Source organism: Acinonyx jubatus, chromosome A2 (genome assembly GCF_027475565.1).
Source record: "Acinonyx jubatus isolate Ajub_Pintada_27869175 chromosome A2, VMU_Ajub_asm_v1.0, whole genome shotgun sequence".
Taxonomy (NCBI): Eukaryota; Metazoa; Chordata; class Mammalia; order Carnivora; family Felidae; genus Acinonyx; species Acinonyx jubatus.
In genome coordinates, this window is record NC_069383.1 from 75,853,895 (window position 1) to 75,924,450 (window position 70,556).

General features: G+C 39.1%; 1 protein-coding gene across 1 annotated transcript; it reads left to right on the forward strand.

Moving 5' to 3' along the window:
- The first annotated feature begins 35,966 nt into the window (after positions 1–35,966).
- On the forward strand, positions 35,967–60,566 carry STEAP4 (STEAP4 metalloreductase). Its single transcript, XM_027071838.2, has 5 exons — positions 35,967–36,176; positions 52,552–53,009; positions 53,650–54,177; positions 55,726–55,890; positions 57,498–60,566. Exons 2-5 carry the CDS (start codon positions 52,554–52,556, stop codon positions 57,783–57,785), a joined length of 1,437 nt encoding a protein of 478 aa, XP_026927639.1. The 5' UTR covers positions 35,967–36,176; positions 52,552–52,553; the 3' UTR covers positions 57,786–60,566.
- The last annotated feature ends 9,990 nt before the right edge of the window (positions 60,567–70,556 follow it).

Sequence of the window (70,556 nt, forward strand, 5' to 3'; positions counted from 1 at the left end):
TCAGGTCCACAGGGATCCCATGATCCTTTCACCATGAGAGGTGCGGAGGGGGAGGACAGGGTGCAGGCCAGTTCAGCGGTGCAGTGCAGAGAAGAGCAGGACTGGCCAGCTGCCCTGGGGAGGCAGATCCGTGAGGCAGAAAAGGTTCCTGTCCCTGAAGGCTTCCCAACCCCAAAACATGCCTGTTAACTCTGCTCCATGCAGGAAAAGCAGAGAAGAAAGGCCACATTTCCCCACTTCTTCACACCCCTGGGCATGGAGAACAGGGTGTAAGTTAAATATTGGCATTTAGATGTGCTGCTGTTTCTAAGTAAGAACCAAAGTTTGTTTCGTTTTTCCATTCATTTTCAGGTAGATGCATCTGTGAACACCTAGGAAAGTACTTACTTAGAGGTCTGCCTCCTTTGTTTTCTCATATCACTATCCATGTGCTTCCCAATTAATTTATGGGTGAAAAGTTCACGGAGAATGAAAAAAATTAGGCCAAAATACAGAAAGAGGAGGCAAGTGGGATTTAAATAAAGATTTGCCTCTCACACCTTGCTGCAATTATACTGGTTTAACATGTCATATTCATCCCAAGAGGCCTGCATTTTATAACTATAAGAGTTCCTTTCCATTTGTTATAGAAAAACTACTCAAAATATCACTTTCTGTGACTTCCCTATGATTCCTTTCGTAGGTGCTTCTTTAGGGCACCAACTTTCACTAGAATCTGGTATCACAAGGCGCTGCACCAGGTATCAGGGAAAGCGCACCTCCTCTTCCCTCTCCTCTTTGAAAGTCAGCCGTCTTCGACAAGACTACTTATGCTCATTTTTTAGAAAGTACCAGAATTCTCCTACTGAGAAGCTATGTCAGAGTGGTGTGCTTATGTTGTGCCCCTGAGCTTCCTGTCTGTCAGAACTTTGTGACCAGCCCTCCCTCGCCCAACACATTTTGTCAGGGAGAAATGGAGATTAGGCACATTCTTTCATTTAAAGAGCAACATATGAAAAGCTGTTGGGATGCCTGGTAACTGCCTCAGAGCCTACTAATGTCTCACATTCTGATGACGCATGCCGTTCAACTTGAATAAACCAATCTAATTTGTATTAGTATCTCCTCAGGTTCAAATTCTGCCATTTTCCTATGCGTCACGTTCTGTGCTTTACCACGTTTGCGGGTTTAACCTGCGCAACCGCCTAATAACAGAGGCACCGCGGCTTTGTCCAGACTACAAATCAAATTTCAGAGAGTGCACCTACCTTCCTCAAGAACACACAGCAAACGTGGGAGCAGGGATTCAGATCCAGACCACACAGAGTTCTGAGTCTTAAGTTTAACCACTCTGCTCTCAGGCCACTTTCTTAAAATCTCTCCATCTGAAAAAAAAAAAAAATCATTGGTTTTAAAATACTAAAAGGCTGGAAAAGAAAAAAAAAAAAGGAAATACTGAGAGGCCAGTCTCCCAAGAATGTTTGTCTTTTTAAAAATTGATGTGCTATATTACACATCCTGCTCTCCTACATTTAAGTAACTATTTTTAATAGAGGTATACACTGGCCTAAAAGTATAAGTTAAACATTTATGTGAAGCGCATAATTAATAACTTCGGTGAATGGGTACTGCCACCTTCCACTCCGTGGGCGCGGACCTTGAAATCCGCTGGGTGCTGTGGCCACTTGCGCGGGCGGCGGTGGGAAGTCTGCGCCGAAGCGCGGTGCTCCTCTGCCACCTAGAGGCTCTGCTCAGAACAACGCCGCGTCACGTCCTTCAGGCTAAATGAGCTCTGAAACGCATCCTTGCGCCTCTTTTCTAGACTATTACTCTGTTCTAAGATTTGGGTCCTCTGTTTTCCTTTAAAAACAAAATTGCTTTCTTCATAAGTCTTCAAACTTAATACTAGAAAAGTCCAATTGTATTCAATAAAATATGATGTTGTTTTTGTATGATAATGAATTTGTTTAGAACAGCAATCATGGGGAAAATATCTCATGAAAGAGCTCTGCCTCTGGGGGGCGCCTGGGTGGCTCAGTCCGTTGGACGTCAGACTTTCGCTCAGGTCATGATCTCTAAGTTTGTGAGCTCCAGCCCCTTGTTGGGCTCTGTGCTGACAGCTTGGAGCGTGGAGCCTGCTTTGGATTCTGTGTCTCCTTCTCTCTCTGCCTCTCCCCCAGTTGCGCTCTGTCTCTATCAAAAAGAGAAAAAGAAAAAAATTTTTAAAGAGCTCTGCGTTTGGCATAGGAATACATGCACTACTTTGCGTACAAAGTGATCAATTAGCAGAGTGTGTGAGCAGTGATTCATCCCTCTTTGAATTCATCCAGTATTTGCACGTTCCTCATATAAGTTGCTACATGTTTTCAAATAGCAATTAGAAATAAATATTTCTCAGAAACAAATAAGTAATTAAAAAGAAAAAAACAAGACCTTATTTCCTAATTTTTGCCTTACATGAAAAAATCAGAGGAAAAATTGCTAGTGGCTATTTTAGCTGATCATTCATAATGATAATGATAAAACAACTAAAACATATTGAGTCCTACTGTGTTGAGATAGTTTTATATGTTCACACATTATTTCTAACCTCATGACAATTTGAAAATTACCAGTATCATCGTTTGAGAAATAAACTGAAGCTCAGATAAATATAAGGCTGGTGAATTACAAATGATAATTGATGAAACTGGAACTTAAAACAAGATTCCAAAAACCCACTCTTTCCCACTAAGTCATGTTAATTTGAAAATAATAGGAGATATTTTTTATCCAGAGTAATAAGTGATACGTTAATATCATTAATCTAAGTATTTTGCATTAAAGAGAACCAATAAAATTATTTAACTCGTCCAAAATTGATTGAAAGTCACTGAAATAGGATAAAGTTTTAAAATGAGTTTACAGGTTTTTTAAATTATTTTTTTAATTCCAGTATAATTAACGTACAGTGTTATATTAGTATCAGGTGTACAATATAGTGATTCAACAATTCCACACATCACTCAGTGCTCATCAAGACAGGTGTACTCTTAATCCTCATCACCTGTTTCACCCATACCTCCCGCCCCCCACCTCCACTCGGTAGCCACCAGTTTGTTCTCGATACTTAAGAATCTGGTTTTTTGTCTCTTTTGTTCTTTCTTTGTTTTGTTTCTTAAGTTCCAAATATGAGTGAAATCATATGGCACTTATCTTTCTCTGGCTTATTTCAAAACTGAGTTTACAGTCTGACCTACTGCCATGACACACGAAATAGCTTAACCTGAAGAATAACCCAGGGTGAATATAACAGAGATCAGAAGAGGAGTATGGAGAACCCCCAGGTGAGGGTGACTTGATAAAGTGATACTGTGTAATGTTCATAAGCATCTTGCAAAAATAAATCACTGTATCCAGGTTCATAGGCAGGTGTCCTGCCTCCAGAAGAAGAGTTGGACTATAATATCTGCCATCTGAGGGATGCTGATCCTTCCATAGCAAGGGTCTAGATATTCCTAAAGAACACAGCCCATCATCACATTGTCTGCTTCTGACATCCTTTCCCCAGACACTTTGGCCTTCTCCAGAACCTGTCTATTATTAAAGATTTCTGCTGAGATTTATATTTGTGACATTTCACTCACAGATACTTCAACAAAAATATGTCATAAATGTTGAATAATGTCCTAGGAGATTTTTTAATGCAAATGTTTACATATAATGACAAATTCTAATATATCACTGTGGAAAATGCATGTCCTGCCATCTCCAGATGGGAAAAGAATGAATATGAATCCTTAGAGAGGTATCCACAAAAGGGAGGGGGGGCAATTATTTTTGTTAGTATTTAAATGTGGATTCTTGTATATTTTTTTAAATTGTAAAAGTAGCATATGGGCATTATGATCTTAGAATGTCAAAACTAGAAGGGATGTAAATATCATCTATTCTAGTCAACATTACATTTCTCACAGATGAGAAAGCTGAGGCCCATAGAGATGAAAGAACTTGCTCGATCCAGCAAGATAAGGCCAAATCCAAGAATAGAACTCGGTGTCCCAATTGCCAGTTGATCTTTTGATAGATTGTACAATATGTGCTGTCCCTTCAAAGTCTCTTCTACCCCCACACAATGTAGGTAAGATTGATGAATACTCAAATGTCTTTGTTGGGCTGCAACAGACAATGGTAGGTCCTATAGCAGTGCCTGCCGCACAGTAGGCATTCAATGAATACTGGATGAATGTTGAGTGCCTATATGAGCACATTCACATGTTGACGTCTACATCCATCTATATAAGAGAGAATGCAATGGAAAAGAGGATATCCAAAAGATCATTTTTGATAAGAACACCCTCGATTTTTTGTTCTTCATCTGATGGAAATGGGGGGAGAATTGCAGGCTTGTGGTAATAGAAAATAGTACTCTTCAGTCATAATTCCAAAGAACTTACGCAGGAAAGAAAAAATGTTTGGCATGATGAGTGAAAACAAATGAATTAATAAGACAGGTAATCTTAGAATATGTAAATTATCTGAAGAAAATACAAACTCACAGTTCTGAAACGCTCATTTAAACATTGAACTATCTCCAAGAGAAAGAGAGCCACACATGAGGTGAGCTGTGTCAATTTTGATATCCAAACACAATCACTGGTAGCTGGAGGGTCCTACATGGGGGCTGAATTTCTGAACAGCCCCCATATGATTTCATGTTGCCTAAAATTATGAGAGTTCAAGGGGCATAATCTAACAGGAATTCAGAAGAAACAAGCAGGATTGGATGATACATCTCGACTTCATTCATAAAAAAAGAAATGTGAATTAAAACTACACCATTTTGGGGCACCTGGGTGGCTCAGTCGGTTGAGCGTCCGATTCGGCTCAGGTCACGATCTCGCAGTCCGTGAGGTCGAGCCCCGCGTCAGGCTCTGGGCTGATGGCTCAGAGCCTGGAGCCTGCTTCCGATTCTGTGTCTCCCTCTCTCTCTGCCCCTCCCCTGTTCATGCTCTGTCTCTCTCCGTCTCAAAAATAAATAAATGTTAAATAAATAAATAAATAAATAAATAAATAAATAAATAAATAAATAAATAAATAAAACTACACCATTTTTACCTGCCACCCTGTTAGAACTTTAAATTGTGATAACACTCCATTGGCCAGGCCATGGGGAAAGAGTCACAGTCCTACGTCACTATTAAGATTGCCTCTCTGGAAGGTGATTTTCCAAAATCTATCAAAATTACAACTGCAGATACCCCTTAGCCCTGCAATTTCACTTTGTGGATTTATCGTTCATATATCCTTACACTTGTGCAAACCATAACGATGAAGCATTTTTCATTGCTGACTACTAATGATAGTGAAAGAATGGAACAAACTCAAATGTCCATCTACAGGGGAATGGTTAAATAAAGTATTGTGCATTCATATAAAGAATAATATTTACAACTATAAGAAAGGGTGAACGGTAAGCAAGTGTCTTGGGTACAACTCTGGAAAGGTCCTCACAGGAAAAATTGCTAAGTGAAAACAGGAGTGCATTGCACAGCACCTACAATCTCCTCTCTTTTGTGTAAGAAATAGAAGAAAGTACAATTTGCTTGTGTGTGTGTGTGTGTGTGTGTGTGTGTGTGTGTGTGTTTTAATTCTGGAAGGACACATAAGAAATTGCCAAAAGTGGTTAACTGTGACTGGGGGAAGATAGAAAATGGGCAGATGGGAGATAATAGTGGGATGCAAGGTTTTCACAGTACTTTTTATTTCCTGTAAGCTGTGAAAATGTTGAATTGTCTTGAACTTTAAGAAAAGATGGGGGGGCGTTAAGATGGATGGAAGAAAATTAACTGTTCAACCTAACTTATTGAATAGGGAGTATGTCAGGATGTTCAGACTTTATGTGGGGCAGCTCAGTGAGGAGCCCTGGGCAGATCAGCAGCTAGAAGAGTAAATGGGTGCCCTGCTGGGCTAGTGCACTCCCAGAGAAAGCCAAACCACTGCATTCATAGTGGACCCCAGATTGAAAGGGGAAAGGAAGATGAGTGACCTATTGTAATTTGGGGATATTCTGACTCCTGACATGTGCTTTGACACAGAATCTGGATCTGGATGAGTTTAAACTGCGCAGGTCTTACAGAAAGCTTTTCCTTTCAATAGACAATGTACTTGCTCTAAGTGGATGACACTGTAAGGGAGAGGATTATAAATGGGTATAAAAATGAAGGCAAATGGCTGTCCTCCCGAGAACGGATGCACACACACTCTCACATATGCATAAAAGTCCAATTATAAGGCCAATAGCTGTAAAGCCTAAACCCAGTATATTGTGAATCCATTTTTATTTAACTGTAGAGAAATATAAGTAAACTTACCAAAAAAACACAAAAGGAAAAACAAACCATATACATGAAGATTTGTTGACAGAAGCATCTTAACAACACCAATACTCTCACTCATATACTTGGATACTATAAATAAGAAAATCGTGTGGACAAAAGGATGAAAATAGGATTCTTCACTGTAACATTACTGACAAAAGGCACAATTTTATTCCCATGGTCTTTGGCATAGTTAGGCATCCCTAGAGATTTCCCAAAGCTGTTGACAACTTGTTTCTCTCTAAATCTAAATGTTATTTTCTGCTTTGAAATGAGGTCAATATGAGAATTATACAATTTCCACTCCATTTACCTTAACCATAATTTTTAAAACATGCCATTGAATACCATGGGCTTTAAAACAGAAAGGTCTTATAATCACTACTCCTCTAAGTGTGTCACTAAATCCTAGCACAGAAAGTTCACAAGAAGACCTTTTTTCTAGCCACTGTCTACCAGGTAGAGGATACAGTTCCTTTAAAAAAAAAAAAAAAAAAAAAAAAAAAAAACCAACTTCCTAGCAAAGATTATGGATCTTTCAAATACTCTCCATGGGTAAATTCTGCTTTTAAATTATAATACCGAATGTAAGCATAAAACCCGGGAGAGTTGTTAGCATACTGGTTCTCCACTAGGGATGGCTTTGCCCCTTCCCCACACCCCCAATGCTGGGACTTTTGGCAATGTGTGGAGACAATTTGGGGAAAAGGGGGAAAGCTGGTGGTTCTAGCAGCATCTATCTATAGTGGGTAGAGACCAGGGTTACTGCTAAATACCCAACAGTGCACAGGACAGTTCCCACAACAAATCATCTGGCCCAAAATGTCTATAGTGCTGAGGTTGAGAAACCCTGATCCTGTGTTACATACGAGGAATAACTGCGTTTACGTTTCTCAAATTAATCTTGGAATTCTGGCTAGAGCACACACATGAAGGATGTTTCTGTTGTCGTATCCATTCCTAAGGTTAACTGTTGTTTTCAGTATACCTTGACACCAATACTTTAGAAAGTGAAAACGATACTGCATTTTTTAATGTGCTTGAGTTTAACGGGTTTTGCTTTTTTCACTAGGAAGCACTTTCGTTTGTTCACAATCCTGATTCAAAGGATGATAGCCTTGGGAACAAGGGGAAAATAAAAACACGTCCTAGATTTTACTAATTTTTCTTCTCTGCTACGAATCACAACCAAAATTGTCTTTAGATGTGACACATGTATCTGTATTGTTTTACAATTTGGTATGTTATGCCAGATTGCACCCAAAACATTAGCCAGGTCTATACCACCAAAACTTAATGAGTCACTGACACTGACTGTGGTTCGCAGAGTGGTAAGAAACAGAGCCTAATAGACATGTTTTCTTATCGCCATTGAAGCCAAGCAGTGAAACTGTGATTGAACAAACTAACCATGTGGACTTAAATCAATCTCTCTAAAATTACATAGAATTTTCATAGTCACTTTAACCATCCCTATAACATTACATTTCCTTTTCAAATAACTCGTCCTGCCAAAAATCTTGACTTTTTAATGTAGGTCAAGTGGAAATAAAAAGTAAACAAACCAGCAACATGAGAATCCACTAACCTCTATTGAACTTGCTACACTGGGGAATCTGGAATTTACTAAATGAAGCAGGGGAGGGGATGAGAAGACAAGAATGAACATGAGAAAACCCAGAACTTCAGATTTCATGGTTTAGACAAATGCCTTTAATCAAATAGGATGTGTTAATAATGATACTTGATTATTTTCCAGAAATAAGAGGTAGCAAAAATTCAACCAAAACCTGCAATTTTCCAGCAAAGTAACTATGAGATGAATATGAATGGGGGCTTTCACAATCATGTGGAGACACTGTTTCTACCTAAATTTAAATGTGTTGTTGAGTTTGCAACCAGTGTCATGAATATCAATCATTCACAAAGCAATTCAAAATATATCTGCGACCACGTACACTCAAAACAACTGTTTTCCTTTGGATTTTGTGTGTCATATAAAGCACTTTACAGGTCAATGGGAAAACAAGCCTCACATACAGAGTTGCATCTTTTTTTCTAAATTGGGAAAGACACCACAGATGACTCCCTTGCCATGACTCTTTCATCTTATAAAAATGGATCATGGGGCGCCTGGGTGGCTCAGTCGGGTAAGCGTCTGACTTCAGTACAGGTCATGATCTCACAGTCAGTGAGTTCGAGACCTGTGTCAGGCTCTGTGCTGACAGCTCGGAGCCTGGAGCCTGCTTTGGATTCTGTGTCTCCCTCTCTTCTCTCTCTGTCCCTCCCCTGCTCATGCTCTCTCTCTCTGTCTCAAAAATAAATAAAAACATTTAAAAAAATTTTTTAAAAATGGATCCTGAAAGTCAAAGCATATAAAGTTCAAAACCTAAGCTGACATCTATGGCATGAGTCACCTTGACAACTGAAGAGTCTGGCCCAGACATCCAGAGCCTCCAAGCTCTTTTAATGTCTCTGATCCTCCAGTACATGGGTTCCCCTCACTGTCACTGACTGCTCCTATTTTCATCCCTGAAGAACAACATTTCTTTCATTTCTGTACTCTACAGCACAGCCCTCAAAGACTAAGTTGCAGCTCAGAATATATGAGCTGAATTTTTTAAGTTCTCCAAGAGTGAACCAGAGAAGTCCAAACATCAATTAAAAAAACATGGAAACATGGGGCGCCTGGGTGGCTCAGTCGGTTAAGCGGCCGACTTCAGCTCAGGTCATGATTTCGCGGTCCGTGAGTTCAAGCCCCGCGTCAGGCTCTGTGCTGACAGCTCGGAGCCTGGAGCCTGTTTCAAATTCTGTGTCTTCCTCTCTCTCTGACCCTCCCCCGTTCATGCTCTGTCTCTCTCTGTCTCAAAAATAAATAAATGTTAAAAAAAAATTAAAAAAAAAACAACATGGAAACAACATGATGCCCTGTGCCTCTTAAAGGTTCTTTAAGAGAGGTTTTCCAGGATGTTGTGTAAACCTTTCTTCCTCTTTTCAAGATTAATTAGACCATGCCCATGTCTTATGGATGGAAAAAGAAATTTTTTTTAAGTTTATTTATTTTTGAGAGAGAAAGAGAGAGCATGCATACAAGTAAGGGAGGGGCAGAGAGAGAGGGACAGAGAGAATCAGAGGCTGGCTCCATGCTGTCAGTGCGAGGCCTGATGGGGGACTCGAACTCGTGAAACGTGAGATTATGACCTGAGCCAAAATCAAAAGTCAGATACTTAACCAACTGAACCACCCAAGTGCCCAGAAAAAGCAATTTTGAAAAACAGTGATACTGTGTCACTTGTTTTCAGTAACTTATGATTTGCAAATGTCTTTCAATCCTTGTAACAAGCATATATAATTAGGTATCCCTTGCCATTATTAATTATATTATTAATATTATTGTTAATGTTATTTCTGTTGCTGAGAGGCAGCTCTAATGAACTAGCCAAAATAAAGACTTAAATTCATAATTGGCCAAAATAAAGACTTAAGTTCAGAAGATCTGAGACTGTATTTTCTGTACAGCTTACCTGTATTAAATTCAAGCGAACTACTTTCATCTTGAAGATCTCTTTCCTCATCAATAAAATTGTCCTAAAATAGATATAGCACAGATTTACAGGGAAAATTAAGCAATATATACAAGTGGAAGTGTCTTACATAGTGCTCACAATACTGTTTATTTAATCTGATTTTTCTATCTTATTTTTTAATGACATCATGGTATCTCAAAGAAATTAGGGGATTTTCCCAAGCCTCACAGATTATCGTAGAGCAAAATTGAAATTTAGGTCTTTGAAGTGGACGCTATGGTGAACCAACCAGACTCTCCCTCTGCCCACAGCACACGTCAGGAGTAAAGTACTCACTCCCCCAGCTGCTGATAGCATTGGTGGCTGAAAGCTCACAGAAGCAACTTTCTCCAGGTATTGCCTTAGGCCTAAGGGAGCTAGCTGCCTCTCCCAAGAGGAGCCCCCTTCCCATCCTGGTCACTGCAGGGTACAGAGGCCTGGCCCCCTTGCCTCACTTCTGGATAACACTGAAGGTCCACCCAAGCTGCAAGGATTCCTGTAGGATCAGCTGAAGGTTACCACTGCATCGTACTTACCCCTCTCTCTCCACAGTGTCTTATTTCCCTCATGCCTCACAGGTGCCAATCTCCAGAACACTCCCCAATAAACCTCCTGCCCACAAATCCCCATCTCCCAGTTTCCCAGGAACCAGATTTAATATAGTCTCCTGGCTCCAAATTCCATGTTCTTGGCACAGCAGTACATGTGAGAGTGGGCAAAACTTTCTTCACAATAAAACTATATCTGCCTGCCAAGTTATCAGCAAATCTTTTAAGAATGTAAAATAGAACCTGTAATTTTAGATAGTTGTGGGGCAGCTCCAGGATCATGAAGAAGAGGGCCTGAAGCAAAATTAAACACCAAAAATATCCCTTACCCTTTACTTTGTGCAAGGAGGCACAAAATGGAATAAAATTGGCCCTTATTGTCAAGGACTTTGCAACCAAGTTGCCCAGGATATTAACTCTCCATAGAGAATGAGAGCAGAGACATAGCTACTACCCAGAAGCCCCTGCTTTAGCGGTCTGCCTCCATCAAAGTGCATAAACAAAGCATATGGGTGATTGGCCACTGACTAGTCTCATACCACTTCAGGAAAAGTTCTCTGTAAAGTCTGCTCTTTGGGAACCATGCACCATACCCACAGGGGTCTTAGGGCACTTGTGTTTCTGCTGCCTTGTCCCCTCGACTAGAATTGATGGGTTCAGAAGATGATACCGGAGTCAAGCTGACCCAATCAAATTCTCTTTTCTAGTCATTTAGAGTTTTAAACAAAGGGACCCTGAAACTGTGGGTCTCAATACTGTTGGTGAAACTGTAGAAGAGGGACCACAAATGGCTGCTGCTGAGGCCCCTGGAGCAGCCCTGCTTCCAAAGGCCTACATGGACCTCTTCCTTGAAGTCTCAAAGATACATCATTAATTTTCCATTGAAGTTTGTTAAAGTAATCTGAGATGGAACTCTGTTATTTCAAATCCAAAAAACTTCACTACTCCAAGACCTCTGTAAAGTTTTATAAAAAGTCCCAGAAATTTTAATTATGCCTCTAGCAGAGAAAGAACATTTATCTAATCTAAACTGTCCCCCACATGGTGATGTTGACAAAAGCAAAAGAAAATTAAAAAAAAAAAATCTCCTCCTGTCTCAATGCCACAGGACAAGACCATGAAAGCAGAATTAGAAAAGTCACAACAGCAACCAAATGTTAATAGGTCACATCATTTCTTTATTAAAAGCCTTCACTAGCTTCCTACCACATTTCAAATAAAATCCAGGCTTTATGTCATCTCGACTCTACATAACCCCCCCTTACCTGACCTTTGACTATCTCTGACTCCCCCAACCCTCCTCTTCACTTACTCCACCCATCACACTGGCCTCTTTGTTCTTGTCAAGCATACTCCTACCTCAGGGCCTTTGCACATACAGTTCCCCCTATCGGGACATTTAGATATCCTACAGATATCTATATGGCTTATTCTCTCTCTTTCAGGTCTCTACTGAGATCCCACCTTCTCAGAAAGACCTCCCCTCACCACCTCTCTCTCTCCCTTTTTATCTTCACATTCCACTTAATTTTTCTTCATAGCACTTGCCACCACCTAACACTACATTATGAAAGTGCTGCATATTTGTTAATTATCTGCTATCCTTATTAGATTATAACTTCCATTATGGTCATGAATTTATGTGTTTTCGAGCAGTGTGGAGTTCACACCCTTTAGAGGTACCTGACACATCGTAAGTTCTCAATATGTATTTATTAGTTGAATGATAAAAAAGCAATTAAAATCTAAGTACTGAGATATTTCTACTTGGAGGCAAAGTGTCAAGAGTGTACGTTCAGGGTTATGAATGACTTTACTTCAGTCCTTCATGTCTCTTGGGTTGAACAATGACAGCAGGTGGAACTCACAGGAAAACAATATAGGCTGAGGCCCACAAAGGGAGCCACTGCAGCACACCCCCGCTATGGGATCGGGTGATAAGAGGGCCTTGAGCCTTCAGGAAGACGGAAGGCCTCTGTGAAGTAGAGAGCCAAGTGGCTTTAACGGCTGCAATCCAAGCAAGATGGCAATGAGAACAGAGAAGGGCAATCCCAGGCTGCAGTACAGGAGTGAGAGACGAGACCTGGGGAGGGGTCAAAGGAGATATCAGACTAGCAACTCTATGGAGACACTTGCCCTGAAAGTTGCAAGGTTTCTCCTACAGGTCTTTTCCTCCTTTCCAATAGCCTTTCTAATAATTCTGCATACATTAACCAGGCACATTCTCTTCTAGTTTCAAAATGTAGCCAGAAATGCGTATCTTCACATTTGAAGATGTCTTACCCTGTAGTTTCACGTCCTTTAGACTCAAAGGACAAATTAAGTTCCTACATAGTAAACTTTATGCCTTGCAAAATGAATTTGGTTTGAGAGTTTTCTCTCCTTAAAGCCCATTTGCTTGCATGAGAATGGGCCAAAGAAGTAGCACAAGTGCCATTCTGACTCACACAGCAATGAAGAACTGGACTGCATCATGATCCCTAAACAAACAGGGGTGTGGTACAGCCCGCTCTGGGACATTCATGCCACATAATGGCAGGTGCTTTCCCTGCCATTCTTACACACTGGACACAGGGGAAGAACTAGGTTACAAGGGGCTCAGGTAAGAAAGCGTGAGGACAAATCCATGACATATATGCGTCCTTATGTTATTTTCCTCGACAAATTGATCCTTATTTTACTTAGTATTTGGAGATCAAACTAGCTGACAATTGAATATAAAACTCATGTTGCCAAGAGCAACAAAGCTATTAAAATATACCCTTAGAGACTGAAAATAGGTACAATCTGTTTGAGAGAAAAATATATCAAAAGCCTCAAAAATGTACTATTCTTTGATCGAGTGATTTTTATTTCTGGGACATTAGACTAAGATAATAATCACAGATGTGCAGAAAAATTCAGTTACACAGATGTTGGCATTGTATATAAGCATAATCATGAAAATTTGGAAATGACATAGATGTCTAATGATAGGGGCCAAGTAAAACATGCCATGAACATCCATACAGGGATGTGATGAAGCCAGTACCATGATATTTAAATATTTAGAGGTTTTAAAGAGTAACTACAATACAGTTTTAAGTTTAAAATATATTCTTGTTTAAAAATAAAATAATTTAAAATACCACAATGCCAATTTAGTTAAAAATAAATGTGCAGGGCTTCTGGATGGCTCAGACAGTTGAGCGTCTGACTGATTTCCGCTCACGTCATGATCCCAAGGTCATGGGATCGAGCCCCACGTTGGGTTCTGCACTGAGTGTGGAGCCTACTTAAGATTCTCTCTCTCTCTCTGTCTGCCCCTCTCGCCTGCTTGTGCTCTCTCTCTCTCTCTCTGTCTCTCTCTCTAAAATAAAAATAAACAAAATAAATTTTTACTCAAACAAAAAATTCTGGAGGGAAGTACACCAAACACTATTAGTAGTTGCCTATAACTATTTGAATTACACATAATTTTTATTTATTTTCTTTACACCTTTCCTCCAAAAATCAGCTATAATGAATGGATATTGCCTTTTAATTAAAAAAAATCCTATTTGTCTTTAAACTATGTGATTAAGAAAATGTACTGTATGTGCAGCAGAAGATTGGAAAGAAAAGCAGCTGTTCCTTGCAATGACAGAGAATAATTTGTGTATTACCTCTCAGAGATATAGTCCTATCTTGCCACCTTGAAATGATAATAAATAACAACTACTCTTACACTGAAGTGGTGTCAGAGTGCTACAATGGGAAGCCAAAGTAATATTAATTGTCTCAAAGTCGTATGTCAACCAAATGCAAAAGTTCCCCAGAGACAGATGCTGGTAGAATAAATCATCGAGAATAGTAGACAGTACCTCTGGTAAATAGTGTTTTTTGTGAGGTTGCATAAAGAGAGTTCTAACAGCATGTAAGATATTACTCACGATACTAATTTTGATGCACAGTAATAAGCATTTCAAGAGTTATGTTATTAGATTCATATAGTCACCACATAAAGATTTTGTGAGAAGAAATATTTGGGAATTGGGTCCATATAACCACACTTAAAATGTATTTGTGTTAAAGCATTTATAAAAGCATTGTACCTGCAAGTTTATGAATATATTTACCCTTCAAATGTAACTTCCTTTAATCTCTCCCTACCCCACCTGAGCTTACGTGCTCCCCAATACACACGCGCACACACACATACACTCGTTCTCATCACCATGATAATCAAAAACAACTCATATTTCTTTTCACTTTTACCTGGCAAATTTTCTGCTGTCTGGTTATCCAGTTACAATAGAGCCTAAGTTTTCTATTTTCGCTACCTAGGGAAAATCCAGAGGAAATTGAGTTTCTTTGATTCATAATGCCACTGATAAGCTTATGAGCTTCTCTTTTTCATTCAAATCACATCGACAGTAAATTGATCAAAGAAGAAAAGTGTAGGAGTAAAGTTTCATAGAAATACTCACCTTTTACTCATTCACTGCGAAGAGGAATTGAATCAACTCTGCACTTTCCTCCCAGCCTAAGAGGACAAATTTTTCTATGCCTAACAGTTTAGGAAGAGATTCTTACTGTCATGCTGGGGGAGAACAACGAGCATGTATGACACTTTGATTGGGGGAATCAGGAAGTTATGTCAGCAGAGCAGAGAATGTTCCAACCTGTGAGCTTGTTAAGGCCAAGAGCACTGTGGGATTGTTCAAATGAGCACAGTCTGGGTTTTGTACTATTTCTTGTCCAGTGCCACTTAACAGCTCGCAATCCCTAAATAATCCTAAGGAAAAAGACGTCAGTGAATGTAAAAATTAAATACAGAGTGTTTTAGTTTGGGCTCCCCAGGAAGTAAGGATCTGAGTGAACGTTTCCTTGGGAGGTTCAGGAAACTCCAGTAGCAGAGTAGGAAAAAGATAAAGGCAAGGGAAGGCAACAGACAGTAAGTGGTTAAGCAAATGCGTTGGTTAGTTTGTCCCACATAACAAGCCATTCCATTGGTACTGACTTTAAAATTGAACATGTATAGTTTCTCATGCTTCTGTGAATCATCCAGATGATTCTTCTTGTCTGAGTGGGCTCAACTGATTCCTGCATTCATCTGGCAGCTCTTTCAACGACTAGGTGTCTTCCGTGGTCAGACACACACTTCTAATGGTTGGCCTAGGCAGCTCTAGCTGGATAAGCTCATTTCTAAGTCAACTCTCATCCTCCAAGAGGCCAGCCCTGGCTCCTTTAGGTGGCAGCCTCAAGTTCTAAATGCTGCAAGCAAACAAGCCCCAGCAAGCAAGCACTTTTCAAGCTTGTTATTGGGTCACATTTGCTAATCTCCCAATGGCCAAAGCAAATTCACATGACTACCTAGATTCAAGGTTAGGGTAATGGATTCCACTTTTTGATGGGAGATCTGCAATGTTGCATGACAGGAAGGAGGATGATTTGCGGTTATTTTCCAAATTACTACCACCAGCAGCCATACTGAGAGGCGGGAATTTAATCCAGCATGCAATTTCTGAATTAATCTATGCTTCAGAATTAATTCATCCCACCCAAGGAAGGGAGGAGGAGCCTGGGGTATTTATACACCAATCCCCACTGGTCACTGGAAGCCCACTGCAGGGTTACTAACACTCCAGTTCCAGCTGCCTGCACCAGACCAGCTAGATTAGCTCACTGATCCAGATACTGGCAGTCATGACTCTTCTGTCACACCCAGAAACAAGCCCTCAAGATAAAATGAGACCATGTCTGTGAATGCTATACACAGCATATATTTACCATTCAAAGTGATTCAAAGCATCCAAGGCTAATAGTTTCAATCAGTTTGTAATTCTAGTTCTGCTCTGTGTGAGGTTTCTGTTGCTGTTGTTGTTTGAATTCCTGAGACAGTTAAATGCCTGACAATTGGCATGTAATAGCCCTCATCTGATTTCTGAGGAAAACAATGGCATAGTTGCTCTCTAGTGCCTCATTAGGCAGCCAGTTACCCACCAACTGGAAATGTCTGAGAATTTGAACTAAAAAGTCAACTTGTTCAATGAACACTACTCTTTACACAGAGGGGGATACCCTTCCTCTTTACACAGAGAGGGATGAACTATAATAAGCTAGCCTAATCTTAGTGTCACACTTTATCTTTTCACCAACGCCAATGAATAAGGATCAAGTCATTGGCACGTATTTTCTGAAATGGAATTATCAGAGAAAAGCAGTGATAACATTATTTCAGTCACTTTGAATGAGATGTTACCAAAGACTCAAATCCACAATGAGATCCTAAAAACGTAACATTTTTTGTTTACAAAATACTTGCATTTATTATAGGGAGAGGTACTACAGAGCAGTGGTCAAGATCATGATTTTGAAGTCAGATGCTTGGGTTAGAATCCTGACTTGGCCACATATTAGCTACCAGCTTGAACAATTCATTAAAGCTCTCAGTGCCTCCATCCTTTCAACCAATAAAATGAGGATAATAACGCTTCCTATCCCAAAGAATTATAGTAAGAATTAATACATATGATGTTCTTAGAACAATACTGGACAATATGATTACTTTAGTAGTGAATTACTATTTCCACATACTGACTAGTGCTCTATTAACTCGAGTTAACAAGAATTATTTGAAAACAGAAGTAAGCTAGAAACAGTTTACAGGTTTGATTTAATTGCATCTAGATGTTAGTTAATACCTTGAGGAAATTAGACTCTAAAACTCAGAGACAAGCAGTTCTGATTTCAGTAGATTCAAGGTTTTCTCAATGACTTCTTGGTAAGCAATTAACTGTCCATTGCACACAGACACCCATTTACAATACCTACGTCCACACCCACACATACACACATAAACTAATATACTTACACATATACACCTAAAAAATGTTTCATGAAGCAACACTCATTGTGATATTCTCTACTTTCTTTTATCTCAGTTTATTAAAGTGTTGGTAATAATATGTCACTGATTTTGCCATCATTAATGGGTCATGACCTCATGTCTGAAAAAATACTATATGACCAATCCTTTCAATGAGATAATTACATGGGAAAAATATGTGCTCTTCCCATTTCTGGCCACTCTTCAGCCCAGTCCGGTCCTGTAGAACTGGGATAAGCTCTCCTTAGTACAAAGGGAAACAGAGACTCTTTACAGACTTTCCCTACTAGATCAGACTACCGCATCTCTAGCCCTGTCATCAGCTACGCATTCTTCTCAGCATGCTTCTGAACATGCAGGATGTGGGAGATGAATGCTTCTGCCTGGGAAAATAAAGACAACTCTATGACCTAAAGTTCTTCTGCCTATTGTGGACGTGGGAGACATGAGGTTGTAGCAAGGAGAGGTCATCAAACCTCTGGAGAGCAGTGAAGAGCCTCTTTCCAGCCCTAGAATAGAAATTATGACCGCTGACTTATCATCCAATTTGTGACCAAAGCGGCACACAGTACAGCATCTGATCTAATCCTTGACAATTAAACACATGACAAGATTTTAGAAATGGAAATTCTGTGGGGACAAGGTCAGGTTGAGTTTATTTTTAGATAAATGGTGCTTATCTCCAACCACAAAATCACATGAAACACAGTCCATTTGCTTTTTCAAAAATCTCTTTTCACCTGTGCCAACTACACTTCACTTTTAGTCATGATTCACATTTCTTTTTTTTTTTTTAACTTTATTTATTTATAGAAAGAGAGAGCACATGTGCACTCATGAGCGGGGGAGGGGCAGAGAGCAAGGGGGAAAGAGAATCCCAAGCAGGCTCCATACTGTCAGCACAGAGCCCAACACGGGGCTCAAACTCATGAACCCAAACCAGGAGATCATAACCTGAGCCGAAATGAAGAGGCAGACACTTCACTGACTGAGCCACCCAGGTGCCCCAAAGTACTTCTACTCCTTGATTTTTACACTTGGTAGGTTGAACTAGAGGTGTGAGAATTTCACCTCACATAACAATATTAAATAAGAGTTCTAGACAAAGGTGGTGGCGATTTTGATAGCACGGCAATGTGAATGTACTTAATGCCACTAACCTGTACACTTAAAAATTATTAAGATGGTAAATTTTATGCTATATGTGTATTTTACCATGAATATAAAATAATGTTCTTTTAAGTATTACATAGAAGTTTTTGAATTCAGGTTACATATTTAGACCCTCCTCCTACCTCACCCCCTCATTACTAAAAAAAAAAAAAAAAGAAAGAAAGAAAGAAAGAAAAAAACACAAGCAAGTGTTACATTTTATAGTTTGTTAGTCAAGAAATATTTAGTTAGCTATTTAAATCTTTAAACCTAAATGTCATCCATCACCACTTGCTAATGTCTGTGGTTTTGGGGGATAACCAGAGGAAACGGAAATACCCCTCTTGATATCTTATTCACCCAAAAGGTTCCACACATCCAAACACCCCATCCCTGAAAAAGTTCTTCATAATAAACATGTCTCCAAAAATAGACTGATATTTTTACTGATGCCAGAATTGACATATTAAGTTAATCTTTGTGTTCAGGAACCTACTGACTCACTCAAATTGAGCAGTCAAAAGTAATAAAAATATATTCAAAGAATTATATAAATACGGTATTCCAAAAAATATGAAAAATGGAGGACTTGTTTAAAGCCTGTGCTTGACTACACCTTGAAAATTCAAGAAAGCAAGGACATTTTACTTGGATGTCTCTAGTAAATGAGGCCTTGGAGAAAACCAAGGGAGCAGTTCGTTGAGCATGTGTTTCTCATTGACCTGGGGAGATATCCGTCAGCATCTTTAACAAAAGAAAACTGTGAATAAGTATGGTCTCTTACTGTTGAATTTTGATGGCCTTATAAGCCACTCAAGCTTCACCTTCCTGGTTAATGTATCATCAGAACCTATTTCTAGTCATTTTGTGGATAGCTTTGTTGTAGCTTTCAATTACCATACTATATATGCTTCTCTCTCTTGCCCACCTTATTACCCAAACCAAACACTCTACTTCCTAAGAACAAACTTATTTCATGTAATATTCATTTTTAAAATCCTTTACATTAGCCTTTTATCACAGCATTTGAATGATGCATGTAACATCTCTGTCCTAATTCTAATCCTGAAATCGACCTTATTCAAACCTAATGGCTTAATAGTACTTTCATGCCCTGCCCCACCCCTCCTAATTTTCCAAAATAATTGATTACATAGGAAATATAGTATGATTGAAGTCATGAAGAAACACTTAAATTTTAAAGCTAACTATGCAAATGCCTATTTTTCAATAAACAGTTCTGCTTAAGTTAAAAGCATTAAGTAAAGAATATTTTGTGGCATTGTCCTAATCCAGAACTAAAAGGAAGTTCTAAACATAAACAGCAAGTCAAACTTTCTGATCAAAAGTTCTGTTGTTCTGTTCTATTCTATTCTGTAGTACACAACCACTGTACTACAAAGAGTTGAAGAGAGCCACATGTACCTAGAATTTCAGGAACAAACAATACAAACAGCCCTGACAAGATCATTTTCGTGTAACTACCAATGACCAAATTATATCAACAAGAAAGATTTTTTAATTGCTTAAAGAGATTCTGAAATTAACATAATGGTCAAAAGATGAAGATGTATACGTGCATGCCTTGCATAGTGTAAACCTCTTTGTAAATAAGGAAATCTCAACCTTGTAGCCTCGAATTCCTAAATCTATAAACAAGAAAGTATAGCTCACCCAAATGTAACTGGCATTTTATTTGCATTAAACAAAGAACTATCAAGTAGCAAAGAAGGGTGAAATGATAGCAAATGTATTTCATACACAGACCAACTCACATTCCTTTAATCTTTGGATACTCCTCCTCCTGAAACCTTTTAGGCCCACATCCAGGAAGCCCTTTCAAATGACTCCTGTATATCAAACTCTTATTATCACAGTCTACTTGGCTTAATCTATGACTTCTAAGAACTGTTACTTTTTCAACTCCCAAACCTAACTGTACTATTAACATTTCCTACCACCCAATTTAAAAAGAAGAAATGGCATCAGGAAAGTAAAAAGAGGAAGGAAAAAGGGGGGAAATGTGAGGAATCAAGAAAAAAACAAGTAAAATCATGATTATAATAGGGCAAAATACCTCATTCCATTATTTTCCTTTTCTCCAGCTTACTAAATTCAGAAGAAAACTTTTCTAGTAATAATAGCTGATGTTTGCAGAGCAGCTATTATAAGCTGAGCATTGCTCTAAGCATCTTACAAGTATTATCTCACTTAATACTCACAAGTCAATGGGGTAGGTATGATTAAAATTCCATTTTACAGACAAAACCTCTGAGACACAGAGACCCAGGTCACAGAGCTAGTAAGTACCAGATCCAGGATTCAACCCAAGCAAAACTACTTCTGGAGACCATATTTTTACCCAGTTCTGTGTAAGAGAACCTGTTACTGCATCCACTTGTGAGTTCCATTGTGACACTACAAACTCAGGGGGGAGGAGATCCTAGTAATTTGTTCCTTCAATAAACATTTATCATGGGGGCCCCTGGGTGGCTCAGTCAGTTAAGCGTCTGACTGCTTCAGCTCAGATCATGATCTCATGGTTCTCGTGAGTTCGAGGCCCATGGTCAGGTTCTCTGCTGTCAGCACAGAGCTTGTTTCAGATATTCTATCCCCCCCTCTCTCTCCCCCACTCATGTGCACTCTTTCTCTCTCAAAAATGAATTTAAAAAATAAAAAATGAAAACATTTATCATGAACAGACTCTAGTTTCAGCTTCTTGAAGGGAATACAAAAATGAACAGATATTTCCAGCCTCAGATAAACTCAGTCTAGTGGAGGATATGTTATTACAACACAATGAAAACAGTCTTATAGAGCTCCATCCAAACTGCTACTGGGGATATGGAGTGGAATGACTAACTTCGTGGAGAATGTCAGGGGGATATCAAAGAGAGGTGATACACAATCTAAGTTTTTCAAAGGACAAATACAAGTTTCCAGAAATAGGATAGAAGAAGTAAGTAGGTACCCATGTTTTCAATAATAATGAAGACTCATTCTTTTAATTAAAAAAAATTTTTGATGCATACATATACACAGGGTTTAAGCCAAGTCCACAGAAGACATAAAAATATATTACAATTTCTTCTTTCAATAACTAGATCACCTAGAAGCGAGGTAACACACAAATGAATATTTTAAGGCTATATATATATATATATATATATATATATATATATATATATATATATATATTTAATGCTGTAAGACATCTAGGATATGCCCTTTAGATGATCTAAGAGCTTCTTAGAATGAATCTAAGGAATTCTAGGAAACTAATGCCTATTCTGCTTCTATAAGCCTGAATTCAGGAATGTAGTTGGATCAGCTGAACTATCCTCAAGGACCCGAGGGTAAAGGATGAGAACTGAATGTACTGCTTCAATCACATTTTGCACTCTCTAATTTTGAGATTGATGACCTGGACCAAGTAAGGACATATCTGCACATACCCAGACTAGACAATGTGCAGGCCTCCTCCAGCCTTAAGCATAACACTGGGCATGGAAAGGGACAAGTTATACTTCTAGAAAGACTTACAATCTGCACTCACAATGGTGTAATCCCTGGTTAGAGGGGGGTACTAGGAAGCTTGTATTTTCGTACTGGATGCTGCTACTGACCTTACCACCATTATCCTAACTCCACTTTGTACTGCATTCCTAAGATAAGTAAAGTGTGTCTGATTTACTCAAAGAGAGAGGGATGAAGTAGAAGCACAAAGAGAATCAAGGAACAGACACAAAAAGAGTACCCAGTGGTTTTGCCACCCTGTTCCAGTCCTTTGAGACCTATCTGTACTCTTAGTGCTGTATTCCATTTCCTTCCATCTAACTTGAGTTGGTTTCCATTACTTAAAACCAGGGTCTTAAATAGTAATATTGCAGAATCTGCAGAAGGCCAATTAATATTATCCCATTCACTAGGATACAGTGGCCAAAAGAAAGAGAAGGAAGGAAGAGAAAGAGAAGGAAGGAAGAAAGAGAAGGAAGGAAGAGAAGGAAGGAAGAGAATAGAAAGAAAGCAGGGAGGCAGGAAGAGAGGGATGGAGGGAAAGGAAGGGAAGGGAAGAAGAGAGAGAGAAGAAAAACCTCCCATTCTGCTCCCCAATAGGAAAGGGAATAGATTCACAGCCTGAGTTTTGAAGATAAGTGCATGTGCATAAGAACAATGAATTTGGTGGATAAAACAAACAAAAATTCCCAGACTAATCTTAACAGTGCTTTGGGAAAATGAACCTGGTGAATGGGTTTAGGGGTGGTGGATGGAAGCAGGGGGGAAAGAGAAGAGATATCATTTGGGAATTGAGAATTAACCTTAAGAAGGAAAGGACTGTACAAATCGAACAGACAAGAGGAATGCAATTATGTGTCATTCCCAAGTTAATTCAGGAAAAAATGGTATGAAAAATGCTGAGAAGGAAGACTGGACAACACTTAGCAACCAACAGCTGTGTGGGATAATGGAGGAAAGGAGGAGTCAAAGGTAACTGTCCCAAGTCTGGGGGCTAGGTGGCTACAAGAATAAAACCAGTGAGTCCATCAGAAATCAGGAAGAGCGATGGTTTAAGAGGCCGGAGATCATGCGTATGGGAGGTACCTGCCTGGCACTTTCAAATGACTCACCCAGTGGGGGTGTCCACCAGTCCAGGAGGAAAGACAATACGGTGTCTACAGATATGGGGGTTGGTCTTCTGGGCTGACAGTTGACATGAGCTCACTTAGGTAGAGCTTTACAGAGAGAGAGAAGGACCAGTAAGGCCTGGGGGAGGAGCCACATCTGGGGATGGACAGATGTGGGCAATAGGACTACAAAACCCCAGAGAAATCAAAGGAAATCAGGAATGCACAGTGCCAGTGATACTAAGAAAGAAGACAGTGTTCAGGAGGCGGCAGTCCACAGTTTAAAACAGCTCGGAGAGGTCAGAAAAAAAATTGAGAATTTGAGACTAGCCATCAAAATTCACATTAAAAAGTCACTGAGCAGTTTTCAGTGGCTTGATGAGAGAGAATATCAAATGACAAAGGTCCCAGGAGTAAGTAGTTACGAGCAAGTGAGAACTCTTCCAAGGGTGTTTGGAGATGAAGAGAAGCAGACAAGAGAGACTTGATCATGAGTGTTTTCCTTTTTCTCTTGTTTCTGTTTGGATGGTGGCTTTGGACTGTTGGTTGCCAATGTTTTGAATAATGAACACCTAATTGTAGGTAATGGGGAAAGGACCAGTGACCCCAGACATTAAAAATGCATGAAAGGGAGTAAAATTGGTAGAAATACGATCGTGGAAGGGAAAAACAGCACCAGTGTTCCTGAAAAGAAAAGTCTGATTTGGAGAGGGAGATTGTTAAGTGAGGTCTTCCATTCTCTGTAAAGTCACAGGAGAGGTCTACCAAGAGAGATGGAGATGCTAGCACGTGAAATCACAGTTCAAAACACAGGCCCTGCAGCCAGTCAGCACGTAACAAACATTTGTTGAATGAATAAATGATTCTCCTACTCCAATATGTATGTGTGAATATAGACATAGATTTTTTTTTTGAGTGACAGAGAGGGAGCAAGTGAGTGAGGAGCAGAGAGAGAGAGAGAGAGAAGTGGGGGTCACTCAAAGTGGGGCTTTTTACCTGAAGCGGACCTCATGCTCACCCAAAGCGGGGCTCGAGCTCAGCAGATGGGGGACTTGAACTCATAAACCAGAAGATCATGACCTGAGCCAAAGTCAGATGCTTAACTGACTGAGCCACCCAGACTCCCTGTTGCTGATGGTTTTCGAAAATTAGTTCCGAAAAAAGAGAGCATTCTATAACCAATAACCCTAAAGAGAGCCAAAAATAACAATAAGCTCCACTTGCCTTGAACATCAGAGAAGAGGTATGCAATTATGTGTCATGCCCAAGTTAATTCAGCCACACCTATATACTCAGAAGCCGTAGCATCAGCAATAATTTTCCATGATGAAAGGCAAAGTAGTATAAACAGCATTTTCATTTCCATAAAGGAAACTCCATGACACCCTTTTCACATGACCTGCCTCTAATGTCCCTGTTTTCTCATAAATGACTTCGTGTCTTCCAGCACAAACATTCTGAGGGTAGCATGCACCCCATCTCCAGTTACAAGCCAAATAAGGAAGGTCAGTATATGACCAAGGCAGAGTAAAGATGATCACGCATTCAGAATCAATATCGAGAGCTGCAGACGACTAATGATAATAAAACCCTTCCGCAGAAAACTAACAAGACATGTTCAATGTGGCTGCCAAAAAAGCTGCTACACAAGATGTAGATGTAAATAAAATGTAAAGTAACTAAAGAGAACAAGGGCTTGGTCATTTTTGGAAAACTGGAGTGTTACTTATTGCTATTTGTCTATGCCCTTGAAAGGAAATGTGCTAAACAACCCAGGTTTCCAGAAGCAAATGATTTAATGGCCTCAGACCTTGGTCGTCTTTCTTTCTAAGAGCTAATGCAAGGGTTCTTAAAATTTTCTGTGCCATTGACCTCTTTGGCAGGCTACGGAAGCCTATGGACCCCTTCTCAGAATAAAACTGATAAAGGCATAAAATAAAATAAGTTTACCAAAGCAACTGAAATTGAATTACAATTGAGTTTCATTTTGTGTTTAATAAAAATAGAAAATTTTTGCTGTGAACCTGAATTCACAGACTCCAGGTTAAAAACCCTTGGTTGTCCCTTTTATGAATAGAACAAATGTAATTGGCATTCACCTACCGTGATTACTAACTAAATAAACACAAGCTTTGGCCTTCTAGAACTATTAAGACTTCAGCAAGTGATCAGAGAGCAAGGACCTAGAACTGTGACTGCAGCAAGCACAGGAAAGATTCATGTCCACGGATGCAGAGAATCTCTGATACACTCTGACAAAATTCACGTCACCACTACCCTGGCTCCCGGAAGGGCCCTGAAGAAGGATGAGTGAAGTGTTCCTTCAGTTATTCCAGCCTAACATGATTCACTCTCTGTGTCCTGAAAACCTATAACGTGCAAATGACAATCTTAAACTGTCTAAGATCATGTTGCTAAGTATGTTTCTCTCTGTATTATTTTGATTAAAATTCTCTCAGAAAGAAGGTATATTTCATCAAAATTCTAAGTTAGGCATTGTTCATTGAAATATTGCTAAATACATGACAATTACAATTTTTATAATAATACACATGAGATACTTAAAAAGAAAAACCACAGAAGCACAGATTTTTTAATATACTCGGGTGGTTGATTGTTGTTGGTATTGGGTTGTCTTTATTGCAAAGGTTGGGAGAAACCACCTTTTACCCAGGTATACAGTGAAAATGGGCATTTGACGATGTATGAGACAGGAAATAACCATAAAGGAAGCAATAATCAGCAATAGGTAAGGATCTTCTTGGCATTGCTCAAGCCATGAACTTGTTATTTCCCCACTAAAACCAAGTGTATTAATTTCCTACAGGTGCCATAACAGGTTACCTCAGGACTGGTGGCATAAAATAACAGAAATTTATTATCTCACAGTTCCAGACACCAGAAGTTGAAAATCAAGGTGTTAGCAGGGTTGGTTCCCTCTGGAAGCTCTGAGGAGGAATCTGTTCCAGGCATTTCTTCCCGCAACCCTCAGCATCCCTTCACTTGGGTCTGCATAACATCTCTTTATTTCGGTCTGCTTCTGTCTTCACCTGGCCTTCTTTCTGTGTCTCAACTCTTTCTCTTATAAGGACACAATTTATTGGATTTAGAGCTCACCCTAAATCCAGGACGATCTCATCTCAAGATCCTTAACTAACTACATTGGCAAAGACCCTACTTCCAAGTAAGTTCACATTCACAGGTACTCACAGGGCTGGGGACTGGAATATATCTTTTAGGGGAACAGAATTCAACTTACTACACCAAAGAACCTTAAAATTCCAGACATGCTAGCTACAGAGGCTTTTGGTAAAAGATGATAGGAGGCAATGCAAAGTATAAAGCATTTTTTCTTATACACAGTATCAGTAGATACTTCTATAATTTTTTTAAAAATGCATATCATAAATTCTTAGCACTGCAGATCTGTGCAATAAACACAGGGAGTATATGTAGCTACAGAACTGAAATAGAGTTGGTGCAGACTATGTAGTTGAAACAGAAAGTTAAGATATTTTAGGGACTTAACTTTGAGAAATTATAGACACATACCAGAAACTCCCGGTGATCATCTCTGAAATGAGCTGTGCCCAGGCCAGTCCGGGAAGGTGTGGGCTAGTGTAGGATGTAAAAACAGGATGAAGACAGATGTCTCCTTAGTCACTGCTGCCTAAGGGTATTCCTAGTTCTTTAAGGAAATAGGCTGAGTATCACCCAACCCATGTTGGAGCTATGACTGAATTGTTTAAGATATGCTGTCTATATTTGTTCTTAAATTACCACTTTGTGAGTTTTCAAAAAAGTATAGTTCATCTAGTGGTATGTGGCCAACTCTACTAAATTAAGGCTTTTGTGTTTACATAAAGTCCTAAAAAAGTGGGGAAGAAGACACTTAATGTAGTACAAAGAAAAATGGTATCAGAACTGGGAAGACCAACTGATACTTGCATTCAGAAAGGAGATTCTGCTTGATGCCCAAATATGAATATTCTTATTTGGATCCAACACCCTTAATATATCCTAAGACTTTGAAAGCTAGGTGCCAAGGTATGGTGATATGGCCTTTATCCAAGTAATCTAACTTCATGAATATTTTCCATATCTTCAAAACAGAAAGAATATTGCCACCTAAAAACTAGAAGTATGCAAAGGTATAAATATTTTATAAATTTGTTCATTTTATTTAATGATATTATACAGTCATTTATAGATGTACAATCCTTAGACTTACTAAACATATTACTCCTGTCTTTTCCAAAAGGACCCTGTCTTATTCTTCTTTGGTATCTCTCACAACACCTAGCACAGTTCCTGGGGTGTAGTGTATCCAAGATCAGTGGTGGCTACAAGATTGCCTGATACTTTATGCTAAATGGTTGTTCCTTCTTATGGAAATGACAACCAGCAAATGTGATGATCTGAAGGGATTTAGGTTAGATAAACACTGCTCAACACTTTCCCCACTGAGGCAACAATGAAATCTAGGTTGGGAAATACCTAAGTGTGCGGGCATGTTCTGTGCCTCAGTTTCCTCATTTGTTGTACTTGCTTCAGAGGGCTGTTGTGAGGCTTAAACAAATGTTTGAAAAGTGTCCAGAAAAATTTCTGGCACATAGAAAGTTCTATATAAGCATTTTTATTAGCACTGGTGTTCATATTATTGTTTTTCACTAGCCTTCCAGAACTGGATTTATTTGAAGGAGAAAACACAATAATACATCTTTTATCAGCATTGCTGGGGAACAATTTCTTCCAAATTATTGTAATTACTACCTTCAAGTAGTCAATCAGTCAATCCATCAGTCAGTATTGAGCACCTATTGAAAGCCAGTGACTGTTCTCTGACAATACAGAACACGATAATGAAGAGGCGGTTCCTGGACTCCAATAAGCTTACCCTCCAGTGGGAACAGAAATACATAAATACATCAGTAAGAAGCTAGGCACTCTCAGACACTATGTACCATGAGGGAAATAAAATTATGTAATGTGACATATGGTGCCTACCTGAAAGGTGGTAGATGGGAGAGCTAATCTGAGCTAAGAGGGTCGTTAAAGGCAACAAGATGAGAAGCTGAGCTGAGAACAGAATAATGAAGCAGTCACTTGTAGATCTGAGCAAAGTCCTTTCTTTCCAAGCAGAAGCAGCAGTAGCTACAATATGCAAACATCCTGTAGCGGAAACAAATACTCAAGGTTAGGACAGGAAGACATTACTTGAAGGCTATCTGACATAATCCAGGGCACAGGGATGAACCGAAAACTGGGACAAGGAAGAAGATAATTGGAGGAGTGGTCTTTTTGAAGGTACTTCTGGGTGAGATCCAGAGTATACCTGGACAAAACGGCCTTAGGGGCACATTGGCAGAATGTATAAGTACGAATATGGGGGGGGGGGGGGCTCTTAGAATTAGTGGTAGGAAAATGAGATCATGGTAACATCACAGCATGTGATTGAGTGGGGAAGGGAAGAAGAGGTTTAAGGAGTCATTTCAGAGAGTGAGACATTGAATCTGCTTGGCAGACACAGCAGGATGGCACTTAGTGTGGTATGCCTTTGCCACGTGTGCTCATGGTTTTGAAATGACTGTAGTCAGCATGACTGTGTGATTTTCCCCAGCAACAGTTACCTGCTTTGAGTGGAGGTGCAAAGTAGGCAGTTAGCTGGTGGAAACCGAGGTTGAGATTTTGCCAGATAAGGAAAATGGACAAAGAGATGGCCAAGGGAATCAAAAAGCATTTGTGCGCAAAGGGTCGCGGGAGTAGGTGGAATCTCGGCGAGGTAAAAGAAAAGACAGGGGGAGCAGGAGCAACTGAGGAGTATAAGAGTAAGCAAGAGCAGAGGTCTAGATGAGGTCAGAAACCAGCAAGAGTGGGACAGACAGGGTGAGTGGGCTGGATGGACAGAGGTAATGATGAGAAAATCAGAGTGAAAATGGAAGTGTGGCAATTATTAGTTATGAAAAGGTGGATGCAGGTGACTGTGAGTGGTTTCTCAGGAGGGAGAGTGGGTCAGTATTAAAAACTCACTTCATGACAATCATTTTGGATAGAAACGCCATTAAAATGGTTTTCATACCATTCCTTGTATTATGGAAGCACACTAAACATAATTTTTCTTGTCATAATAGGGCTATCAATATAAAGATTAATATATTATAACATATATAGTAATTCCTTCAGCATATCCTGATTGTTTTGCTCCTATAATAAAGTATCCCAGTCATATTTTGAGTCTTGGGTCTGCTTTTTAGAGTTTTCCTGTCTCTTCCTTTTCCCCTTCCAAGTAGAGTGGTCTAAAAACTGGTCTTAGACTTAACTAAAATGTCTTAATGGCACTACATTTGAAGTCCATGAACTTGACTGAATCTGTTTGGGTTCCCTTGGCGTCCTTAACTGGGCTTCCTTCCCTCCCTCTGGTCAAATGAGGATTTATTCTTTGAAGAGGAGAAGGGGGCACCAGGATCGACAGATATCACCCTCCCCTCCAAAAATAATAAACTTTTATTTCTAGCAAGTGGATTTTGACAAGATTTGATAAACTTCTTTTCTCTACATAAATTTCTAGTGTTTAATTAAAATATTTCTCTTGCTTATGAATGGTATTCTTAATGAATGGCCATTAAGTTATGAATGGCCCTGGATTTAAGTTCAAAATTAAAATAGTTCTGATCTAAAGTATTAAGTAATTCACATTTGAATGACATAAAAAATTATAACCTACCTCCCCACTGCTTCCAAATATTCTTTCCCTTGTGGCTTTCCTTGTGTGTAAAATCTATTATGTAATCACTGCTTTACCAAATGCAAGAAAGCATAAATTAAGAATATTCCCAAATAGCCTCTAGTCCCACCAAACCAGATATCTATCTAAAGAGGATCAGTAGAATAAGCCATTTATTTTGTTTTTCTCCACCTCCTCTTTTTTAATGATTTCAAATATTTTTTACTTACACCATTTGAAAGCCATCTGTCCACATCTCTTTTCCCTGCAATGGTTATATAAAAACAAAGGTGACATTTCTGAGGAATCAAAACTCTTTCAATGGCTCCTGTACAGTCCTAAAATGTGAACAGGGTAGTCTTCCCTCCCTTTCCTATAATGAATGCTGAACACCCTTCCACGGCCTGTTTACAAGTGCTAATTGCTGGGACTTTGTGCATTGTCTCACTACCAAGGCACTTTCAGAAAAAAAGACCCAAGAATTCCATCACATTTTCACAAAATGCTATTGCAGACTTAGGAGATAAGGAGCTGGGAGAGAAGTAATTAAATGAAAAGGTTATAGCTGCAAAAGAAGTCTGAAAAAAAGCAGAACCCTGGGAATAGCAGGAGAGAAGTAGCCAGAGGCACTGGTCTTTTCTGAACGAGTTTAGCACAAAAATGTTTGGCCATCAGTAGAGGCAGTTAATTGAGCATTCCACTTCCACTGGTGAAAAGCAGATTTAATCACATCAATACAGTGTTTACATGAATGGTTTCAAAGATCTTAAATTTCTACATATCTCTCTTAGGGGTTGCTACCAGTCCATCATTGTTCCTTCGAAACATATATTCACTTATTCATTCAACAATATTTACTGAGACCCTGCTACGTGGTACCAACCACCATTCCAGGTGCTACATACACAGCAGATTGCAAATGACACAAAAATGCTTTGTTCCCGTGGCTCCTGCAATCTAGGGGAAGACAAACAATAAACACAGTAAATCATTCCATTACAGTGTGATAGAAACTAATGAGTGCTATGGAAACAAAGCAGAGAAAGGGGGGAACAAGTAAAGGAAGCTAGGCATGTACCGGTATAATTTTAAATAGACCTGCCTTGACTGTTCTTTCTGAATGATCTCTAAGTTGCACCGTTAAGTGAGAAAAGCAAGAAGTAGAATGTGACTAGTAGGCTGCCGCTTGGATTTTTTAAAACTAAATATACAGGCTTTTATTTGCATAGTTTGTCTGTGAAAGGAACCCAATAAATCATCAACATGGTTGCTCCTGGACAGGAGAACTCGATGTCTGGGGGGAAATGCTTTCTAATGTTACTGCTTTCATATCTTGAATTTTGCACCTGTGCATCAACCTTTCAAATATTTTAATTTAATCCTTTAACATGAAGTTTTACATAACCTAAAATAATCTATAGTAGTGAAATCAACTGTTTGGCAAGTAATCTATAAATAAAAAATAAATCAACTATATTTGGCATTCCCTTACCAGCATGATAAAGAAAGCTTTATAGTTATCTTTAAGGCAATTCCAAGGAAGAAAAATAACTCTTAGCAAGTAATTGATCTTTATAAACAGTCAAAAGTAGAAAAAAATGGGCTAATGTTTTCATTATTCTTGTCCTTTTCCAACAATGATCTGCTTTATACTAATCTCATTGCAAATTCTCTTTGAACAGGACAATGGATTAAGCTACATTCACTTTTTTCTTCTTCTTTTCTTTCTTTCTTTCTTTCTTTCTTTCTTTCTTTCTTTCTTTCTTTCTTTCTTTCGTCTCCTCTTCAGTATGTGACAACTTAGCTAACCTCCCTTTCCTGGCACCAGGCACAGGCTGGCTGTACTAGAATCACCTTTACCAATAATATTTCTAGTACTAACAGGAACCACCACCCACTGTGGAAACAGCGCTCCCAGCACCTTGACAACCAGCTCCTTTACCAGGAGGCTGAGGTAAAACTTATTTTCAGCTTTTGAATCACAAAAAGAACATCTCTATTAACTTATCAAAAAATGTATCATTTATCAAAACATTAACTTGACTTAGATATTTCCTCCATCTCTTCAAACTTTGAAGATGTTGTTCTTTGATAACATCATAGCCAAGTGACCTCGTCCGAGACCAGCAGGTGTGGCCTGGACCAAGTCCAGATTTCTCTTGGGGATGGTCAGTCCATAGTCCTGCCAAATTACCACAGACCTTGTGACTCAGTCAGAGATGCAGATAAATACAACAGGGATTCCTCCCCCATTTCCCAATCCGAGAAGTAGCTGCCCTTGACCTCGAGTCAGTGACTTTTTACAGTGCTATTATTCACTCATTCTCACACACTCAACTCTTCTACTTTCACCTTTTCTTAAATTTCTAGTGACAGAGCCAGGGTCTTCAGGGCATGTCTTATTTTTAAATTCTTTATTGTTATTCCTGACATCATCGTCTAGCCCAGTCTCCATGATTGCCAGTGTGTGGCATATTTTCCCATCAGTGGTTTGTTTTTTTTTGTTTTTTTTTTTTTTTGGTAACAGGTGGGTGGCAAAATGTTGTTTGGTTTTGCTTCCTGCTTTGTGTTGGCAGGAATCCTAGAAATTGGTATAGTAAGTAAATTCAGGCCATGGACCCGGTTTGAACCCTTTGTCATTTCGCATTTCACGGGGGAGAAAAGGTGGTTCTATTAGCCCACCTCCCAGGAGAGTAGGAAAGAAGTAGAAAAGAAGTTGGCTGGGAAAAGAAATTAAACTTCCACATCTACCGAGAAGTAGCCACGAAACTTCAGCCACACAGGTTATTTACTCAAGCCCCAGATTTGCTACAAGAAAATTCAGGAAGTTTGTTTTTCCCCCAAACAATAAATGGCATCCGCATCCCAGTGGTGTGATGAAGCCTCCTTAGCGGGCAGAATGGAGAAGCAAGACTGAGCAGGTGCCCTTCCCATCCTACCGTATCCCATATTGTTACCCAGGATGGTACAAATAGCACACAATTATTCACACATGTAACTAAAAAGCCCAGGGTGTATAATCCTCTTCAGGTGTAGAGTTCCAACAGATTCAGAAATAGATCCCTCTCACCTCTTTGCTCTCCTTTCCCTTGACGGGCTTCTTTCTCAGGCTCACTCTCTCCTCTAGCAGGTTCACCTGAGGTCCAGGAAAGATTCCTATTAGCCCAGCCTAGCTCACGTGTCATCACGGAACTAATCACTGTGAACAAGACTGTGTGCTTTGACTGGCCAGGCCTATGTCACGGGTCTATTCCAAAAACTGACTCTCCCCCCATCCCCACTCAGTGTTGTCACTTCCACCTGGACCACAGGGACTGAGACCTGTGCTAGGGTGTTTCCCAAAGGAAAATGAAGATGTGGTTAGCACAAAGAAAAATGGATTCTGCAAAGGCTAGGACAAGAGGAGGTCAGTGAGGCACCAAAGAGCCTAAATTTAAGGAACACTCATTTTCTGGTTCACAAGGATCCATTTTAAGAGTGGATACAGTGAACCCCGCCTCAAATTTTGCGCCCCTAGGCTCCTCACTCACCTCACCCTAGTCCCGACCCTGGATACTGGGCAAGCAAAAGACAAAATACTCATTATACCCATATTCAAAATTATCTCCCAAAGTGCCTGAAATCCAACCCCCCTCATTAGAGATTTATTTCTTTGGATAAGCCAGACATCTCCAGGAATCCTTCAGTTTTGTTTTGTTTTTCAAAAACAGCTAGAGGGCAAATCTGACGTGAAGAGTTTCCCATATATGTGCTAATTATAGACTATCATGTCAGTCACCTGCAGAGCCAGCACCCCATGATAATGTGTGACGCACTGTAAGAAGAGGTCTCTGGGAAGAGGGAGGAGTGGTCAAGACCCAAGACTGCAAAGAAAATAAGCCCCAAAGAGGAGAGAAATGACATAGAAAAGGAGGCACAAGCTATTAAAGGCATACTTTCATTCAGTCATTAAGTAATGGCTCAAGGCCTACTTCATCAATTGTCCTAAATTCTGCTACATGGAGAGATTGAGACAGCAGGCTGGACCAGGAGGAAGTGGCAGGAAAGACTTAGGGCGTGATAAATGTGGAAATCTCTAAACAGGAATGCTACGGTGTGTGCAACATCTGGGAAGGCTTATCCGGAGTTCTGATGATAAGCTTTCAGGAGAAGGATGAATTCTGCCAACGGCAAAGCCTTGGTCTTCAGGCTGCTGGCATCTTTGAAAGTTTAATTTTCCCTACAGCAGGGGTTTAAGGACAGACTGGGAGAGTTAGGAATTTTGTGTCCCTCCTAGGACCCAGGGAAAAATCAATCTTTAAACTACAAGATAAATAAGTCGACTACCTCTTAAGTTTAGTACTAATAAAGACAATTTCTTCTATCCTTCATATTTCAGTAATGTAATCTTCCCTTTCTGGGACTCTAGTTGCCTTTGGCAAAGAAAAGAGCTTACATAACTGAAATATATCTGCCTTTCATAAAAATCAGGTTTAAAATTTTTTTGTCCACCTGAAAATAAGTATAAAAAACAATGATTCTGTTATTAGTTGGAGACTGCATTTGGGATATGATTATCCATATGTCAATTCATCATGGATCCAAACACCACCCAGAAACCAGAATGACCTTGTCCACAGACCCAGCAACATGCTGGTGGCAGATATGTTATCCTGGTGTCAATAGTGGGTGCTTAGATGCCAGCAGCCTTGGAATGTGATACCTCACTCCCCTGTGTATAGAGCAGGCTTGTGCATAAAATGGCTTCCTTGGGATGTTCCCCCAGGGAAAGAATGTGATGGCTAGAATGTTTGGTGCCCTCCACCACTGTATTTTCACAGTAATTATTTTCTTTATATTCCATTTGACGACTAACAAATCAGCATTACAGTTGTAAGTATCAAGGTCAGTGTGCAAAGAATCAAGTTTCCGTTGCTCACAAAGGCTTAAAGCCACACTAGACCAGGGGCAGGTCACTAAAACCGTGCTGATTAACCATGAGGCCTCTAAGGAACACACCAGGAGGCCTTCTTTCCTAGCTGCACACCTTTCTCTCACTCTGTCAGTCTTCAAACTGGGGAAACTGATGCTATAAAATCAATTAATACGTTCTTAAGCTCTTCCTTGCCCAAAGAAACTATCAGATGAACCTCTAACATAGGTTTATCAATGAGTGCACTAAATATGGAGTACCTATTATAAGCAAGCACTGTTCTACGTGTGGTGGAGAATCCCAGGCTGAAAACAATAGGGTGTCAACCCCGGGACCTTGCAGTCCAGGAGAGGAGATGTAGACACCATAACTCTCTTAGGAGGCAAACCATCCTAACTGCTGTATTGGAAGCATAAACTACCCTGTATGGAGAAAGAAAAGTTTTATTGCAACCAGAGGCTCGGAGAAGACTTCTTGGAAGACATGGGGTGAGAGCTAACACCACAAGATACTCTGCAGAGAGCTGCAATCCAGGCAAAGGAAGGGTTGGTTCCAAAGTGCTGGGAACAGGCCTCCATGTGGCTGAACATCTGGATCTTGACAAGTATGCCATGGAACTTAAGACCAGATGGCTTGGCAAGAGACAGATTAGGAGATTCTAGGTTCTAAACTGCAGAGTTTGAGGGGTGCTTTGCCCCATAGGTTACCATGACTAATTAAATCTTAAACCCCCATAGCTGTAGTTTCTGAGCTCCTCCTATATAGGAAGACATATCAATCCCATTTGCATGTATATAATTATGCAATATATATTATTGCATATTATTATGTAATATTATCTAGCTATAGATCAACAAGGCATCCACATCATCATCCCTCTTTCTTTCAGCTTCTTTTGAACGACTTAATCTACCTAAATGAAAACCTCCTAATTCAAGATCAAGTTATGAGCCCCATGAGAACCCAAGGTTTCCAGACAGAGGGGAAAGATGTCACCTTTTACTCTGAATTGAGACAAAATGGCAGCAAGAGAAATGCCTGGAAGCCTAGACCAGGTAGTGTTTTCCCAGCTACTCAGAGTTGTCTGGCTCCTTCGGGAGAGGGATCCGAGCCTCCCTAAATTTCAATCTGCCTGGAATGCAGATTCCACGGGCTCTGGGGAAAACCCTTGAAAACCCCGCAGGCTGATACCAGCAGCAACATCTGCAGCAACGGCCACAGTGGCAGCACAGGAAGTTCTGGTTTTTCCAGTTGCCCGGGATTCCCAGTTTGAACGCTTCCTGGAAACGCTTTCTTCACCGCTTATCTTTCGAAATCTAGCGGGCCCTCCCTCCTCTCTCTGGCCTCTTATACGAGCGAGAGGCGCCACCCGCAGCCCGGAGCTGTGAGCTGACCCCCGGCGCTCCCTGCTGCAGCTGCGCCTGACCGTGGCCGCCTCGCCTCAAAAGCACTTCCTAGCAGGTGGGTCCCTGTAGCCCGCTACTGCCTCGTACTTTTCGCCGCGCGGCTCCCCTCCCTTATCTGCTTCAGCCCACCTCGAGCCCCTACTTCCAAGACCCCACTCTCCAGCCCGAAAGCACCTGGAAGAAAGTGCTGGCAAACTCCGCGCCGCGCCCCCCCTACCCCCGCGCCCCTCTCCAAGACGGGCCATCCAAGGGTGTCCCGCGATGAGTTAAGCAATTCAGCAAGCATCTATTTTCCTGGAGTTTTATCGCCCATCTCTACCCCAGGGTGCAGAGAAACCTGAAGACTTAGGGTTTATATTCCTCTATCTTAACTTCTGGATGAGAGCGGTTTTGTGGCGCTCACCAGGAAGGGCGCCTGGAAGAATGTGGCTTTGGCAATCTCCGCAGTCTCAGATCTTCACCAGGAGCTGAAATGTGTGCCGAGATCTGCAACCACTTCCGTCCTTGATCTCGATTTAAACTCCCTCTTTTGTAATTTAGCGATTGCTTTTCCAGAGAAATACTGTTGGAAAAAGTAATTTATTGTGAAGAATAAATAAATCTCTGTTTCCCAGTTTGTCCAGAGGCAGCTAGAAGGTAGTTCCCCTCCCTCCCTGGATGGTAATTTAGGAACTTTTTAAAAAGATGACTGGTGTCATGAAGGGGAGCTGGACGGAGAATAGGGGAGGGAGGTTGGAGAATTCTATTCCTAGTTCTAACTAGAAGCTCACCACCTCAGCCTCATTTTCCACATACGTAAAATAAAAGGCTCTTGGACCAGATGATCGACAGGGTCCAACACTTTACCAAGGTGAAAATCAATGACTAAAGATGCTTGCTGGTTTGAAATATATAGAAAATCTCATTAATGCAGTAAGTATAACCAAGGAATTACTTTCTTCATACTAATGCAAGTTTCAGTGTTGTAGGGAAACTACCCAGTTTTGGAGTGTCTCTTCCCACACAAGTATCTTAGACTTCTAACACATTTATCATTCAGAGAATACTCTCAGCTTTCAAAACCATTCTTCAGCCTTGCTCTGTGAGAATGTCCTATTCCCTATAAATGGCAGTCATATAAATGTCACTCACATGAAAGAACATTTTTTCTGATTCAGTAGGTGTAATTTTATGAAATGGCACATTTATTTGAAGCAGTAACTTTTTTGAGATATGGCCTTTTGCAAGGCCCGGAGTTTTTCAGAATGCTGTGATTTAGCACAGAATGAAATTCCGCCTGCATGCATTCTACCTGCGTGGCAAACATTGCCAACCCAGAAAACCTATTTATCAGGCTTTGGGGTTGTAAAGTAAATGGTACATGTGTATAGAGAAATTGGGTCAGAGCACTTTCTCCATTGGCAACATTTATGGCTCTGCAGAAGTTCACAGAGCAACTTCATGTTCAGAAACCGATGTGTACAAGACCTGACCCCTAACTCGAAAACAATTTCCAGACTTCTGTCTTGCTTCAGCTTACTAACTGTTGTTAGAAGTAACCAAATAAAAGTTTATAAGCCTGTTAATAAGTTGAAAACCCTGGGCCTTGAGCCTTGTTCTGAACAGTTTTAAGAAAAATAGATTCATTTGTCGTAGAATTTCAAAATTGAAGAAACCCTGGGCAGTCACTCTGCATTTCACGATCTCCTGAAGGACCACCCCTACATCATTCCACCATTGTTAATGCCCTTATTAAAAGGACATAGATTCTCCTTTTAAAATCTCCCAAGTAGCTGATTCTGTGGTCACCCTTGGAAACACAGTCCAGTGTTTCGTGATCCTCACCATCTGGTTCTTTTTATAAGTCACTTAGATCTGTCGTCAACTGCTATTTAAAAATCATTTCCTTTTAAAATCTTAAGAAGGCTAAAAAGCTACTGGCAAATAGATGTACATAATCACCCTTCAAACTTGAAGACTTGCTAGGGTACCTTTTTGGTAGTTTCCCCTGAGTTGTCCTCTGAGAAGGAGGCCATTTGCTAAGTCTCTGTACCCACATCTACCTATAATTCTTACTGTAAGATTCTACACGGGCTACAAATAATGTGGTTTTCTGGGTGGGAGCATTTTTTTGAAGTTACATTTATGCCATAAATAACAGAAATAAGATTTACAAAGACAAGAGCTCTGAAGTCACCTGTTTGTTTCTGTTCTTTGTAAGTCCAAAGAGAATGGGTCATTAGTCAATTATGAAGACTTTCTGAGCAGTTCTGCATGATGTTAAGTAGTTAAGCCTACTTGAGACATTTTGAATGACTTTTCAAAATGATTTGAATTAACACTTGTTCTTTTGTTGAGAAGAAATCAGTCCTGGAAGGAACAAAGGTGATGAATAACTAAAGGATAATTAATGCTTAAAACAATGTATGATAAGAAAACATACTTGGCCTATATACATAAACAGTTTGTTTTTCCAAAACCATTAAGGAAAAGAGAACAAAGGATGCTTGTACTTTATGGAGATCATCTTTCCGAAATATACCACTACAAAAAGAATACACTCTTCTACTAGAAGAACTATTTCCATTCTAACTAGGCAAGACATTGACATCCTAATCCAAATCCTTCTCCACAATGTTCTAGAAGAGTTTATTAAACCATGTGAGAGAGATCTTACCACATTGTACTTTGACAGTCACATATTTCTGAAAAGTTATTTTGAGAGAAATATGTTTCTTTTAAATGTAGATTGTATGAGCAGTTCTAATGTCAGGCTGAAGCAAAGTTCAATTTTCATCTTAAAAGGAAAAAAGTGTGTGCGAAGGGTAATTTTGAAAAGTTAGGACCTATAATTCTGAATAAAAAGAAACCTAAGAGGTAACAATATAACTACATAGTACACCTCCTAGAGGGTTATTAGAACCCAAACTAGGTAGTCTCTTTTGCCTCAGTTCCAAATACAATAGAGCAGGGGACTCCAGTGAGGTCTTCAGTGGTGACGGCACCAAAGCTGAGGAACATGAGAATATGAGGGGGCAATTAATGGTCCACACTGATTATGCATGTTTCATCTGCACCTGCTCTTTTCACAGGGTGTGGAAACAGCTTTGAGCCCAAGTTAAATAGTGGCTGAGGCAATTTTGCGCAGACTTTAGTAAACTTCCTTGTCCTGTTTCCCAGATTAACTTGTGCCCATTCTTTAACCTGGGACCCACTTTGCGCAATCCCTTACTTGGGTCCTTACACACTGTATTATAGCAGTTTGAGGATGTGTCTACGTCCTCCCCAAGAGGGAGTACAGCACAGTGCCTGGCACAGAGAGTCTGTTCAAAAAGTCTGTTGCAAACATGAAAGCCTACCAACATGTTGATAACACTGATTTTTATTTTTGGAAGATAAGAACCCTTATGGATGTAGTAGGTTCTGAGCACAGATGCCCCCTGCACTGTGCCACTTAAGGTCAAAGTGTCCAGATTTCAAACATTTGCCATTTGGGGAGAAGCATGAGATTGCTTTGTACTGTACAGTCAATATAAAATAAATAGTAGGAATTATTGTAAGTATTTTTTTAAAGGAGGAAGAAATTGCAGGAACCTTGGTGGTTCTTCTCATTAACGTTAATTTTAGTAACCCTATTATGTTGCTATACCGGGTTTCATTTAAAAAATGTGTAACTATAATACTTTAGAGTGTAATTCATTTTAAAGAGTGATCTAATAGGATTAAGGCATTTAACTGAGGCCAGGAAAATTGGAATATTGAATTTTTAAAGGTTTTAATTAGTTTAACTTAAGTAAAACATGTTAGCCTTCTTTAATACTTGAAAGCATGGTATAAGATACAAAGCCTAGTGAACAGTTCACAAGAATTAAGTTATATCAAATCATTCTTATACAAAAAAAAATTTATCATACTTCCAGTTATTTCTTCTCCATTACCTAAGTACTAAAATGATTTCTTCATCCTATTCAATTGCTCTGACTTGGGTGGTATCGGAAAGGGGAGGATGTTGAGGAGAAAGCAGTTAGCAGCTTGGCAAATGGTTTGATTCAGTTGATAATGAAAGCGTATCAATTGCCTCTGGTTTTCCTAGACTAAGATCCCAAATTGTGCATTCTTGAAGCATATCTGAAAAATGGAAAGATACGTGTTTGGGGATAGCAGTACACAAAGAGGCTCCTGTCTGTATCTCCCCCAGGAAAGCAGGAATTACTTTCCCATTTCCACGGTCACATGCAATTCTTGGGAATGGGGGCGGGGGGGGGGGAGGTGTGGGAAAGGTAGGGAAAGAGCCAATGGGGTGCTGGTAAATGGCTCTCTGAGAAGAAAAAAAAAAAAGTCCTGATTTATCACATTTGCTGATTTCCATGGCATGAAGATTCCCACTGTGCCTAATGTCAAGCTCTTACCTGGCAAGCCAGCCTCTAGCCATACATACCACTGAAAAGAGCTGACATTGAAAACCGAGGAATTTAAAAGGAGCTGTCTCATTAAAGAATATTTATCAACTAGCACTGCTCTCAAGTTTGTATATCAGAGTATAACACAGGGAGGAAGGGGAGCAGTTTCAAAAGCACTTTGTCCCCTGGGGTAAGACAGGGAGCAGCTACAAGGCCAGACCTGGCCCCAAAGCTCAAGCTGATCAGTCCTGGCAAACATTAGAGGCACTCTGGCCACAGCGGAGTCCTTGCCTCTGAGAGCTAGCTTAGAAAGAGATGAAAATGGTACCCAAAAGATGAAGGAAACTATATTCCTAAGAATGTGTGAATCTCCCCTGCCCCCAGGAGATTTATTTTTTAAATGGTAAGAAGATAGACAATATGAAGCAGAATTGAGTTTCTTTTTTTTTTTTTAATTTTTTTTTAATGTTTATTTTTGAGACAGAGAGAGACAGAGCATGAACAGGGGAGGGGCAGAGAGAGAGGGAGACACAGAATCAGAAGCAGGCTCCAGGCTCTGATCCATCAGCCCAGAGCCCGACGCGGGGCTCGAACTCACAGACCGCAAGATCATGACCTGAGCTGAAGTTAGACGCTTAACCGACTGAGCCATCCAGGCGCCCCTAAGCAGAATTGAGTTTCATCAGCAGGGACTTAGGAGTGGGATCAGATCCACAGCAACACTCCTCTACCCCCAAACTAAGTTGGCAGTTATCAATACTTAGATAATTCCTCGTGGCCTCCATGCGAAGATAAATGACCATTCATAGGGAATTTACTTAAACAAAGTTCATTCAGAATTGAAATGATCAAATCACTTGCCAAATATCCCTGACCACAGTAGTCCTAGAAAAAGCAAACCCCACTAATTGACACTAACTATTAAGTGGGTTGTCGCGATCACCAAATTATCCAATAAGCAAATGCTCGTGTAGCGTGTACAAGCCAAATGCCACCTAATCAGCAAGACAGAGTTATTTTTCTGATGGTGGCAAGTCCAGTTCTGTCCTGATGCTGAATGTGTGGTAAACTACAGATTTGTAAGAAGTTGTCCAGCATTTAGAAGGTAAATAGAGGTCAAGGCAAATTAACTCAGACGTGACTAAATTCCTGACCTTGTTGTCATGAGCCCCAGGCTTTAATCAAATAAATTAACCAACCTAGTCAGTGGCTAATGAACCTACATGATAAAATTCTTGGCCAGGGAATCTTGACAGATGTGGCTGAGATCCAAATGTGAAAACATGTATTAGTAAGGTTTTTGGTTGAACGAGAATTTCATGGAGAACTTAAGTTAAAAATAAATAATTTTTTCTTTTAAAGTACAATTAAAATAGATACTAGAGGTCTGCATTTCCTTGCTGTCTTGGTAATTCATTGGGTGGCAGTGAGATGTTACTAACAGAATCATTATAGCTGCAGCACAGGCCATAGCTGGTTCTCATTATTAGCAAATCCCTATAGAACATTAACGTGAAGGTTATATAGTTATGTTCTTGTGACTTGATCAAACTGTACAGGTTAAGACTCCTGTTTCCTTTTGCATTATTCTGTTGGCCAGCGTAAAAGCTAATCATCAGTAAACTTGGTTGCTATGAGATAAATAATATTTTCTCACAAAACAATTGAAATAATTTATCAGTTTTTCAGCAACCAACCTACAGTGGTTTTTAATTGGATTAAATGCATTACATGCTAGATATCTTTTTGTCTGTGGCTATTACTAACAGAGGTACTTCTAACTACAAGGCTAAAATAAGAAATGCACTATTTTATTTTCAAATAACATGTGCAACTGAAGACTGAATGTCAAAAAAAACCAATTAATTAGAAAAATCCATTGATTATAGACATGTTACATTTTTCATAAACTGCAATCAGAAGTCTTTTTAAGCCAAGGTCTTCTGATTTTGCTACAATAATATATACCTGTCAGTAAAATAATACATGCTTAAATGTGAATATGCTTGCTTTCTCTGAAGAACTTTGATTTCACTAAATACAGAAAGAGCTCAGTGAAAAAATTGGAGGAGTTCATGTGTTAGTGGAAGGTTTTAAATTTTTTTAAAGTATGTTTTGCTTTCCATTTGTCCCTGGGATATATTAAAACAAATGCTCTAATCACAAGAAGACCGGCACCATTGCACAAGTCCCTGCTGCCCCTCTGCCTTGTGATGAAAGGAGATACTTGATTGATGGGCTTCAGCTCATTACAAATATGTTGTCAAGTCATGTAGGGCTTTCAGGCTGAAATTCAGAAGGAATAATAAAACAGAAGGAGGGACTTAAAAAAAAGTCCCTGTTTACAGGCATCAAATTAAAATGAAAAATCGTGTCACATCTTACAGAGTTTAAAAATGTTATTTGTATTCTAACTCTTTGGAAGGGGCCAAGCAAGATCCCTGGGTTTGTGTGCTACAACACCAGGGGCAGTGTATGTGTCCATTGGGGATACTACCTGCCAAAAGAATTCAAAATCTTGGATTGAACAATCGTTTCAGAATTCAAAGCTGAATTATTAAGTGGGGAAAGGTGGAGAATATCTTTAATAATGGTTTTGTCCAAATGATAAACGAGATAGTGTATGGCACCATTTGAGAGTTACTATTCAAATTCAGGAGCACTGTAGTAGATCTGTGAGGGGAATTGACCCAACAAACTTTGTGGCTCATGGAGAACATCCTGTCAAGGTTTCCTTGAGATAGGAACAAAGCAAAACCCTATCTGGCTGTCTAATACCAAACCCTGAGTCTGACTCCCTCGAGTTTCCTCTTTGTGGGTCCTGCACACTCATTCCTGCCTCTGGTTTTCATAAAAATAGGAATTCTAGGCTCTCAGACTCAGCCAATGAGTATGTGGTGGGAAAGTTGAAAAGCAGGTGAAATGTTCCTGCAAACCCTTATAACCTCATCAACACCCTACTTTCTCTCTGCCTTTCCCTTCCCTATCATCTCTCTCCAAAAAAGATAGACTTATCTTTTTTTCATTTGCAGTGGTTTTCAGCCGTGGTTCTCCTTAGAATTGATTGCTTGTTTGGGTTGGGTTTTTGTGTTGTTGTTTGTTAATACAGATGTCTGGGCTCTATCTCAGACCAATTGATTCAGAATCTCAGGGGGTGGTGCCCTAGCATTTAATAGCTACCTAGCTGATTTTAATGTATGACCAGGAAGAGAACCACTGTAGCAGACCATTAACTGAAAGCTAACAGGTAATGGTTTGCATTCTTGGCTCAAGTAGAATCATCTAGGGGAGCTGTTTTTGAAGAAGAAAATGCCCAGACTCTACCCTAGACCAGTTGACTGAGACTCTCCAAGAGTTTGATCATCAGTATGTTACAAAAGTTCTCTATGTGATCCTAATGTATACCAAGGTTGAGAACCACTACTTTCTAGTGGTTCCTTTGTATGGGTGTTTGCATTTTATAAACCTTAGTGATTCTAAGAATTCACCTTGATGGTTGAACAAAACTCTGGAAAGAGTGCCAGGAAGACATCTGTTTGTCTATACCACCACCATGGCCCCTCTCCCTGCATTCCTGTCCAAACCAAATTCAATAAATGGGTCCTTCTTTGCCTACTTATGGTTTTATCATGGTTCCCAGCACACTATTTCTATTACCCAAAATTGTGTGTTGTGATGATGATAGAGCTTTGTCTTTATAGTCCTTTTCATGATTACCTCCAAACCTTTTTCAGTGAAACATTTTTTTTTGCATTTTTAGTTTGTATAAATATGTAAAACTGGGTAAACTAAAAAAACAAGTAAGCCTTCTACTATTGTGTGCTAATATAAGATTGTATCTTTATATCAAAGAATTTACCTTAATTTGTATTTTCTATAGATTTATCAGAATAGAAGATGTAAGAGGATTCATGAAGGCTAATTTTTCCTTTCAGGGCTCTCTGCACCTGAGAGAGAGGGGAAGATTTTCTTTCCTCTTCCCATTTTTAAAATGGTCTTATATTCATAAGTATTTAAATATTTTCCTCTTCATTCTGTGAAAACATTAGGGGAAACAAATGGCCCATTTTCCAAAAGCAAGGCGACAAAGTGCCCACCTTTTAGAATGGGCATGCTTTGGGTTGTTGATCCCTGTTCTTCTTTCTAAAAGGAATGCAGAACAGGATCTATTCCAGGGCACAGAGAGGGGAGAAAGGTCAATTTGCCTCTGGCTGCTGATACACAAAGGACTTCAAAATTTTATTTTGATGTGTTCTCCAAATGAGGTCTATGCATATACAGAAATATACTGCTTAGGATAAAAAGAAGTCTATTTTACAAGTTTAGATTTGTATCTACTTATCAGATAACTGCACACTGCTATTATACTTTAATATGAATTAATATTGTAATACAGCCCGTGATTATCTCCTAAACAAAACAAATAGATTATGTTTTATTTTCAGAAAATGTCAAAAATCATTGATTTGTTAAGTATAAGCATTTAAAATATACAATTTTTTATAGCTATGGATAAGATATTACAAAAACTTATATTGAAAGGCAAAGGAACTAGAATATCTAAAACAGTTCTGAAAATTAAAAAAAAAATGAAGTGGGAAGAATGAGTCTACCTAATTTTAAGTCATCAAAACTTCATAGAATTGGCAGAGTGTAGAAACATAGATCAATGGAACAGAATAGAAAACCCAGAAATAGAGCCATGCATGTGCAGGCAACCGATTTTTGACAAAGGTACAAAAGCAATTCAATGAAAGAAGGATAGTCTTTTAAAAACTGATAGGGAAGTAATTATATATTCATAGGCAAAAAAAATGATTTAAACCTCAGACTTTGTACAAAGATTAACTCAAAATGGATAATGGATTTATACGTAAAATATAAAACTACCAAGCTTTGAGGAGAAAATATTCAAGACCAAGAGCTAGGTGAAGAATTCCCAGACATGACATGAAAAGTACAATCCACAAAAGGAAAAGGCAATATATTAAATTTAATCAAAATTAAGAACCTCTGCTCTGCGAATGACCCATCAGAATAAAAAAACAAACTACAGAGTGGGAGGAAATATTTGAAGACCACCTATCTGACCAAGGACTCATATCTAGAATATATAAAAACTCAACAGTTAAAAAAAACAAAAATCCATTTAAAAAATGGCCAACAAGATGACTTTTCAAAAACAGGACATATAGTAGCAAATAAGCAAATGAAGAAGTCCATACAATGGACCAGTAGTCAGCCATAAAAAGGAACAAACTGATACATGCACCAACTTGGATGGATCTCAAGGGCATTATGTGACGGGGAAGGGGTGGGGGGTGGGATGCCAGCACGAAAAAGTTACATTCTATGTGATTTCATTTATATTTCATTCTAAAATGACAAAATGATAGAATTAGAGAACAGACTGATGATTTCCAGGGGTTAAGAGAGCAGAGAGGGGAGTAGAGCTAGAACAGTTCTGTATCCTAATGGCGCCAGTGGATACATGAACTTACCTATGGGATAAAATGACAGAGAACTGTACACACACATTCTACCAATATCAGTTTCCCAGTTTTGATATTGTACTACAGTTATGGAAAATGTAACCCCTGGAGGAAATGAAGGATCCCCAGGAACCTCTCTTACTATCTTTACAACTTCCTGTGAATCTATAGGTATTTCAACAAAAATATTCTTTTGTTAATAGCATTGATTTGTTAGGCATAAACATTTAAAACATGCAATTTTTGTTATCTTGTTGAGACATTTCCATGTTTTTTAAAAGCTAGAATGCTCTTAAATTGGAAGTGGCCGGGCCCTCTCTCATCTCTGACCTCTAGGAGGTGATAGAAATAAAACACAAAAACCAGACAAGCCCTAACTTCCTCAAGTGAAGCCTAGTTGGAATTTCCCAGAAGAAGGCTGTCTCAGGTTCCCCATGCCTGGGCTGGGATCTGCAGACAGAGGGAGATGACGGGCAACACTCTACATGACCCACACCTAGTCCCGCTCCATGCCTTACACGCACGCACATGAGTGCACCCATGCGCAGGCACACAAGCTTCTCTGGTGGCTGCTACCATGGCCCTTCCAAGTCATCTTCGCCACCTTTGCATCTGTGCTGTTGGTTACCAATCTCTTAATCTATATGAATGCCCAGTGGGGTCACTTTACCTGTCTTGGCCTTCATCTCAAGGAGCCTCTGAATGATTTTCCAATCCAGGGGGTATTCTTGTGTTTCCTGTGACAGAACTGAAGTGTGTAAAGAGCAGAAGGAAAAAGAAATCACTATGTTATGTTTTAACTATCTTAACTCTACTTTCCCTTAATACCTCTGCTTCCTGTGTAACACATTTCTTATTTTCTTTGTTCCTTCCATCCTACATCTAAAAGTAAAATAGGATTAGGAAACTTTTTAAGTGGCATAAGAAATCTTACTAGCTCCAGAAACCCACGTTTACACACGGGAGCTATTTTGAGTTACAAATGGTAAGAAATGGGCGTAACTTCCTTTTTTATATAATACCTTCTCTAAAACGAACCCTCAACTTGATCTCCCTTGTGGTTTCAATTATGCCTACATCTCCTTTTTATGAACTCCTGTCATTGGAATTTTTTCCAAGAGTTCAGAATTAAATTCTTCCAAAGAATTAATAACTTTATTTTTCACATGTTTTTTCATCATCCCAGTTATGGTAACCTGAGACCTGATCTTTTTTGCTTTTTCCATGAAAACAAACAATAACCAAACTGTTGTATTATCCTGGATTGATTGGCAAGCAGAGGCTGTGACAAAGGTATGCATGCAGAATTTACTAGGGAAGTGATTCCAAGGAGCGGAGTGAAGAGCAAGGGGCATAAACTAGGAACGTGAGAAAGATGGCAGGAGAGAGCCTTAATTTGGCCACTGCTAAGGAGGAGTGGTGCTGTATTCTTCTGTGGCTTTCTGAGGAGCCTTATAAAATGTGTCAGAACTGCGTGCCAGAAGATGAAAGGGTCAGCATTTATCCAGGGGACCACATCCTCCATTGGGCTATGGTGGCCCCATGGGTCATATGTGTCTGAATGCTAAGCAGGTACAGGTATCAGAGAAACCTCAGGACAAGAATGAAGAGGGTCCCCAAAGTGGGTCCCCAAAGCGAGCCTCTGATAGGCAGTGGAAGTTCAGCAGAGCTCCATTACTGCCCAATAACTAAAAGTAGAACCAGGAAGATTTGAAGAGGAGCTCAAGATGTGGCCACCAAATTACCAACCTTATATCTTCTATAACTTGATAAGGAGTAACTAATTGCCCTACTTCTTTCTAAATCAATCAGTGATATTTTAATACCTCCTTACCATCTTTGTACCTCCAATTTGCCCAGTAATATCTCTGAAGGTTTAAGACTAAAAATATTTTTTTAAGGTTATTTTCAGAGAGACAGAGCACGAGCAGGGAGGGCAGGAAGAGAGAGAGAGAGAGAGAGAGAGAGAGAGAGAGTCCCAAGCAGGCTCTGCAGGGTCAGTGCAGAGCCCAGTGTGCATTTCGAACTCGTGACCTGAGCCAAAATCAAGAATTGGACGCTTAACCAACTGAGCCATCCAGGTGTCCCAAGAGTGAAAATAATTTTAATGTTTGGTGTAACAACCCAAGTGTGTTACACTAGATTGTTAAGCTGCACTTTAAGAGGAAAATATTAAAATAAAATATGAAAGAATTACAAATGAGAGAAATTCACACTTGAACTGTTTATATATCTATGTTTTGATAAATTCATATGCCCTAAAGCCATTTCACACAGGATTTTTAAGAAATAAGTGAGGAAAGCAGAAACTTCTTAAGAATTATTGAATGCTATTCCAGATAAATTGTATATATTTCCAATAATCCGTTATAGAAGCATAATTAACCCTTACTTTATAGAATTTATATAAAGGTTTCATCAATTAGGTAACTAATAGATTGGTTAATTAGAAAATTACTAAATTATTTGAATAACCTATTAATATTAGATAAGTTATTGAGCATTTTCTATATCTCAAGAACTATATTAAGATACACTAGTTCATCGAATCCTCACACTGTCTCCAAAGTAGGTACTATCAATCTCTCATTTTAAAGATGATGAAACAGAGACACCAAGAGTTTAAGTAACTTACCCAAGCTGAGAGTGGTAGTAAAAATTGGAGCAAAGAAAGAGGCATTTGGGTAGCTTAGTTGGTTAAGTGTCTGACTCTTGATCTCATCTCAGGTCTTGATCTCAGGGTCTTTTTTTTTTTTTAATGTTTATTTATGTATTTATTTTTGAGAGGAGAAAGTGCGAGCAGGGGAGGGACAGAGAGAAAGGGAGACAGAGAATCCCAAGCAGGCTCCATGCTGTCAGCTCAGTGCCTGACGTGGGGCTCAAACTCACAAAACAATGAGATCGTGACTTGAGCCGAAATCAAGAGGCGGATGCTTAACCAACTGAGCCACCCAGCTGCCCTGATCTCAGGGTCTTAATCTCATGATCATGAGTTCAAACCCTATGTTTAAGCTTCACTAAAAAAAAAAAAAAAAAAAAAAAAAAAAAAAAAAGTTGGAGCAAAACAATAGTACTGTTTATCTGATATGTTCATTTTTTTTTTTTTTTAAGTTTATGACAGGTTAGAATAAATTAAGGTAGTGGCCAAACTGCCAAAATTGAGTCTGGAATCACTCTCACTTTGCAATGATTAAGATGATTCAAGTAAGAATATGTCAATAAAGATACCATCCATCTCATTAACAGTTGCTGGTAACTTTATCAAATCTGTATTTTGCTTGCAAATGTTCATCCAAATATAAGAGATAGAAAATAATGTTAGGATAAAAGACTGGATGAAAAGTGAGGGGACAGCTATCTGACCTTCTTTGAACATACGCACAGTCTGACAGTAACTCAGGCATCATTTACCAGTTTGAGGGGTTGAGTTGTAAAAACAAGGTGTTAACTGATTAGCAATTAACCAATATAATATAAATTGCTAACCTAGTTTGCATTTGTAGATGCTACTAAAAATTTTTCAAAGGCACAGCTACGTTCCCATCTGAGAGGCCCTATATCATCTTCAGGTGCTTCCCTACATGCGGTCACAAAAGTTCAGGGTATCAGTCACCAGCTGGTTTTAAAAATGATTCAGTTGCTATGATTAATTCAGTTATTCAAAGAGTTCCTGTGGAAGCACAGGAGAGTCTTGTATGTCCTGTCCTTTTCTTCCATGACTTGTGACTACCTCCAAAGCTCTAACTGGTCTGCTTGTGATACAGGTACACATTTTTAGATAAGCTCAGGTAAGAGTATAGGTGTTTTCCACAGGCTAAATGGAAAGGGCAAATTTCTGAAATCCCATTAAAAAGGTACAAGCTTCATATGCTCTACAATCAGCATGAAAGCCACCCTGTAGGAATTAAATAGTGACTACATCTGGTTTAAAATTCCACAGCAAATCCACTGAGTGTTACTTTAAACCCACTTGGATTAAAGAAGCAATGTCTTTACAACATCCTCCCCAACTTCTCTCCTTCTCCCTTATTCTTCCCCGTTCTTATATCATAATCATTCAACTTCCTCTTCATTATGTGCCCCACACTGAGCCTGGCACACAGAGCAAACAGCTACTTCTAACACCTACAATGCACCTTTCTAATATCATTCAACAAATTGTAGCAGGAAGTGTCTAGTCCATCATAATCAATGCTCTTGTTAGCACTGGGATACGTTACAAGAAAGAAAGAAAGAAAGAAAGAAAGAAAGAAAGAAAGAAAGAAAGAAAGAAAGAAAGAAAGAAAGGAAGGAAGGAAGGAAGGAAGGAAGGAAGGAAGGAAGGAAGGAAGGGAGGAAGGAAGGAAGGAAGAAGGAAGGAGAAAGAAAGGAAAGAAAGAAAAAGAAAGAGGAAGAAAGAAGGAAGGAGAAAGAAAGGAAAAGGTCAATTGAAAATTTAAACTAAATAATAAATGTTATTTAAAATAAATAATAGGGGTGCCTGGGTGGCTTAGTCAGCTGAGGGTCTGACTCTTGGGTTTGGCTCAGGTCATAATCTCAGGGGCATGGGTTTGAGCCCCACATCGAGCTCTGTGCTGAGCATGGTGCCTGCTTGAGATTCTCTCTCTCTCTCTTAAAAATAATTAATTAATTTTGGGAAAAATTCAGTACTAAAAGAAAAAAAATATTCTAATAAAACAACCAAATTTATTTTATTACATTGGAGAAATTTGAGGACTTTGATTTGTTTTTAATTTAAATTTCACAAACTTTCAAAAAGTAACTCACATGGTTTACAACAGTATCCAACTTTAGTTTCAACTTGCATTTCTTTTATTTTGGGTAAGATTAAGATTTTTTTTGTTTCACTACATTAAAAAGTCTTTCATATCACCTTAGGATAAACAGTCAACTTATATCCTTTGCCCAATTTTCTAAAGGACAATTTTTAAAAAATATTTATTTATTTTTGAGAGACAGAGAGCATAAGCAGGGGAGGAGCAGAGAGAGAGACACACACACACACAGACTCTGAAGCATGTTCCAGGCTCCGAGCTGTCTGCACAGAGCCCGATGTGGGACTCGAACTCATGACCTCATGAGATCATGACCTGAGCCGAAGTTGGATGCTTAACTAATTGAGCCACCCAGGCTTTCCAGCAATTATTTTTTTTTATTTGTAGGAGTTAAAAATATTTTTTCCAGTTTGTTGATCTTCTTACTTTGTTTATAGTGGTTTCTGCTTTGCGGGTATTATTTATTTTTATGTAATCACATTTATTCCCTTTTTCTTTGATGGTTTCAGGAATTTATAGGAAAAGAGCCTTTCCCCTCTAAAGTTATAAAAGAAACCTCAATGTTTCCATCTAGTTCTATTATGGTTCTACATAGATAGATAGATAGATAGATAGATAGATAGATAGATAGATAAAGACAGATAATTTAAGTGTTTAATTTTTCTTCATCTAGTTCTTGTACCTGTCTTGTTATCTTAAGTTTATTCCTAAATATTTTCTCTATTTTGTTGCAACTGTAAATAGGACCCTTTCTTCTATTAAATCTTGAACTTATTTTTAATAAATGAAAAATATTGATATTAATTGGCTTCCTGAACAAGATGCTGGATTGATTTTATTACAGTACTTTTTCAGTTGACTTTCTCAAGGTTCCCAAAATTACAGTTTGATCATTCACAACTCCTTTTGACTTTCTATATCTCAAATCTTTTACTCTGGTCTAGTTGTGTTAGCTAGAATTTCCAAACAATAATAACTAAAGTGGCCAAAGCAGATAGGTTTCTCTGGCTTATGACTTTATTGGGAGTGTTTCTGGTCATTTTTTTTTTTTTTTTGTAATTCTGTTTAAGTATAATACTAATTGATTTAAGGTTGAGGGAGATATTTTGTATGTTAAAGAAATATCTCTCTGTTCCTTTTTGACTATGAATCAAAAATAAATGTCAAATTTTAACATATGTCAACTTAGCATACATAAATTTGACTGTATTTTTCTCCTTAAATCTTCTAATATATTAAGTTATATTAGTAGAGTTCCTAATATTGGATTTAAAGAACTAATCTTTATATTTATTCCTAGAATAATCCCCATTTGATCAATGCACACTTTCTCTTACCAAGCTACTGGATTCCATTTGCTAAGGTTTTATTTAGGATTTTTGTATCATAAAACATAAGTAAATAGGTCTGCAATTTCCTTACTAGTGCATCCTTTGCTAGATTTTGCTCTGAGAACTCTAGGAACTGTTAAGTGTTAGGTAAATGCAGTTATCATTGTAACACAGGTCCGTGGTTTAAAGCATCCACCAATAAGTGTCTTGGTTCTTCACTACATCTCTTTATCCAACAGAAGTTTTTCACTAATGACTTTGTTAAATGAGACACATGTGAGCATATACATGAAAATTTTTACTCTTTCCAAATTATGTGGGAATTACGCTTGAGATAATTCATGAGAAGATGAGAGCAACCCAGATGACCACTGTTTCCTGGATATGATTCTCATTAACTTTTCCAGGTTGAGCATTCATATTTTGTTGACTATTTCTGTTATTATATTTCAGTTATGGAAAAAACTTCTACAGATGCATTTCCTTTTACTATGAATTCTTCAGAAAAGCAAGAGACTGTATGTATTTTTGGAACTGGAGATTTTGGAAGATCACTGGCACTTAAAATGCTCCAGTGTGGTTATTCTATTGTTTTTGGAAGTAGAAACCCCCAGAAGTCCAGTCTGCTGCCCAACGGTGCAGAGGTCTTGAGCTACTCAGAAGCGGCCTGGAAATCAGACATCATAATCATAGCAGTCCACAGAGAGCATTATGGTTTTCTCACAGAACTAACTGAGGCGCTCAAAGGGAAAACATTGGTCGACATCAGCAATAACCTCAAGATCAATCAGTATCCAGAATCTAATGCCGAGTACCTTGCTCAGCTGGTGCCAGGTGCTCACGTAGTAAAAGCATTTAACACCATCTCAGCCTGGGCTCTCCAGTCTGGAGCACTGGATGCAAATCGGCAGGTAATATTAAATGATTACTTTATACTCAATCTTTAAAAAAGTAAATGTTTGAATGTCCACTTTCCTCAAAGATGCCAAAATATAATTACAAAACAAAATACCCACTAAACATTTCAGTTTGCTAATATGTGCCATGGATAATTTTCTTGAGCTTAATCAAGTAGTCAATTGTTGTGATTTATTTCCCACTGTCAGCACCCTCAGCTTTGAGTTTGGTTGAAGCCAATGGTGTCAGTTTCCAGAGGCCTCCTATAAATACTAAAAAGTAACACAGTTAAATTGTTGATGGATATCCTTTCCATTCCCATCGCACTGTATGAAACTGATTCCATTTATTCACTGAGATTAAAAGTAATCCCAAAGTGATATAGTACCCACAAATACAGAAGAAAAATCAAACCATCACCCTGGGAGAACCAAGTCCTATTGTGTCAGTGTGATATACTAAAACCACTCTCAATTTCAACCCTGGTACTTAACTATCCAGCACGCATGTGCAAGTTGAAAACATGTTGCTTCTATATCCTTGTTTGAAAAGCAGTTCACTACTACACGTCCTTGCTCTGCACAGTGCTTACACAGACTTTCAAAGTAATTATTAAAGAAAGAATAAGTACAAAATAAATTATTCTTAACCCAGGTGTTCGTCTGTGGAAATGACAGCAAAGCCAAGCAAAGAGTAATGGATATTGTTCGTACTCTTGGACTTACTCCAATGGATCAAGGATCTCTCATGGCAGCCAAAGAAATTGAAAACTACCCCCTGCAACTGTTTCCAACGTGGAAGTTCCCCTTCTATTTGTCTGCCTTTCTGTGTGTCTTCTTCTTTTTCTACTGTGTTATAAGAGATGTAATCTACCCCTATGTTAATGGCGGGAAAGATAGCACATTTCGCATGGCTATTTCCATTCCAAATCGTGTCTTCCCAATAGCAGCACTTACACTGCTTGCCTTGGTTTACCTCCCGGGCGTTATTGCTGCCATTCTGCAACTGTACCGAGGTACAAAATACCGCCGATTCCCGGACTGGCTTGACCATTGGATGCTTTGCAGAAAGCAGCTTGGCTTGGTGGCACTGGGATTTGCCTCCCTTCACGTCCTCTACACACTAGTGATTCCTATTCGATATTATGTACGATGGACAATGAAAAACAGAACCATTACCCAGGTAAATCTCTACTCATTTGTATTCTCCAGTTCCTTAAAGCAAAGGGAAATCTTGCTACATCATATTCCACTTCACAATTATAGAAAATCACTCTTCTATCTTTTTTTTTCTTTAATGTTTATTTATTTATTTATTTTGAGAGAGGGGGCAGGAGCAGAGAGAGAGTGAGACAGAGAATCCCAAGCAGGCTCTGCACTGTCAACACAGGACCTGACACAGGGCCGGAACTCACGAACCATGAGAACATGACCTGAGCTGAAATCAAGAGTCAGACAGTTAACCGACTGAGCCACCCAGGTTCCCCAAACCATCTTTATTTTTTTTTTTTTTAATGTAGACTATAGTTCCTGTTTGGGGTTTTCTTTGTTTTGGTTTGGTTTGGGGTTTTTCTGAGTTTGGGTTTTAGGGTTTTGTTTTTGTTTTTTTTTTTTAATGAATTTGGTTGAGATCTCATAAAACTAGTGAGAATGAAAGTTAGATTCCCAGGTTCGCTTGGGTGCGGATGTGTACTTGCAGGATTCACTGGGATACCGGCAAACTGGCAGATTTGGAGGCTCAGGAAACCTAATAACACTTACTTGAATTCCTTAGGGAAGGAGAGCAGTCAAGAAATGTAAACCAATGAGTTTTCAAGCTTCTCTTGTTGTGCATGCTACTTCCTCTTGGAAGTCGAAACCAACCATCTTACAAAAGTAAGGGGACTGTTCAAACCTCTGTCACAGGAAGGTAAACAAATTCACAAAAGGGTGCTTATACCTCCACTAATGTTTGACTTGCAGAAAGCCATCCTCAAAAACTAGAAAATTACAAAATTTTGAGCAAATGTCAAATACTATTTTCTGCATAGTGAACAATTCAGAGAGAATCAGCTCAGAGAGTCATAAAGCAATCCCAGAGGAAGTGTTATCCACCCGTTCTAGTTTGGAAGTAATTGGTTTTGATCAATCTTACTGAAGTCTCAAAGTTTCTTAGTCAGTAACTCATTGATGGTACTTCTGTGGATTTCTCTACATTATTTCTCAAATACATAGGATATTCTTAGGTAACAGTCCCATTTAAAGGGCCTGGATTTTCTCAGTCTGTGGTATGGGCAGACTTGATGCTATATTATGACATAATAAACATGAAAGAATCCAAACGTTGTGTTTGTGAATAATCAGCATATAAAGCAGATGAACAGAATCCAGATATAATCATTTGAGAACATCAAGTTTTGCTTGAGGAACAAGAAGCCACATGGTAAAGAAGGTTTAAGTAAATGTTTACTTTGTTTTAGAATTTATAGGGTCAATTAAAACCTGCTACACAATTCCTAGAGTCAACTATATAATAAAGTCCCAGCAGAACCAATTACTTTTTCTACCAAGAAATATCATTTCCAAGTACATATTTCTCTATAGTTATTTTCAAGTGATTATTAAGAAATACATACAATTTGTCCTGAGCAAATATAGTATGCAGAGGTATTTTTCACTCCCCTTAAAAGTCTGGGCAGTTTGTAAAAAAAAAAAAATGTAATTTTTAAAAATTGATAATAATTTTTCTTAGGCAACGGCAAAGAGAGAAGATCCATTTAGCACCTCTACTGCCTGGCTTAGTGATTCATACGTAGCTTTGGGAATCCTTGGATTTTTCCTGTTTGTACTCTTGGGAATCACTTCCTTGCCATCCGTTAGCAACACGGTCAACTGGAGAGAGTTCCGATTCGTCCAGGTAACGACTTCAAGATATAATCTACTTTATATTGCAAAATAAGTCTGGCTTTACAAATATTTTCATTTTTCTCTCATACGATGTACAGATTTTCATTATGCTCCTTCACTTCCACCGCAGTGTCACAAAAATAGCAAGTGAAACACGTTCAAGTCCAAAAATGCTAAACTCTGGTACCAAAAGGCATTGCATAATAGTTTTATTTCCTAGCTGGGCATCACATGCCAAGACTGCTGACTACTCCTAGAGCCATAGGTGTGAGTATAGAGTGAAGAGCACCAATAACTATTAAACGTTGTGTGTAGGGATATGCTAGGCACAAGTTGAAGAGAAACCCAAAGACAAAATTTCTACTTCTGATATCTGCCTTCTAATAAGGACATATTGATACAAAAAAGGCATATATTAAACTCAACTTTAAAACCACCAAAGCAAGGTTTGTTAGACTGTCATACCAGACTCAGTGCGGGTCTATACAAGGGAGAATTGGTTTTGCCCACATACCAACCACCAGACACCTCACTAAAAGCAGTTAGTTACTATTCTTATAGACCAGTAGTCCTCAAAGTGTGCTACCTAGAACCTCAGCATCACCTGGGATCTTATTAGAGACACAAGTCCCCAGGCTCCACGCAGACCAAATGGATCAGAAACTCTAGAGGTGTGGCCCAGCAATGTGTTTTAACAAGCCTTCCAAATTATTCTGATGCATGCTCATTGTGAATCAGTGTAATAGAAAAGACCATTAGTAACTGGAATTGGATTTGAATTTTATAAAACTATTTGAATTTCTGAAAGTCTTGCAGTTTCTCCCAGAGAACAAATGCAGTCAACATTTTCTCATGTTAACACCTTTAGTCAAGGCCATTAAGACAGAAATAAACATTGAGCTTTAGAATTTAGGCCAAAACAAACAAACAAAAGTAAAGTTTGCTAATTGTTCTTTACTGCAATAGAAATTAGCTAGCATCTGCTTTTAGTCTGTAACATAAACTAATGTGGTGCTTCTTAAGGACATACTGTCTTAGCATCTCTGGCCTCCAGAAAAGTTGATCAAGGAAAGAGTTTCACCACTGGGGAAGAAGCCACAGTATATTACTTATTCTAACTCAAAAAAGTTTACTTCTGGAAAACTTTCCCATCTAGCCAGGTTAAGATGAAACCACCACTTAATCCCTTCACCTATTTCACCCATCCCAGGAATGAAAAGTACAGGGAATATAGTCAATAATATTGTAATAAAATAGTGTGGTAACAGCTGGTCCTACACTTGTCATGGTGAGCAGTACAAAACATGGAATTGTCAAATCAATACGTTGTACACCTGAAACTAATATGACATTGTATGCCAACTATACTTCAAGAATAAAATTTTTTTAAAAAAGGATGAAACCACCATATCATTTATAAGCACAATATTTTTTAAATGAAATATTTATCAACCTGAAGGAGGGTTAATGTCTTCTCCAGTACTTAGCAGAGTGTTCTAAATATTACAGACGTCAAAGGTTTGTGGTTGGTAATAAATATCCTGCGTTGGCTTAGAGTGTTTCATTTTAAAATATAAATATAGTGTTAATGTACATATTCTTTTCTTGCTTATCCAGTCCAAACTGGGTTATTTGACCCTGATCTTATGCACAGCCCACACCATGGTGTATGGTGGCAAGAGATTCCTCAGTCCTTCGAGTCTCATATGGTACCTTCCTTCAGCCTACGTGATAGCACTCATCATTCCCTGCATCGTGCTGGTGATCAAGTTCATCCTCGTCCTGCCATGTATAGACAAGACCCTTACACGGATCCGCCAGGGCTGGGAGAGGAATGCGAAACCGACATTGAATGGAGAAAGATATTTAAAGCAAAGTTCAGTCCACCTGGACTCTGAACTGTAGTAGTGTATATTTAGAGAAGACTACGTAATGGGAACAGTTAAGAAGCCATTTTTCTCCCACCATGACCTGAAGTTTGTTAACAGAGAAGGAGCTGTTGCCTGACTTTAAGAACTTGACAGATAGGAATAGAACACCAGTAAATCTCAGGTTAGTGATGAATCTGTGTAGGTCCCTGCCTCTCTTTTTCCCAGAGGCAGCAGGGCTGAGGTCATGGTTATCTTTGTGGTTTCACACTAAAAAGTTGTTTTGTCATGGGCAATGTGCATGACCTAATGTCTTGCAAAATCCAGGGGAAGTACAGCAACTTCCTTCTCTGGGTCAAGGGGCTGAGTGGAATGAAAAAGAAAACAGTAAGATGGTGGCCACTGATAAAGGCTTTCTGAGGTATGTCTGAAAAGGAGGACCAATGAAGTGAAAGGAATGAGAATTTTTCTTATTGTTCTTTGCAAGTGAAGGTGGTCAAAAATATTGCCATAGTGAATTCTGTAGTTAAATGTGCTCTTTGATTTTGCTTTTGCCAACATGGATGTGTACTGTGGAGAACCATTGTATAATACAACAAATAATTTCACAATTGATTGGAAGTAACCATGGGTTGGATATATGCAAGTCTATTACTGTTGTCGTAAGATCCTTCCTTTACAAGGAATAAGTACAGGGAAGATTGAGTTACAGTTGAGAGATATCCACTTGGATTTTCTCAGTGTACAACAAGCAAGGAAGGGTTGATAAAACCCTTGCACGAAAAGTTCACATAAACCAGAATTTTAGACAGCAAGCTACATAAATTTTGTAAAGCTGCACTATACTATAAGGTATGTATGATTTAGATATTGTGGTATGCTTTGTGAATACTATATTCCAAATATTGGTCAATACTAATCATCTATGAAATGAATTTCTAGTATAAAAAAAGTGTCTTCTCTAATTCTCAAGGCTTATATAATTTTAAGCAGTGACGTTAAATGAATAATGAAAGTATAATTTTGACAAATGCATAGATGAGAGAGAATTATGTAAAATCTTAGGGTAGGGAGGCATGAACAGTAGCTGAAATATAAGACTTGGTTCTTTCTCAAATCTTTGTTGTAATGCAGATGGTTTGCTCTATCTTTCCTGTGCTGATAATACCATTTCCAAGATGACTTTCCACAGGATTAGCCTTCCTGGCTCATGCATGAAGCTGAAAGGGGCCTTAGGCACCCACTTCCCACAAAATGAAATAACCCAAAGGCTTTGGGCTTGACGTTTTTCTGCCTACTCCATTCTTTCTGTTTTAACTTTTATTATCATATATTCTACATGATGCAAAATGATTAAAATATATTAAAATATCACCCACCATCCAGGAGATTTTTCTATGAAACTTTTTGAAAATAGTTTTATCTATACTGTATATTCAACTTCACATCCTCCCTTTTTCACTTAATATATCAGTGGTTTTGTTCTCTTACTTACATGGTATATGTATATTATTAATGGCTGCATTAATATTACATCAAATGGGCACTTATTTAACCAATGCGCTAATTAAACATGTAGGTTATATCTGTTTTTTACTAAAACAAATAACATTTCAGAATACCTTAGCACTTATAACTTTTTTCCATACTTTAAATTATTTCCTTGGAATACTTGCCAAGAATTGGGATTATGAAATTAAAGAACTTTTTTAATGCTTATTTATTTTTGAGAGAGAGACAGACAGACAGAGCATGAGTAGGATAGGGCAGAGAGAGAGACAGAGACAGAATCCTAAGCAGGCTCCAGGCTCTGAGCTGTCAGCACAGAGCACAGTGCAGGGCTGGAACCCACAAACCACTAGATCATGACCTGAGCTGAAGTCAGACACTTAACTAACTAAGCCACCCAAGAGCCCCAGATTTTGTTTTTTATATCAGTTTGTGTTCCCTGAGAAGGCACACAGAATGCATGCTCCATTAATTTATCTTTGATTCACTCAAGCAAGGTTACAAAAAACCTGGAAAACTGTGAGCAGAGCTGAGGTGTGTGGCACTGACCCTAGAGCATCAGTGGGAAAGACTGAGAAAATGTCATTACTCATCTACTCTGTTTTGTGCAAAACAACTGAGTGTTCTAGGGTTGGAGCCTGCTCTTTGTCTAGAGAATGGTTGCTTCAAAATTAAATACTATCCAGTATAAATACTTTATACTGATATAAAGAAAACCTCTGGGGTTAATCATGCTTTTTGGTATGTTTTTACTTGATCATAGTGCATCACTAAAAATAGAAAATGACACAACTTGGGGAGGGGGGGAAGCTGCCTAGAGTAAAACTCTACTTTTATAACCTAGTAAAAATGTTCTGCCTATGTAGTTAATAAAAGCCATCCATGAAGCCAGAAGTTAAAGAACACATCCAGTGGTTTTGGTGTAACAGTGCGTTGCTAGGCCTGACCCTCAGCTTCAACTACAAGGGTCCCCAGCCCCACCGGTGGACCAGAGAAGCCAATTTCCTCCTTTCATCCCTCTCAACATCCCTTTTCCCCAACCATCAAACCAACTTGGCCATCCTAACACAGCTGACTCCTCCAGTTCACCTAGGGTTGGAAAGAATGAGTTTGGAGCAGACGAAAGTAGCAAACTATATTCCTTTTAACAGGTCCAGACCGTTTTACATAAAAAAGTTAGACTAAACTTCACTGTATTCTAGGAAAATTTTTATTGAGCTCATAAACATTTTGTTTTTGTATGTCTGCCCCATGTTAAGGGATGACTGCTTTTGTAAATTTGCACTCATTAAATGTCATTTTAAAAATACATTCCAGGTTTGTTTAATTCTGGTTTTGACTCATTAGCATTTCAAAAGGAAAAAAAAGGCAAGAAAAGGTTGGAAGGATTTAAATCACAGTAGTTCTGGCATCTGGAAGTAAAAATACCTCCTTTCAGGCATAAGGAAAAGGAGAGGCAGGACATGGGCTTTAAAGCACATTAACAGATTTGCAGCTTTGTGCAATATATGCTTGAGCTCATCAGTGGGTGCACTGCAATACCCTATGCATTTCAATTTTACCCTCAGAGAGGCGAGAGCATCAGCTGGCCAAACAGGGGTAGGGGTATATTGTCCCACACCAGATTTCAGTTAGAAGTAGAAAACAAAATGCCTTTCTTCCTCCAGGTAGATGCCACCATGGCGGGGCTAATGACTTCACCAGTGGACCGACCTCAGGTTGGAGTTCAGCCTGCAAACCGGATATTAAATGCCCTGCACAAGTGGACAGCTGCAGGCCTGATGGGTGTAACCATTCTTTCAAAAGCAAAAGAAAAACTGGGAAATAGAGGGCTAGCAACCTGGAGTAGGCTAGAAGCAAAGAGAAAAGCCCCCACTGAAAAGCTACTTCAATTAGATATTACATTAAAAGCTTTTCCTGCATTGATTGTTCAGAGACCACAAAAGAGCCATGATAATGATAAAAGTGTGTAATGAATTTTACCTCTAGGAACCCAAAAGATTCTGGACCTTCTCCCCCAAATCAAGGTGGAATGACAGTTAAGGTGCCGCCCACAGAGCTTGCAGGTTTTATTCTCTATCCCCATAACCATCATCCACACCACCCACCTATTACACGTGTTAACACACCAAACATATCCTTGCATGATCCTACTCCAATTCTCTATAATGAGTAAGAATTACAATGTAGAAAAATCCTCTACTCTTCTAAAGATTTGTTCAGTAGAATTTAGGAAAAGAGAGTTTTCATTGCTCTTCTATGCACTGCCTTTCCTCAAGCTCAAGCCAAAGCCCTGAAAGTTCCGGGACAAGATGGCAACCTGGGAGGCCCCTGAACTCACCCCCTCCCTCAGACACAACAGATCTGTAGCTGCACATATTGCAATTCCCTCTGACAGCCCCTGAACTCATAGATAAGAGGAAATAAGAAGAAGACTACAGTGAGAAGGAGCAGGATCAAGGGTGAAAGGGAAAGGATTGGGGGTTAGAGAAAAGGGGACTGTGGCTGAGCAGGACAGTGAACCCCTGCCCTAGCCCAAAAGAGAAGCATCCATGTTTCCGGCCACAAGGGAATCCTGTAAGGCTTTTAATAATGCTTGTTGCCTAATTCTATGGGCAAAGCCTATGCTAAACACTTCACATGCATTATCTTACTTAATCCTCATGCCAATTCTCAGAAGTACTCATATTATCCCCAATTCTCAGAAGCAAAAAATGAGGTTTAAATATATTGAGTGCCTTGCCTGATAGGAGGCAGAGCTGGAATTCAAACTGGAGGCAATGTGCCTCCAAGGCCACTCCCTTTTAACACCACAGTATAATGGAGGACACTCAGGCCATCCTCCAAAACATTCCTTCAAATGCATATATTAGGCTGGATGGACTGAACCACTGACAACTCTTTTTCAAAATATTATTTAAAGAGGGTGCTCATTAGTACTTTCAATATCCCTGATTGCCCATCTTCAACACTCCACATTTGCCTAGTGTTGATTTTAGTACACCCTATGAGATTGTAGTGACTGCCATGGCAGTTTCAACACTGAGTTCAACTTTGTTGCAAGTGCCATGAAAATCTTCCCACTCCAGTCTGATGACAAGCTAGCATAAGCCTCACAGAGAGAGCTTGGTTCACCTGGAGGCAGGCAAAACCCCTGACCTAAGGACTCAGAAGAGTAGCCAAGAACAGCTGAGCTCTACTCCGGAAGCTCAAACTCAAATGTGTTCTTTCTCTCTGGTTTCACCTCAGTGCTTTATGCAGTGAATGAACTTATTTGTTCTTGAGGTCCAGTGACTCACCTAGGAAATCTCTTAACATTGTTCACTTAGTATTTTAATGCCAGTTGAGAAACTTCAGTGCTTAAAAAACAAAAACAAAAAAAAAAAAAAAAGATTCCGTACCATTACCTAGTTGCCAGTTTCCCAGTTCTGTAAATTACGAACAGTCACTGGATGAAACTCACAATACACCAAAGACTATCAGAACAGGATCAACTAGAACTAAACTTTCCCCCATAATTTTTATGTTTATTTATTTATTTTTGAGAGAGAGAGAGAGAGAGAGAGAGAACACAAGCAGGGGAGGGGCAGAGAGAAAGACACAGAACATGAAGCAGGCTCCAGGCTCTGCACTATCAGCGCAGAGCCCAACGTGAGGCTAGAACCAGTGAACTGTGAGATCATGGCCTGAGCCGAAGTCGGATGCTTCACCAAGTGAGCCACGGAGGCGCCCCTCCCCTATAATTTTTAGACAGTCAACAGGTTTTCAGGAACACAATCAGCATATTAGTTCCATTTTTACTAACCCTGTCTCTTGTTAGAAACAGAAGAAAATGAAACAACTAGAGAAAGCAAATAAAATACAAAACATACAGAAAGAGTAAAGACTCCTTAAAAAATTTTAAAACAAAGAAAAAGAATGACAGAGTGACTGCTCAAATTCCATTCAGACAGAGTGGGAGAATCTATTGAAATGGAAGAGTTCTGCCAGAATCTGAAGCTGGCTCCAGGCTCCAACCTGTCAGCACAGAGCCCAATGTGGGGCTCAAACTCACCGACCCTGAGATCATACACCCTGAGCCGAAGTCGGAGGCTTAACTGACTGAGCCACCCAGGTGCCCATAACCAAAATTTTTCTAGTTGTACTTCCACCCATTGTTCTTAGGACCATCATTTAAAGTTAGGGCCTCTCCAACTATCTGAGGTAAAGGCCAGATTTTTTGTTTTTGTTTTCTGCCAGTTTACCACAGACTCTGTGTGTGTGTGTGTGTGTGTGTGTGTACACAAAACCACATGCTTACATGTTGTGGCAACATCATATTGCTATAAAAATTTCTAAAGTTTTAAACTCAAATTCTGAATTTATCAGATGGCTAACAACCAGGCCACAAACCAGCGCCATCTGCAGACCACACTTAGAATAGCACTCAAAGATAGGAATAACAACATGGTTAGGCTTGGGTTCCTCCAGAAGCTGACACTGAGGCAAGGATTCCATTACACACAGTTTACTTTGGAAATGAAATCATTAAGTATAGGAATAGAGTAAGAAAGTAGAGCAGAGAAGGAATAAAGTGTGAATTTTCAAGCTGGTTTCCATTGTGGGCCCAACTCCCCTGGGAAACTCTGGAAGATAGTGTTAAATGTACCTGAGATTTATCCCTATTGAGGGGAAGGGAAGATGGGAGGTTTTATGCACCAAATCTGTTTGTTATTGGATAAAAGAAGCTTCTAGGGCATTAACTTTTGGCTCTCCTGACTTTTGCTATATACTCTCACCCCATTTGCCAACGTGGCCGGAAAAAAGCCTGCAGGCAAAGCATTACAGGTGTTCATACAAGCAGCTTTCAGTTTGCAGAGGTGAATGCCAAAAGGATGAGGTATAGAAATAACAACCACTACATAATCCAGTACAAAACTGTGCAAAGGGTATGAACAGAGAGTTTACATGGGAAAAAGTATCTCCAACATATGAAAGGATATTCACCTACATTCATAAAGAGATGCATGAAAACTGAAACTACATTAAGATGCCATTTCTCACCTAAAAGGTGGGCAAAAATCCAAAAGTTTGAGCACACTCTGTGTGGGTGAGGCTGTGAAGACACGTATTTGCATACATTGCTCTTGAATGTGCAAACTGGGACCACCCTTATAGATAGCAATAAGGCAGTATCTTTGGATACTAAAAATGCATAGTTAAGTTTGGGCCCAGAGGCCCCACTCCCAAGAATTTATCCTATAAATATCTCTGCAAGATTTTGAGGTGAAAAAATAGACATTGCTACTCATTTTTCTTGTTTTTTCATGAATGGCAACATCATACAAACAGAAACTGGGCAAGAACTCAAGCAATGATCTTTGGAACTGGTTATGTTACCTGTGGTGCTTTCACAGATGGAATTCTATACAACTATTTAAAACAAATGAGGCTCCCTGGGTGGCTCAGTTGGGTGAGTGTCAGACTCATGATTTCAGCTTAGGTCATGATCTCACAGTTCATTAGATCAAGTCCCGTGTCAGGCTCTGTACTGACAATGCAGAGCCTGCTTGGGATTCTCCTCTCTCTCTCTCTCTCTCTGTCTCTCTCTCTCTCTCTCTCCCTCTCTCTCTCTCTCTCTCTGTTCCTCCTCTGCTAGCTTTCTCACTCTCTCTAAAATAAATAAATATATTTTTTTAATGAGGCACCTTCTTTATAGATATATGGAAAGATCTCCAAAATATATTACTAAGTAAAAAAATTCAAAGTGCAAAATAACATGCATAGTTTGATTCCTTTTGCATATGTGTATTTGCTTGTAATTGCCTGAGGAAACACTGTGGAAGGATTCAAAAGAAATGAATAAAAAAATCATACCTAAACAGGATGGGGAAACAGAGTAGAAACAGAAGTAGATGCATTGATACCTTTTCTATTGTTTTGATTTTTTAATTATATGAGCAGTTTACCTAGTTTTTTAAAATATATGTAATTTAAAAAATAATTCATTGCATGTTTCTGCTAAGTCTTCTCTTGTTTAGGCTAAACCTCTCGAGCAGTGTCAGTATTTCCTCTTATATAATAATGTAAAAATCTTTCATTACTCCACTCTCTCTTCTTTAGACCTTGTGCAAACATTTCAGTGTTCCTTTCCTAACACAGTTGCCTGAACCAAAAATAGAACTCTAGGTGACGTTTAGCCAGGTTACAGGACAATATGATTGGTGCTTCCCTTATTCTGGATCATTAATGTAGGTCTCTATTAATGTAGGTATTAGGTGCATTAGGTGGTTGTTGTGGCGTTTTTGAAAGTCACATAATATCAGGACTGCATGACATAATACACCTAAATTCATTCCACACTCTGCCCCAGTAGCCCCATCTCAGCCCCTTCCACCACCACCCCACCCAACACTGATTGCCACAGATATTTTTACACTTAAGTGTAAGGCAAAAACAAATATGCACTCTGTACTATCTTCACCATAAATCTGTAATCGAAAACTGTTCTAAAATAAAAGGCTTATTAAAAAAAAAAAAACAATCCACCCTATCATTATTAAAGTTTATTTTGTAGAAAATAACCTATCCCTCAGGCCTGAAAGATTATTTTAAATATTAATTGCATTTTCCAACATGTGTGCTGTCCACACATTTCCTAAATATAGCTTCCGTGTCTTTATTTTAGTTTTTGATAACAAATCTAGAAAATATTTTATCCATAACCTCCAACTTCAAGTGCAATATTTCATAGGCTAGATGAAGCCTAGAGATTATCTAATCTAATAAACTCATTTCCCAGATGTGGAAACTGAAGTCCAAGGGGGTGAAGTAATTTCTGCAAGGTCACACAGCTACATCGTAACAAAGCAGAATTAGACCACAGATGAACTGATTCCCAGGCTAGGAGTTTTTCTGGTCCTTTTGGAAGATGATTCAGTTGAAAACAAATTGGCTGGAGATCAAAATCAAAATGGTCAAAAGGACAGACTGATCAGAAACAGGTACATCCAGTCACCAATTTTGGACTTTTCAGTCAGTGAGGAGTACCTCACATTTGGGAAAATAAAAAATAAGACTAAAATAACAGCACTGTCTAATGGTGTATTTAGATTGCCTACAATTATTGGAATGGTAAATAATGAAAAATGATATTTTAACTTCTTTCACATTCTCTAATTAAAATAATATTTAGATTCTTAGACATTTTAGGAATATACAGCAACAAAAGTTGTAGATTATTGATCTCTGTTGGAATCTTTGCCCCATATGGGAAGAAGACTTTGTCAAACTGCTTTAAAATAGAAAAAAAATTACGTTAAAAGTGGTTTTTAAAACTGGCTAAATGTATCAGGTAGACATCAGCGGCAGCCATAGAGATGACCCACTCCCATGGCCCTTCAAGAGAACCTGCTGATTGACAGGAATGCAACACCTCATTCACTCAATCCATGCTCCACATTGAACCTGGGCTGCTCCTGGCCAACAAACTGTGCGTGACAGGGGGACTGGAACCAAGCAATTACTGACCACTTCACGTAAGATTCTCTAACGGGCACATTTTGTTTGAGTATTTCCCATTCCCCCGCCAAGAGTTTTTCACACCTGCACCAGGATCTGAATCCCTTCCTACACCATTGTTCCCTCACTTCCCTCTTTCACAGGTGTAAGACCTGCACTGCAGTATGAAGGCTCCTTCCCGCCTTATCCATCATGGCATTTCCTCCAATGTATCTCTTGTTCTACCTTGCTGTCTGCTTCTTGGAGGACCACAAGTATTGGTGGCTGAAAAGTCACAAAAAAAAAAAAAATTATTTTTTATTATATCTAAAAAAATCTTCACACTTATTGCGTCTTTTGTTGAAATACACCCTTTAGCAATTAGCTTCACTGACTTGAATACTAAGACAAGACGGGCATAAATAAGCAAAGATGTGCATTAACAGTGTGTCGGGACAGTGCTACTAGAAGTGGTAACTTATGTGGATCCTGAGAAACTTAACAGAAACCCATGGGGGAGGGGAAGGAGGAAAAAAAAAAAAAAGAGGTTAGAGTGGGAGAGAGCCAAAGCATAGGAGACTCTTAAAAACTGAGAACAAACTGAGGGTTGATGGGGGTGGGAGGGAGGGGAGGGTGGGTGATGGGTCTTGAGGAGGGCACCTTTTGGGATGAGCACCAGGTGTTGTATGGAAACCAATTTGACAATAAACTTCATATATTGGAAAAAAAAAAAAAAAAAAGAAGTGGTATCTACTTCCTAAGTTCGAATCCCATACCTGTAAAACAGAAGATAATATGTGTTCCTAAAGATTTAAAGATATAAAATATCCTTCAAAACACACAAAAGGAAAACATGTATTTCTGTTTCACCGAAAATTTTGAAACCGATGGTCTCAGAGAGCGGTAGCTTGGGCAGCAGAAGTTGAAATGGCCAAATGTGAGTGGAAAAGTATGGGTTTAGCCTCTCCTCTACCCAGAGACTGAGGTGGCCAGGGGAATGAGGGTTGTGGAATGAAGCATCCAAGTGATGACAGCCGCCTTACAGAGTCTTAGTAAGACGCAAAGGTTTTAGTAAGAATCTTCACACGATGTAGTGAAGTGCTCTAAGAGTTATCTCTAAGGACACTCAAAGTGAAGAGCCTAAATCAAGCCAACTCTCAACAGCAGTAGCACATAGCCAGAGGAACCAGAACACAGATGCCAACGGCTGTGTGGACAGGACCAGACCCCACCCCATCTTCTAGCCACAAGCAATCCCTGGCTCCTGCTTTGATAAAAAAAGTAAAAGAGCATAAGACACAAAGAGTTCCTCAAATTGAATCTGGCTAGTTGAGTGGTAGCTCCAAAGAGTTGTTCTGATTTAGAAAATTAAGAATTGTAGCATTCCTTATACCCAGGAGTTATGCATCAAAAGTTACAGAAGGATAGAAAATGAAAATTGATGGATGTCAAATTGATGGATGGAAATGGGAGAGAAGAGCAAAAAGTGAGAAATAAAAACTAAATTAAAAAGAACACACAGGGGCACCTGGGTGGCTCAGTGGGTTAAGCATCCAGCTTCAGCTCAGGTCATGATCTCACAGCTCGTGGGTTTAAGCCCCACATCGAGCTCTATGCTGATAACTCAGAGCCTGGAGCCTGCTTCAGACTCTGTGTCTCACTCTCTCTCTGTCCCTCTCCTGCTTGTACTTTCTCTCTCAAAAATAAACACTAAAAAAAAAAAAAAAAAAAAAAAAAAAGAACCCACAAATAGATGCCATGAATGCATAGAGAGGGAAAAGTGAAGGAAGGAATGCAAACAAAGTTGTTGTTGTTCATGTTACTGTTGTTGTTTTTAAGATTTAGGAGAAAATATGACAGAAAAAAATAGGATAAAATAGGGAGAGGGAAAGGATTAGGACCTAACAGCGCTGGGTGGGGAAAGACATATTTTGGAACAATGCTGGGAGTGTCTGACCACAGCAAACACTTTCAGGTGACTCCCCTTCAGGTTTCCTTCAGGAATTTGACAAAAGATCTGACTAAAAATAAGTAGACCATAAAACCTATGACCCACAAGGAACTGGTGTGGCCACAGACCACCCCTCATACAATGGAAACAAGCTAATCAGAAATGGACAACCCAGCACCTACAGTTATCCAGCCAATAAAGATAAAACCTGAGAAGGAATGAGGGGAAAGGGAGGGGTGGGGGTGGGGGCGACCAGAACCTTATAAAACAAGGACCCTTGCCTATTGTCAGGGTTCCCTCTCTGTAAAGAGAGCTCTCCTACTATTCTTCCTTTTTAATCTTACATTCTTTTTTTTTTTTTTATTTTTTTTAATGTTTATTTTTCACACAGAGAGAGAGAGACAGAGCATGAACGGGGGAGGGTCAGAGAGAGGAAGACACAGAATCTGAAGCAGGCTCCAGGCTCTGAGCTGTCAGCACAGAGCCCAACGTGGGGCTCGAATTCACAGACCGTGAGATCATGACCTGAGCCTAAGTTGGACGCTCAACTGACTGAGCCACCCAGGCGCCCCTAATTTTATATTCTAATAAACTTTTGCCTGCTGCTCATTTTGTGTCCACCTCTTGAGACAACGAATCCTGGGTATTGTGGTAAAAATCTTGCAGTAAAAGTACTAGAAATAGCCAGAAAATAAAAGAGAGCTAATACAAATGTATTTGGAGAACTGTAAGATAACATCTAAGAAATGGGACAAATAAAACATTTAAAACCATAACTTGAGAAGTTTTCTGAAAAAAAAAAGAAAAAGAAAAAGAAAAAAAAAGGTTTCCTGAATTAAAAAGTGTTGGATCTATATACGTATCAAGGAGAAATGCTGCGTGATCAGGTCATGATCTTGCGGTTAGTGGGTTCAAGCGATGTGTCACGTTCAGTGCTGACAGCTCAGAGCCTGGAGCCTGGCAGATTCTGTGTCCCCCTCTCTCTCTCTGCCCCTCCCCACTCATGCTCTGTCTCTGTCTCTGTCTCTCTCTCTCTCAAAATAAAATTTTTAAATAAAAAAGAAAAATGCTATATTAACCTATAAATGATATATTTTATTGGACATATCTTAGTAAAATTATTGAATTTCAAATATAAGGAAAAAATTCTTTAGGTAGTCATGAACAATGAAAATCAGATTGGCACCCATTTTCCAAGCAGCAATATTTTGTGGTAGAAAACACTGGAGCAATGTCTTGAAGATACTCAATGAAAGAAAATAAGGAACTAAGGATTTACATCCAGTTAAATTGTTCTTCAAACGTAAAGGCCACAGATAAAGAGATGTAAAGGCTCTTTCTGAAGAAGGTTACTAGAGAAGGATCCAAGCAAGTGGACGGCAGAAGGTCCAGCATAAAGCTGACAGGTAAGCACTGAACATACTCAACTGTGGAACAAAGACCAAAAGACAGGGGTAAGGCTGACCAAGTAGTATGTACATTCCAAAATGTCCTGACAATGTGTAAATAATCCATACAGAGAGCAAAAATGCGAGGGGAAAGAAAAGCATACAAGGAAAGGAGAGCAGATATAAGGTATGAACCTTCCAGCGATACCTCTTAAGATACCCAATGAAAGAAAATGTGAGCTAAGGATATCTCCTGAAGGTGATAAGCCTTCTCATAGTAGTTTAATTGTCCTTAAGAATATACAGACTCAAATTAGATAAAACTATCACGTTCTGTCTTTTTAATACAAAAGATAAAATTAAGACAAAAAAATTAAATTGAACAGTAGGGGAGAGGAAGAACAGAGAAGAGGTAGCAGTAATAAGCTATTTTAAGTCCTGGTTCTCATAGGAAGTCAGGATCTAAACAGAGAGAAGATTA

Coding starts and splice junctions, on each gene's coding strand:
- STEAP4 (XM_027071838.2), top strand. CDS start 52,554: ATGGAAAAAACTTCTACAGATGCATTTCCTTTTACTATGAATTCTTCA. Junction 54,178..55,725: donor AAAACAGAACCATTACCCAG/GTAAATCTCTAC, acceptor AATTTTTCTTAG/GCAACGGCAAAGAGAGAAGA. Junction 55,891..57,497: donor GAGAGTTCCGATTCGTCCAG/GTAACGACTTCA, acceptor TTGCTTATCCAG/TCCAAACTGGGTTATTTGAC.